General features: G+C 41.5%; 1 protein-coding gene and 4 long non-coding RNA genes across 7 annotated transcripts; 2 read left to right on the top strand and 3 right to left on the bottom strand.

The window, feature by feature from the left end:
* The first annotated feature begins 17,575 nt into the window (after positions 1-17,575).
* Positions 17,576-47,198, top strand: LOC111845318 (uncharacterized). Of its 2 annotated transcripts, none has more exons than XM_072707378.1 (6): positions 17,576-18,844; positions 19,469-19,570; positions 22,014-22,178; positions 22,518-22,660; positions 22,837-22,934; positions 31,829-32,944. In XM_072707378.1, exons 1-6 carry the CDS (start codon positions 18,601-18,603, stop codon positions 31,875-31,877), a joined length of 801 nt encoding a protein of 266 aa, XP_072563479.1. In that variant the 5' UTR covers positions 17,576-18,600; the 3' UTR covers positions 31,878-32,944. The 2 variants fall into 2 exon arrangements, with proteins under 2 accessions (XP_072563479.1, XP_072563478.1); XM_072707377.1 differs by lacking the exon at positions 31,829-32,944 and adding an exon at positions 46,543-47,198 and having other exon boundaries at positions 17,584-18,844.
* LOC140582902 (uncharacterized) lies at positions 27,590-31,431 on the bottom strand. Of its 2 annotated transcripts, none has more exons than XR_011985710.1 (4): positions 30,374-31,431; positions 28,827-28,910; positions 28,258-28,358; positions 27,590-27,839 (listed from the first exon to the last, which is right to left on the bottom strand). It is a non-coding gene; the product is annotated as an uncharacterized lncRNA (long non-coding RNA). The 2 variants fall into 2 exon arrangements; XR_011985711.1 differs by having other exon boundaries at positions 28,827-28,891; positions 30,374-31,429.
* On the bottom strand, positions 33,760-35,573 carry LOC140582904 (uncharacterized). The gene is made up of 5 exons (XR_011985713.1): positions 35,506-35,573; positions 34,879-34,984; positions 34,703-34,808; positions 34,434-34,489; positions 33,760-34,060 (listed from the first exon to the last, which is right to left on the bottom strand). It is a non-coding gene; the product is annotated as an uncharacterized lncRNA (long non-coding RNA).
* LOC140582903 (uncharacterized) lies at positions 36,593-39,319 on the bottom strand. Its single transcript, XR_011985712.1, has 6 exons — positions 39,121-39,319; positions 38,481-38,549; positions 38,150-38,383; positions 37,568-37,674; positions 37,192-37,360; positions 36,593-37,102 (listed from the first exon to the last, which is right to left on the bottom strand). It is a non-coding gene; the product is annotated as an uncharacterized lncRNA (long non-coding RNA).
* An 8,221-nt stretch (positions 47,199-55,419) lies between the features above and the next one.
* On the top strand, positions 55,420-56,915 carry LOC140582820 (uncharacterized). Its single transcript, XR_011985597.1, has 3 exons — positions 55,420-55,507; positions 55,700-55,758; positions 56,167-56,915. It is a non-coding gene; the product is annotated as an uncharacterized lncRNA (long non-coding RNA).
* The last annotated feature ends 15,174 nt before the right edge of the window (positions 56,916-72,089 follow it).

Here is a 72,089-nt window from a genome sequence, read left to right as displayed (position 1 = left end):
AAGTTAAGCTGGTTCTCATACTGAGGGCCTGATTATCTGTATCAGGTGGGTTAAATTAGGGCTGTACAGTACCTAAGCTCTGCAGGGTGGTAGATCTCCAGGAGCAGGATTGGGCAGCCCTGCTTTAGAGAATGCAGACCAATTACTGCTGTGCACTTCACTATGAACTCAGCCCCTCCTTTTCCAGAAAACTGAGCAGTGCAATGTATTCTTTCAGGCTGTTCTTGTCCTTGGCATACAGTTTCTCAGGATTGTGTCATCCACTAGCCACCAAGTGGCAAGGTTTTCTTCCTCTAATAAGCTCCTAAATCCTTCCACTCTAATGACCGAAACTGCCACATACCACTTCTCCTGGTCAGCTGACAAACGGACAGATGCAGCAGCCCTTTTTTCTGCCACAATTAGGTAATCAAGCACAACAGTCTCTCCCATTTTTCCGTCTCTCTCAAACTCCTTTATCCACTCAGCCCCTCCTTTTCCGGAAAACTGAGCAGTGCAATGTATTCTTTCAGGCTGTTCTTGTCCTTCAATCTCTCAGGATTGTGTCATCCATGACCCACCAAGCGGCAAGGTTTTCTTCCTCCGATAAGCAAAACAGTCTCAAAGCCTCTAAGGTCACTGTGAAACCATTTTCCCTTACTTCCGCCTTCATTCCCAACTTCCCCATTCCCAGCAGGTTGACAGGATAATGGGAAGAAACTAGGAACTGGTGCTGACACACAGGGGCCCCTGGGCTCTGTCCCACTAATAAAGGTTCTATTTCTTCTAGGAATCAGGGGATTCCTGAGGCACCAATTATTTTTGCAGTTCTGCCAGTGGTGGGGACTCCTGACACCTCCTCCTCTCTGATTGTTGACCTTGTAGCTCCCGTATCCACAAGGAAAGGGACTTCCCTTCCCTCCACTCTCAATTTAAGCAATGAGTCATCTGCTGGGCGCCGGGTTAAGGCGATGAACTGACCCTCTTCACTGCCCGTCCCCGCAGTCTCCTATTGGGCAGAAGTAGTGGGCCACCCAGGGCTTTGTACACTCTAGTTGAGATACTGGCTGGCAATATGTTCCTCCTGGTGGCAGGCATAGCACACCATAGGCCCTGGTCTTCCTGCCCCTCTCCTTCTTCCAGCTTGGTTCCCCTGCCCAACCTGAGGTTGAGGGCGGTTCCTGGAGAAGTGATTGTGATTCTCAAAGTTCCAGCATTTCCTGTCCCCTCCTGGTCCTCCAGGTGGACCCTGTCCTCTTCCTCTGCCTTGGGGTTTCCCTATAGCAAACTTAGCCACTGCTGCATGTTCCTCCTCCCTTCTTCCTTTCTTTTCTTCATACATTCTTTTCCTTTTCTCTGTTTCCTTCAGATTCTGCTCTGGGTGAAAGCTCTAAGACTCTAAGACTGGTCATGTCCTTTCCCCTCTAGTTGGGGTTAACTTGCTTCAGGGACTCTCGGATCTTGGGCCGCATTCCTTCCATGTAGAGGGTAGCCATCATTTCCCCCTGCTGTTCTATTCCTGCGCTCGAGTGCTGTTATACCAGGCTCTGCAACATCTTTATCACTTTGATGAGCTGCATACAGGCAAGACCAGTCCACCTCTGTGGGAAAACGAGCCTTAAAAGCAATTTCCAGGGAGTTCATCTGTTGGGCTCACCTAGCATTGTCTGATCTCTGGATCCCGGTGTCCCACGACACGCCCAGAGCAGCCCATGCAGGCCCCAACTTCTTCTTTAGTTTCGAAGCGCTGGGTTGATACACTCCATCCATGTCTTTCACAGCTGTGTGGAACTGAGCTCCCCCACACTTCCATGGCTTGGGCAGAGATTCAGCCACCTCCCTGATTTCACCAGGCTCCCAGTTGCGTTGCACCACAATGACAGGGTCTCCTCCAGGTCAAGGATTCAGGACCTTCACCAGAGGAAACTGATATTTTCCCTTTTTCTGCCCTTTAAGCTGCAGGCGGCGTGAGCGGGCTTTACTATCTCAGCCTTTGGGTACTTCTTTAGCATCATCCTCCTATTGGTCATCCTCCTCATCATGGGAAAACTCTTCCTGCTTTACAGAAGGCTGTGGCATCAGACCCACTGCCTCCTCTTCTTCATCAGCAGGGGCGGAGGGCTCAACGTTTCCTGGAGGAGGCGGGACATAGTCAAGAGGGTGGGGTGGGGCGGATACAAGAGATCTGAATTAGGATTTTTCCTTCTCTCAGCATCAGCTTCAGGTGGAGAAACAGCAGCAGTTGGATCGGCCCCCCTTTCCTCTCTGCTAACCATCACGTGGCTTTCCTTATCTCTCAGCTGCTCCACTCTAGTCTGCCACCCTCTCCTAGCTCTCATCAAGGCCACAAACTTTCACCGATAATAATATTCTGATTTGTACACTCCCTTACCATAACAACCATTTCCCCTCCTTTCCAGTACTGTCTCACAACATTCAAGCTCCAGTATGTTTAGAGTGCCCTCCTTTGGCCATCTACCCCCAGTCTGACGATTCCAATTTTCACAAGGCTTTTTTAGTCTCAGACCTGTCACCTGTTCTATTATCTGCCCTGGGGATGGCTTTCCCGGTCCCCCTTTATTACACCTCCTCATCTCCCCCTCGATCTCTGAGTCTTTTTCGGGAGGGGGTGAGTGTTTGCTTGACGTGCTCCCCATTATTTACCCTTTAACAAATGGTGTTCAACACAGGACCTATGGAATATCTGCTCTGGCTCTGATATCCTACACACTCCCCTTCTGCCCTCTCCCTGCGGCCAAGGTAGCTGCCGTCTGTACAGAGCACGCAGCTGCTGGGTGGCCACTAAACAACAAGGCACCTTGTTACTGGGTGATGAAGAATCATAAAAGAATCAAGTGTAACTCTAAACATTGGGTGTTTTGAAAGCAAGATTAATCAGCTCAACCCAGTCTGTATATCTCAGATCCAACACATGATTCCCCAAACACCTTTGTGCTGTATTAGTCCACAGGGATATTCCATTCAATGTTTACACTTGTATGTGACAGCGCTGAGCAAAATCAACTCGATGTATCTTCACTCCGATCCCGCCCAGAGACAAATTACTCAGAGCATAACCTTTCCCGGCACAAGTGGATTCCTGTCTGGCGACGGGGACACCAAGGCTCAGCCTGTTCTCCTCTCCCAGACAGGAATCCACCTGTGATAGGGAAAGGGTACGCTCCGAGTAATTTGTCTCTAGACAGGATCCAAGTGACCTATTATGTGATAGGTGAGGGCACAAGACCTTGGGAAAGTCCCTCACTCTGCTGTTCGTCTCTCCCAGGTCTGATCTCTCTTCAGGGACTATGGAACCAACGGCAGTCAGCTATCATGAGGCGAGGACACACAGCATTCAAAACAATCTCTTCTTGCCTGAGGCCTAAGACATAACAGACCCAACATGCCTCCCCCCCAGGGCCTACTAATGTCAAATTTACTTTCCACATGTAAAATTAACTAGCTTTTTAAATGCCTTTATCTTTTCTAACTGTGTGCAGCACCCAAATTGCATCTCTCTCTACAAACATTGTCATTCTTAGGTCACTTTGGCGGAAGTAACAACCCTGTAAATAATTTTCACACTTGCAAGGCCACTAAAAATGATGCCTTTTCACATATTTACATGTGACTAAGTTTGGTGTGAAATCTACCCTATTTATGTTGTTTCTACTGCAACTGTACAACAGTTCTCAAAAATGTCTTTCATTAATGGCAATGGTATTGTGTACTTAAAGCACTTGTCTCTGAAACTATTACAGTGTTTCCCAATTGCTAAAACAATATGTCATGAACATTAAGGTAGATGATCATGTGCTTTAATTCAGTCCCAAAAATGACCACACTATTCCCAGATTTAAACACTGTATTTCTGTTGATAGCATCATATCAGATATTGGTTGCACCATTTCAGCAGATTGTGAAACATCTGAGTGAAATATGTGCTTTAAGTGACATAGTGAATGATTTTGAGTTGACTATTTGCTTTTGGGCTGTAAATCTGGGATTTGCACAGGTGAGTGAGATGTTACGATGTTGTGTTTGAATTTTTGAGAATTTGAGGATACCTTCACAGTGTGTTTTAGCAGGCACTTCAGTATCACCTCAGTATTAGAGTCAGCTATGTTGAAGTTAAGCTGGTTCTCATACTGAGGGCCTGATTATCTGTATCAGGTGGGTTAAATTAGGGCTGTACAGTACCTAAGCTCTGCAGGCTGGTAGCTCTCCAGGAGCAGGATTGGGCAGCCCTGCTTTAGAGAATGCAGACCAATTACTGCTGTGCACAATGTGAGAAAAAACCAATATGAATTAGCACCTTGTGTTGGCTTACAAGTTTCTGTATCTGTTAGTTATTTTGTTAGCCTTTGATATATGAATATGTACTTTATTAGTGCTGCAGCTTATCACTATGTTAAAGGACAAATATATTATTAACCCTCTAGCCAGACAATGTGCAACAAGCAGAAGCTGCCAAGGTTTGCTACTGAAAGGGATTGGCTGAGCATTTTCAAAAAACCAAGTACAGATGATCGCGCAATAATTATGTTCGGTTGAGGGACCAAACAGTAAAATAAATGTTGGACAAACTTATCAACTAGGGGCGTGGATTAAGGGCAAAAAAACGATTGTGATTGATTGAAGGAATGATGATGCTTAAGTGACGAGATATTGTTACACGATAAGAAAATGTATAAAAATGAGTGTAAAACAGTATTGGACACACTCCTGCAGGGTGTCCAGCCTTGGCTGTAACCTCACTGTGGCAATAAAGGCTGAATCTGAAGATCTACACAAGCGGCTCCTGACTCTTGATTGGTAGGGGAAAAACCATTTCTCATTTATACTATTAGTGTGTAGTTGGTGATTGTTTGTGAATTCAGTTGATGGTCTGTATTACTGTGTTTTTCTGAATTACTAAAACACTAAACCCCATTCTTGGAACAAAACTGTTAATTTCCAAAACTTATCTATTGAACCCGTCACTCCTTTGATGGAACATTAAACAGTGCTCACCTAGTTAGACATGAATTGCAGATCCAATGTACTCTTTTTGCAAAACTAAACACATTCTCATTTACCAAAACACAGTTTGCGCCGTGGTGAACTTTGATGTGAAATAGAAAACACAGGTCGCAAAAGTTGAGCACACCCAAGACACAGTAGTCATCATTTAAACACGATGAATCAAAACTGTTCCAACACGTTTCTAAACACGAGTAGAAGCAGTGAACTAGAATGAGAGTGCGACTGCCATAGGTGAGTCGAGTTTCGATGTCAAGGTATGGATAGATGTCAGCAGAGGATTTGTCCCCCGTTGTGTAGTAAGGGAGAACATTGCTTGTGATGTGGATGAAGTTGTAATGAACAGAAGGCAACTTGGAGACAGACCCCGGGTTGCCGGAAACCAGTGGTTTATTTATTTAGTTTCTCTATATACCAGCAACAGTTTTGACTGGTAGTGTTTTCAGTTTTTTGCTATAGTGTGTAATGACTGCTCAGTAGTGTTTATGCACTTACTTGATGCGTGATCTGAAAGCAGTGTTTGCTTTTGAGAAAAGATAATTTAGTTTTGAGAAGATAGTTTGATTTTGCAAGGGTTAAATGTTTTGTGAGTGTAGCTTGAATTTTAGGGTTTGTGCTTAGTGTTTTGAGAAAAGGAGAGGAGATGTTAGGAAATGTGCTTTAGCAATTCAGAAAACCTGTAATCCAACATAAATAATTAGTAACAGTAACAGATGCATATCAAGCTATTCTAAAATTACTAAAAGATAAGCATACAGCAACCCCACGATGTTGAAATATTTCCTCATCTAGTATTCCTTCACTATTTTGTGGTTGTCTGCTACTCACTGTGACCATTTGCAAAGACTGAAAGATAGGGATGCTGACCACATTTTTTTCTTCACCTATCTTTTTTTTGTAGCAGTTGTGTAAAATGCAAATTGCTGTCCTCACTTTGATTCTTCCAGTTTTTTACGATTGCTTACACACAAAAATTAAAATTAACACACAGTTAGTGAAACCAGATACAGAAACCAGCATCCACCAGTGCAATACCTCCCACCATACGTTCCCTTCCTGAATCCCATTGAGGAGTTTTTCTCAGCATGGCGGTGGAAGGTTCACCAGCTCTGAACCAGAATTCCGCTCAGAATACCACTCATTCAAGCCATGGAGGAAGCTTGTGACCAAATTGATGTTGAGTCTGTGCAAGGATGGATTCACCATGCAAGAAGATTTCTTGTTTCAGCCAGCAGAGACCATAGCCTGTGATGTAGATGAGGTGGTGTGGTCAGATCCAGCAAGTTGAAGAGATTATGCTTGGGTTTTGTTTTTCTTTTTTTGTCTCCACAATTTTTTTGTTATGTTTACATAGTATGTACATTATGCATGTACAATTATATTTGATTTTTATAGAATATATTCTGTTCTCATTTTCAGTGCAAAGTGCATCTGTTTGGGTGTTTTCACTGATGTCTGATTATAGAGTGAAATAAATATTCATTACTATGCACTATGGCCTTGTGTTTTGTCATCAATATATTAATTCGTGGAGGTCATCAATAGCACCAAATTCCTTGGTGTTCACCTGGTGGAGAACCTCTCCTGTTCTCTCAACACCTGCTCCATAACCAGGAAAGCCCAGCAGAGTCTCTACTTTCTGCAAAAGCTGAGGAAAGCCCAGGAAATTATCAAGGGAAGAAGTGCCTTGAGTGTCTTATCCATCCCTGAATCGCACCCACATCAATTTCATCACATGCCTCTTCCATAGCCTGCACAAGAGGCATGCGCACATAAGGCTGCCGGTCGTATACCTTCCACTGCCATGCCAAAAAGAACTCTTCTATGGGGTTCAGAAATGGTGAAAATGGTGGGAGGTATTGCACGAGAAACAGTGGGTGGTCAGCAAACCAATTTTGGACTAGGGCTGCATGATGGAAGCTCACGTTGTCCCATACTATAACATACCGGGTTCTTGCATGGTCTGCATCATTCATACGCTCTGGTGGAATGAGAATGTTATGGAGTCTGTCCAGAAATGTTAGAATATGGCCTGTGTTGTATGGTCCAAGGTTGGCATGACGGTGGAGGACACCATGCATATTGGAGATGGCAGCGCACATTGTGATGTTCCCACCACGTTGGCCAGGAACATATATAATGGCTCTGTGGCCAGTGACGTTTCTTCCCCTTCTTCTGGTCTTTGCTAGGTTGAAACCAGCCTCATCTATGAAGATGAACTCATGTGGGATTGCATGAGCATCCATTTCCAGTACTCCCTGAAAACAAAGAACAAAAATCAGTCAATATGGTGTTATCCAGTACACTGGGAAACAATGTTGCATGTAATGGGCTGCAGTCAATATTGTACTTACATCCACATATGCTCGTCTGAGCTGTTTGTTTCTTTGAGAGTTTCTCTGAAAAGGCACGTTATACAATTGTTTCAGGCTGATTTGGTTTCGCTTGAGAATGCAAGCCAATGTGGACAGACTGACACGTTGAATGTTGTGGAATATGGTGTTGTCTTGGATGATGTGGCTTTGCTAACACACTAAAATGACATGCATAGCACAATTATTCTATACTGAACTAAAATCTTTAGCCAAATGCTGAGGACAGAATGGATTAGACCAGTCCTACAGTTTTACATTCTGAGCCATTGATACACAGGACTTGTATTATTTGTTGGTGTAATTGATCGTATTATTATTTTTTTTTGGGGGGGAGGGGTAATACAGTAGATATTGCACTGTGTGGACAAAAAAAAATTAAGTCCACTGAATTACACTGTTGCATTTGTGATTCATTTATTTATCAGTACAGTAAAACATGGCTTCTTGGTTTCTATTACAGTAAAACACTCAGTATAGTTTTACTGTAGATTTACTATACTCGACTGTAACAAACTTTCTCCGTCTGCTAGGCATGAAATATTTACATACTGCAAAAAAGAAACGGCAACACCTACATGATTTCTAATGAAATATATTGCAGCATTTCAGAATTGGTTGGTATTACAATTTTTACACATAAAAGTAGTTCTTGTTTATTTTATTTTTACAATGCAACATGACAGTAATTCGTGCCAAACTGGAGGATACAGCCACACTTTATATATGCAATTTGCAATGCTGAAAGTTGTTAGTGTAGGAATTATTAGCTCAGGTAATTTTAATATCTCCACCAATATGTTTGAAATTAATTAAAGTTTAATTAATTATTATTTAATGCTGATTATTAACCAATCGTTATGCCGAATGGTCGGCTCCTCCAAACTCAATTGCAGTATCCCTGTGAGTCTGTTAATGTGAGACTTAAATGGGATTCACTAATTACCAGTATCGCTTAGTAACCTGGGTTAGAAGGCTCGTCCAGCGAGCTGCATCACCAGGTAATGTAAACGATTGGTAGCGAAGCTCCCCTCACGGCTGATGAGAGAGAGTCTTGCGATGTTTCAGGCGAGTTTGAGGTTCAGAGCGTGTAGCAAGATCGTACAGAGGCAGGAACTTAGTGTGAGTACTCAATGACGGAGGAGATGTAGAGACAGAGTTCCGTCTACCTGAGGAGACAGTAATGCTGTGAGATCTCGCGAGAGCTGTGCGTAATCCAACATGGCAGCGTCCTACTAAAAAAAAAACAAAACAAAACTTACTTCGATAGCCAACTTAACCAAGCCAAAATATTAATAATAGTATTTATAGTACTTTATCGGATAAATAAGTTCACTCATTTACATCCTGGACGAAGAAAGCTTGGAAGATTTACAGGATTACGTGGACGAGTGTTACGAACGACTCATCATGAAGAAGAACCAAGCGACTCCGTCCACGAAGAGAACACGCTCGGACTGTACCTCAAACAGCCCCTCAAGTAGCCCTTCATCGCCTGATAAGGAATACGGAGATATCCTAGAGTCCATTAACAACAAACTTTCCAGTTTTGACGCCCGACTGGCACTTGTAGAAATCCTACACAAGGAATTTCAAGCATTACGGGAATCTCTGGAGTACAGTCAACAACAGGTGGAATCGCTAGCATCTGAAAACAAGATTCTCAGAGACTCCGTAACATCCCTCACGGAAGGTATGGCGAAACTCTCCACAGAACATAAGCGCATGAAAGAGTCCCTGCTTGATATTCAAGCAAGAAGTATGCGGGACAATTTAGTGTTCGCCGGAATTCCGGAGCGCGCAGAGGAAGACGCAGAAGCTACCATCAGAAACTTCATGCAACAAGAACTTAAACTTCCTCGGGACACCGTCAACAACATCACGTTTCATCGGGTCCACCGCATAGGAGGGGTGAGGAAAGAAGCTCAGCGTCCAAGACCTATCGTGGCCAAGTTTGAACATTTCAAGCAAAAGGAACTGGTGAAAAGCCGAGGCAGGGAGCTCAGAGGAACGGACTTCAGCGTCAACGACCAATTTCCCAAAGAAATCCTGGATCGTCGCAGAATCCTGTTCCAGCTCAGGAAAAAATTCATTGCGGAGGGAGCCCGAGCTGTCATCGCGGTAGACAGACTGTATGTTAATGGACAACTATTTCGCGACCAGAACACCACTGCTTGGCTCTACTGAAACCACTTCCGACTAAGGTAACACGCATTTAACAAACTGACTTTAAAGTTTGGCAGTTAATACAGGTTTTTAGCGCACGCCGCACACTAGACGGCTTTGTCTAAAGACTATTAAGGCTGGTTCACTTTATATCCCTTACTGTTCCTCAACCCCCTTGTTTAATGTCTCACTACAGTCGCAGTTGTTGTTGTTGTTGTTATTGTTATGGCCATCATTGTCAATTTGGTTGTTATGTTAATTGTTGCATATCGATATTGACGCTCAAAAATGTTTTATCTGGAAGCAGTCTACCAGATACTATACACCCACACCGACACGTAGGTAGTCACACACTCGCATGCATAGATGCCCACTCAAACATACACGCACCCCCTCATCTTAACATCACACATGTATGCATTCATACACTCACATATACACATGCCCACTCAAGCTCAGACAGATCTCCTCACCTTAATAACACACATGTAGGCATTCACACATTGATATTTGCACACACACTAATCCTGACATATTCAGACTCATTCACACAGAGTCTTTCACATACACACACATCCATCCATTTTAACATTAGATTGCACTCAGGGGGTCTAAGTTAGGACAGCATGAATTCACTACGCTTTGTCACTTGGAACGTGCGTGGTATTGGCTCAATTGCTAAGAGACATAAAATCTTAGAATATCTAACAACATTACAGGCAGACATTGTCCTACTGCAGGAAACTCACTTAGCCAAAACAGGACAGTGTACATTAAATTCACCAGAATTTCCACACGTATACTTAGCTAGTTATAATTCAAAACAGAGAGGTGTAGCAATTTTAATCAACAAAAGAATATGTTTCAACTGTAAAGACACTATCGCAGACCCAGAAGGTAGATTCATAATTATTAAAATTTCAGCATATAACAAAGAGATATGTATTGCCAATATATACGGTCCAAATAGTGATGACTCCTCCTTCTTCCACCACCTTTTTGCTGAAATATCATCGCACTCAGACACAGAACTTATACTGGGAGGGGACTTCAACTTAGTACTTAACCCAGAATCTGACAGACGTAGTACAGCAGCTAGTTACCGTACTTGCCAATCATCTGAAACAGTAAAACAATATATGAATGATTTCGGCCTATGCGATGTCTGGCGTACTTTTCACACCACGCTCAGAGAATACACGTTTTTCTCACCAGTCCATCATTCTTACTCCCGGATAGACTTTTTTCTTACGAGCAATACAGTTATGAAAGATATATCTGACACACAAATTCACCCTATAACAATCAGTGACCACGCACCTGTCACTATGACGGTCACTGTAAAAGTTAGTGCACCACCTTTTAAACGGTGGAGACTGAATACATCATTACTAACGGACTCAGAGTTTCTAGAAGTTATTAAAAAAGATTGGACAACATTTATTGAAACAAATGACCTGCCAGGTATCTCTGCGTGCATTCTCTGGGAGACAGCAAAGGCTGTAATACGAGGCAGAATAATTTCATATTCAGTACATAAAAAGAAGAAAGAAAAAGCACTCGAAACTGAACTAGAACAGAAAATTAAAACTTTGGAATCAGCACATGTTGCCTCCCAAGAAAAACAACTTCTCAATGACCTGAGAAAAAATAAAATTAAATTGCAAGAATTAAGAGACAAAAAAACTCAGTTTTACATACAGAGATTACGCTTGGACAATTTTGAACATAGTAATAAATCAAGTAAATTTTTAGCAAACCAACTAAAACAGAATAAGGAGAAGGCAGCAATCTCTTCAGTTACAGACCCCAATGGGAAGGCAACTCATAGCCTAGGAGAGATAAATAGGATATTTAGGGACTTCTATAAAAAATTATACTCACCTGATATTAATCCAACCAATTCTGAAATAGAAGAGTTCTTAAATAACATCGACCTACCAATATTAAATAATGAACAAATAACGGCATTAGAGTTACCTCTCTCAATAGTGGAACTTCATGATGCACTACAATGTATGCCTAACGGGAAAGCCCCAGGTCCAGATGGATTTCCAGCAGAATTCTACAAAACATTTTGGCCTCTGCTAGCACCACTCTTCCATAGAATGGTTATAGAAATTAAAGAAACTGGCAGCATCCCTCCAAATATGAATTGTGCAGACATTAACCTGCTCCTCAAACCTGACAAAGATCCTGCTCTCCCCTCTAGCTACCGACCAATATCACTTATAAATGCGGACCTTAAAATCATCAGCAAGGCACTGGCTAGTAGAATTGAAAAAGTGACACCTTATATAATACATCCAGATCAAACGGGTTTCATTAAAGGCAGACAGTCCACTAACAACATGAGGAGACTAATTGGCGTAATAGACTACTGCAACATTCAAAATAAGGAAGCCATAATCATGTCATTGGACGCAGAAAAGGCTTTTGACAGGGTCAACTGGAAATTTCTAATGGCAACCTTACTAAAATTTGGATTTCGTGAGAACTTCGTAACCTGGATTAAAATTTTATACAGTTCACCTAAAGCCTGTGTAAAAACGAATGATCAAATCTCCCCAAGCTTCACTCTCAGAAGGGGCACTAGGCAAGGTTGTCCACTTTCTCCATCACTATTTTCTATATTTATTGAACCATTGGCAGCAGCAATTCGGAATAATAATAATATCAAAGGTATTCAAACAGCAAGTATAACCCATAAAATTAGTCTTTATGCAGATGATGTATTACTTTTTCTTCAAAATACACAGGGTTCCCTCAGGGAGACGATAAGAATTATAGATAAATTCTCCTCCATATCAGATTACTCTATTAATTGGAACAAGTCGACTACTCTTCCAATATCTTGTGACTTCCAGTCCAATCCAACTATCCCACTTCAATCTGGGAACATTAGATATCTGGGTATTAACATTTCTGCCAAGCTGTCAGATCTGACGCGATTAAATTATAGTCCGCTGCTTAAAAAGATAGAAGATGACCTTGCACGGTGGAACAATCTACCCACATCACTTCTGGGAAGAGTAGCTACAATCAAAAGGATGATCCTACCAAAAATTAACTACATGTTCTCAATGGTTCCGAGTCAACCTCCGCGGACTTGGTTTAAATCATTGGACTCCTTAGTTTCAAAATATCTATGGAAATCCAAACCACCACGAATAAGTTTAAAAACTTTACAGAAATCCAAAAACTGTGGGGGTTTGGAGCTTCCCAATTTCTACAACTACTTTCTTGCCAATAGATTGATATATGTCCTAAAATGGACTACGCAAAATAACTTAGACCTTAACTGGTTGGATATTGAGCAAACTTTCTGTAATGATATTCGAGTCGAGGACCTGCCATTTATCAGTCATATACTTAAACGACATTGCTGTTTTAAGAGCATCAACATCAGCACATCGCTGACAGCCTGGTGGGAATTTCTTAGAATAAACCAAACTTCAGTGGTCCCATGCAAACTGACACCCATCTGGAACAACCCTGACATCCTGTTAAATAAAAAAGTGATAAACTTCCTGGCTTGGCATAATAAAGGAATCAAGCGCCTCGAACATATAATCCAAGACAATTGCATGATATCATTTGACAAAATTACAGAAACTTATAACATTGAGAAAAACAAATACTTAGAATATCTTCAACTTAAATCAATAATACACAATAGATGGTGCCGTAAGCAATTAGATCTGGAGCTTTCACCTAAAATAGCAAACTTCTTAATAACTCCAACTAAAAAACTACTGTCTAGGATTTACGTGCATCTAGCAGAATCTGATACAACTCTCTCACTCCCTACCCACAAATGGGAAAGGGATTTACTTATCAATCAAGACACTAACTTCTGGAGGCAAATTTGCTTGAATACCTTTCGAATGAATCGGAACTCCAACCTGCAGCTTTTACAATACAAAATTTTACACAGAACACACTACACAGGGCAGAGGATGTTCCAGATGGGTATCAGAGATACTGACATATGCCTAACTTGTAAGACGGATGCACCAGATAATTACCTGCATGCTTTCTGGTATTGCACACCGGTCAACGAATTCTGGCAAAGGATTTGTGAAGACTTATCGACACACCTAGGGCATCCCATCCCACCCTCCCCCTCACTCTGCCTGCTTGGGGACCTCACTGACACTAATATGGACATGAATAAATCTTGCATGCTTCTCACAGTACTAACCATTGCTAAGAAAACAATCCTTCTGAACTGGAAGTCAAAAGAGAATTTAAACATAAATCTGTTCAAAAATCTACTCTGGGATCATGTTTCCATGGAGAGGATGTCTGCCTGTAAGAAAAATCAATTGATCGATTTTGAAGACAGTTGGACTCCAATAATGAATTTTTTAACGTAATGTCGTCAGGGGTGGTGGGGCCTTGCCGTCACCGTCCCGGGTTGGGGGCTGGGGGTGGGGGGGCTGGGTTGTTGGGGTCCTCTGGTGTTTCTCTTGGCTGAGGGCGCGTGGTCAGTGTCTCTGGGTGGCCGCTGGCCTGGCCTGGTGGGGGCGGTGCGGGGGGTGGGGGGGTTCTGCCCCCGCGGGGTGGGTGGCGCGCTGGGGGGGGATCGGGGGGTGGGGCCTCTGGGTTCCGCCTGGGCCGCTGCGCTGGGGTGCGTGGGTTTGGGGGCGTGGGCTCTATCTGCTGGGGCCGCTGCTCCGGCTCCCGGGCGGGTGGTCGCCCGCATGCTGGGGGGCCTGGTCTGCCCGGGCCCGTTGCCTGGTGGGGACGGGTCGTTGTCTGCCGTTGGCGATTCCGGCGCGGGGCCCTCGGGCGCTGTGGGGTGGTTTGGGGGGGGCGGTGGGGGGAGCCTCTGCCTCGCCTGGGGGGGGGCCTGGGGTGGCCGGGGGGTGGGGGTCACCCCGCCTGGCTGGTCCGGCTCCCCGTTTGCCGGGGGGGTCTGGGGTTGTCCCGTCCTTGGCCGCTAGCTGGGGTCTCATCGGGCGTGGTGGGGTGGGTCTCTCCCGGTCTGCGCCTGGGGGGGGGGGGGCGTTCCCTGCTGCTGGGCTGCCTGTGCCGCCCCTGAACACCTCGGTTGGCCGTCCCTGCCGGCTGTGCGGGGTCAGGGATGGGGACTAATCGGGGCCAGTCGGGGATCTGGCCCCGGTGCCGGGGGGGGCCCACTCCTGGCACGCCCTTATTGCTCCCCTGGGTCCAACACCACATTTCACACAACACTAGGGCCTTGAGGGGCGGTGGGGAGGTGCGCCGAGACACTGCCCCTCAATTTTTACTTACATGTTAGACACCACATGACACTAGGGCTGAGGAGGTGGGTTGAGGCAGGTGGGGCTCTGCCGTCTGCCAGCGGTGGGGTGCCCATGCCTCAACTGCTCGCCCACTTTTTGCACCTTAGTCATATACGCAGTCCATATTACATTAGGGCCTTGGGGGTGCGGGGAGGGGGATGGGGGACTCTGCCATCTGCCAGTGGTGGGGCCCTCATACCCGAACTGCACCCACTAATTTTAATGCATAGTAGACATAAACACACAACTCTCTCACACATGTACATGCACACTTCACACCAACATGGGTCAGGGAGGGGATGGGGGCTGAGGGGCCCCCCCTAACTCTCTGTCTCTGGCCCTGTGCTGGTGGGGTGGCCCGCCGGGGGGAAGACCCATCATGGGGGGGTTCGGGTGGCCCTGGCGGGTACGGGCGGCCTCCTCTCTTGGGCCGCGGGCCGGGTGGTGCTTGGCTCTGCTGCGCCGTGGTGGGGCCCTGGCGGGCGGTCCGGGGAATCTTGGGACGCTCTGGGCCCTGCTAGGCGGATTGGGGGGTTCGGTCTGGGCTGGGCGGGGTGTCTGCCGCTCCCCGGTCGCCGCGGGTCCGCTCCTGGGTGGGGGGGGGCTCTTTGTATGGGCCCCCCTTGGATCATCCTGCAGTGTTGGGGGGGAGGCGTGCCGGGTCGCTGCGGTGGGCGGCGGCCCGTCCTCCCGGGGGACGGGCTGGGGGGGCTGGGGCTCCCCCGGTGTGTGGGGGGCCGTCCGCCGGGGGGTGGGGGGGGTGGTCCCGGTGGGTGGGGCCCTTCGGCCCTGGACCCGCCTGCCCCGGTGGGGTGGTTGCGGGTGGGGCTGGGGGGCTCGCCGCCCGTCCTCCCTCTGCGGGCCTCCCTGTGCGGGGGTTGGCGCCCCCTTAGTCCCTCGCGGGCTCCCTCTCGGGTTGGGCGGGTGGTTGTCTCTGGGATGCGTGGCTGTGGGCCCTTGTGCCGGGGGGGCAGTAGGGTGGCTTCGGTTGCCTGGTTCTCCTGCCTTCGCCTTGGGCCTGGGGGGGGGGGGGGTGCTGCCGCCTCCCCTGACGGCATTAAATGCCAGCACATCCAATGACAAATCAGGTCACACCTACACTTGCACATGCATACAAGACTGGTTGAGCGATCAATATCATTATTATTATTACTTTTTAGGGTATGTTATAGATTTAGGAATTGAAATATACATATATAACGGTACGATTACGTGTGTGTATGCTACATATATATAATACCGATTTGTATTAATTATTATTAGTATCACTGATGTTGTTATAATTCTTGTTGTTTGATGAGTGTTATGTTTCTTATGGTTGTTTGTATTCTGTATTCCCCTATACTTCATCTTTTTTCCATCCCGCCTACATTATTAGTGTTATTATTTCTGTATACCTTTTTTTTTTTTTTTTTCTTTTCTCTCTCCCCCTCTCCCCATGGTGATTGATGTCTGTTATTGTTACGCTGTTGTTTTTGTACCCCCCCTGTTTTTCTCCTTTTCCACGGTACTGGTGAGTTCGGAGCGGCCACAATCTTTACTCTTGAATGTAATGTAAAATAAAGTTGTCCTCCGAAGAGGGGGGGTGGTGGTGGGCAATAAAAAAAAAAAAAAAAAAAAAAAAAAAAAAAAAAAAAAAAAAAAATGACGGAGGCTGAAGTTGTGTAAAAGACATGCATTTATTCCTAACTAACACTACAACTAACATAAGACAGACATTACACCTAACACAAACAACAAACACGAAATAATGGAATAAAACAAACGATGTAATTATGAAAATGCAATGACCGAATTTAAATGAGTAACCTTAAATAGGAAATACTGTTCTGCAAAGCAAGCACAGTTTGTGGAAACCCTAAAGTCTTATAGCAGGTTAACAGAACAGCTTAAGTTGTTAGAATGAAAGGAAGTTGGTTTACTTGGTTGAAGAGTGGGGGGGGGGGTCTTGGCAGTTGATGGCAGAGCTGCTGAGCTGATGGCACTCAGGAAGGCGCGGCATTTGGAGCAGTGGAGTGGAGCCCCTTTGGATTCTCTCTCCTGGTGAAGCTTTGTCTTGGGTGCTGTTCTCTGTTCAGCTGGGCCTTCACCGGAGGCCCCTTTGTTCTGAGGTGCTAGATTTTTATGGTCTAAAGTTCATGAATAGGAATGACCAGGAATTCGACTCCTGGCCCAATGGTTGGCCATCCATTTGGCGGGCTTTCGGAAGGGGGTCTGTATCAGTCCTTTTGGGATTTATGACTTGACTGATTCTCCCTTTACTGATGATTTTCATTAAGCTGTTATAACTTTTGATACATCCACTTTTATGGTAATCACTGACCAGATTTGGAACCAGGGGTGATTAACAATCAGTTTGACACCAAACATGCCATACCAGCTTCACAGGTACATACCTCATACCATCTGTATTAATTCATTAAACAATTAATTATTTTATCTATTTTATCAGTATAGGATACAGGTGCTTTGGGTTGCACCTCAACAGATGTTACACTTTGTGCAGCTATTACATAAAATATTCATATTACAAACAGCACATCTTATCCATAGATAGGCGTGGCCGTTAGTTTGTGGTAATATCAATATAACTTGCACATCTGGAAACAACATATTTTGTTTGGTGTGGCTTATGCCAATTCATCTTCTCCAGAATGGATAAGATACACCTTAATTCAGTTCTTTTAACATAGCATGGTAGAAACAAAGAAACTTTTCTCTAAAAGTTAGGACACATTGGTTACACTAATTTTCCAGATTCTTCTGGTATACCATGAGAACATATATACAATGGTAGCTATACCTATCTATTTATTTAAATTTATATGTGTTCAAGTACAAAGGGGTAAAATAGGTGATACTCCGTGAACATGGTTATAAGGGTGGCACCCAAAACACTAAGATTGTCTAAGGACACATACAAACATAACCTATCTGTATATTGAGACTAGTAGTCGTGAGTAAATCAATATACAGGGTATACAAAAGCCAAACTTAAATGAAAGTGTTCGTCTGTTGGGTGAGTGAGATGTAAGGCAGAGTGTATGTGGAGGGGGGTTGTGTGCCAAGTCAAGGGCAATAAAAGTTGGAGTGCTGGGCTCCCTTGTTATCTGTGTGTGTGTTTGTGTGTGTAACCCCCCTTTGGTGCCTCTCGTACCAGGCTCGGCCTTGTCTCAGGCCACCTGGAATTTAGGCCCTGTGATATGTGCATGTGTGATCCTACATTAGTGTTTTTTAGCCCATTGAACATTGAGTGCCACAGCAGTGTTGTTGGGTGACAGCATTTGTCATGGTTATGGCAGCATGAGTCGCTTTTGGGTGAATTGTGAAACGTTTTGGTGGTTGTAGGGCATTTTGCACCAAAGGTTAAGTGATGTGTTCAGGTGTGTATTGGTACAGCCCACTGTGTGAAGTGTTGTGAAAAAGTGGACATGGTATTGAGACAAGTGTGAAAATGATTGGAAAAAACTGTAATACAGAGACAAAAACTTATATGGGAAATTGGTAGTGAAAACAACACTGGAGAGATAGCACCTTATAATAAAAGAGGAGTATAAGAACATGCTAAATCCTGCTGCTTTTAAGCAAAAATAAATGTAGTTATGGTTATCTGTGCTCTTCTTCTGCTAGCTAAAAATTTAACTCCACCCTTTCTCTCTGGCTTGTCAAATTCAGAACTCATTTCACACGTGCTTTAAATATCACGTGGACCACAGAGCAGTAGAACATATACTGCAGAGTTTACAGAGAATTAGATCACAACAGAGTACACAGCAGCGGACTGCAGTGACATGGAGATGGTTACTGCACATAGAAAACACAGTCCAGCACAGAGGGATACTGGTGATCAATACTGGAGGTCAAACATGAAGATGTCTTATGATACCTGCATCAATACAAACGTGGATGACAATATCTATGCTAATAAAATGGATGAGGATATTTATGCCAATGCAGACACCATTAAGGCTAACGAAGCCCCGAAAGGCACCTCCATTCCCATTGAACAGACATTAAGCAGGTCTCAACATTCAGGTATGTACACAGACACAGAGAATCTCTGTACATTACCCTCAGCTGCATTATCAAGGGTAAGCTGGAGGTATACTGAAAGTAATGGGTTTTTTTGTTTTTGCAGGATATTTAAAATATTTTAGAAATTGTTGTGAAATTGCCATTCTTGCTGAATATTACTGAATGCATGCATCCATCCATCTTCCAGGCTGGGTTATGGTACATTATAATAACATACTATTATAATGTTGTGAGTATTATTAACGTATAACGGTAGTATTCAGATCCGATCATTTTAGTTATTTTACAGAAACTGTACCACACTGAATACATTTCTTGACCCCCACTTCCTCATTTATAGTCTATTTTAGAAGCTACCCCGGAACTGGGGGGGGGGGGGGGGTGTGGTGACAAATGACTGTATGCATGATCAGTGAACTATCAAGGCATGTGATCTGGTGCTGGGAACGGTGAAGATACGAGTAGGAGTAACCCTAGTTTTGTTTGTCTGCTTTTGAGTCCACACTGTTCAATACATTTAATTAACAAAGGAGTCTGTGCAGTAAATAACTATGTGTACTGTGTCTGCTGAGCCCCCTATTCTCCCATGATCCCCAGTGATAGAGCTGTTTGTGTCCCACCCAGGATCTGAGCCTGCAGGGACACGATGCTACAGACTGGCCACAGTGTGTCTTGGGATTCTGTGTTTGCTCCTCTTGTTGCTCATCACAGTGCTTTTTGTTTACTGTGAGTATGTTAGTTACACTTTAGTATTCGTATCCACTAGCTGTCTGATTTAAGTGATGTTTAGTGTGTACATCATGGTGCCATGTCTCTGAGATCCTATTATGATCCAGAATTAGTTATACTCTATAATGTGTTACAGGTACATCCTGTGTCCTTGTGTATATGATTGTTTTTTTCTCTTGAAGGAGGCCCTCATAACTCTTTGTGTTTGCTCTGGTTCTGTTGTTTGTAATTTAGGACATATGATCAGTGCATGTTCTCATTTTGCTCTGAATGTATTGTGGAAAAATGCAATTTCGTACTAGGGCTGCACGATATCACATCATAATATAATCATGATACTGTATGTGCACATGCACAATAATCAATAAATTCAGTTGTATCTTTATGTTTATTGAATGTGTCCATATAGTAATGACTGAAATGCCAGCGTCCGGACAAATTTTTACGCTCATAATCTAAAGCTTTGTACACATCGCATTTGTTGGCACTAATTCGTATATCTCTGAAATCTTATGTAAAACTTTATGGAATTTATTATGTAAAAATTTATGGAAAATAAGTATTGAACGCGTCAACATTTTTCTCAGTAAATATATTTGTAAAGGATCTATTGACATGAAATTTACACCAGATGTCGGTAACAACCCAAGTAATCCACACATACAAAGAAATCAAAACAAATAAGTACATAGATTAAGTTATGTGAAATAAATTGAAATGACACAGGGAATAAGTATTGAACACGCTTACTGAAATTTATTTAGTACTTAGTAGAAAGGCCTTTGTTGGTAATGGCAGCTTTAAGACGCCTCCTGTATAGAGAAACTAGTCGCATGCATTGCTCAGGTGTGATTTTGGCCTATTCTTCCACACAAACTGTCTTCAAATCTTGATGTTTATAGGGCCTCTCCTATGAACTCTGATCTTTAGTTCTTTCCATAGATTTTCAACTGGATTCAAGTCTTGTGATTGACTGGGCTGTTCTAGCAGCTTTATTTTCTTTCTCTGAAACCGATTGAGAGCTTCCTTGGCTGTGTGTTTTGGATCATTGCCTTGCTGAAATGTCCACCCTTGTTTCATCTTCGGGACCCTGAATGTCTCGCTACATTTCTCCATTCATCCTTCCTTCAATTATATGAAGTCTACTAGTACCATATGCTGAAAAACAGCCCCACACCATGATGTTCCCACCCCAAAACTTCACTGTTGGGATGTGTTTTTGGGGTGATGTGCAGTGACATTTCTCCTCCAAACATGGTGTGTGCTATAACATACAAAGAGTTTAATTTTGTCTCATCTGACCGGACTATATTCTCCCAGCATTTCATTGGTTCGTCCAGATGTTGTGCGGCAAACTTTAAACAAGCTTCAATATGCTTTTTCTTCAGCAGTGGAGTCTTGCACGGTGAGCGTGCATAGAGATCATGGCGGTTGAGTGCATTACTTATTGTTTTCTTTGAAACAACTGCACCTGCTAATTCCAGGTCTTTCTGAAGCTCTCCGCGAGTGGTCCTTGGCTCTTCTGATTATTCTTTTGACTCCTCTGTCAGAAATCTTGCGAGGAGCACCTGGTCGTGGCCGGTTAATGGTGAATTGATGTTCTTTCCACTTCCGGATTATGGCCCCAACGGTGCTCACTGGAACATTCAGAAGTTTAGAAATACGTCTGTGACCGATGCCATCGGTATGTTTTGCAGCAATCAGGTTGCGAAGATCTTGACTGAGCTCTTTGCTTTTGTGCATCATGAAATGCTTCTTGTGTGACACCTTGGTAATGAGAAACATTTTTATAAGCCATCAATTAGGACTAAACCAGCTGATATTAATTTGCACTGATAGGGGGCAGGATTTCTTTCTAAATACTGACAAATTTCAGCTGGTTTCTTGGCTTTCTGTGCCTTTTTGCACCTCCTGTTATTCATGTGTTCAATACTTATTCCCTGTGTCATTTCACTTTATTTCACATAACTTAATCTATGTACTTATTTGTTTTGATTTCTTTGTATATATGTGTGGATTACTTGGGTTGTTACCGACATCTGGTGTAAATTTCATATCAATAGATCCTTTAGAAATATATTTACTGAGAAAAATGTTGACGCGTTCAATACTTATTTTCCCACTGTATGTAAATATTGATATTGTTGAAAGTATGTCAAACAAATTACAAGTGCAATTATAGTCTGTATAATTTGTTTTAAAACTCCCAAATAAAATAGATAGATAGATAGTGTCTACTGCCAGATAACAACAAATTGTCTTTGGCTGTAGTTTATTTCAGGTCAATTTAATCTTTTTTTGTTTTATAGATAACAGAATATTAAGTGCACATATTTCAGATCATCAATATCATGCAGCCCTATTTCCTATTATGGTCTGTTTTAAATACATATCATAAATGTGAGTCATTTAGTGACTTTTGTTTGGTTATCTGCTTCAGATAAAGGAGCTTTTAATGATTTTGAAGAGACGTTCAGCATGTTAGCAGCAAAGAGAGACCAGCTACAGGGAAATTACAGCTCACTGAAGACGAACTACAATCAGCTACAGACCAATTACAGCATCGTGAAAACAGAGAGAGACCAGCTAGCCAGTGTAGCACAAAGTGAGTAAATTAAAAGTTGATGACCTCAATAACTAATAATAAAAATGTAACCTGAGGTGTAACAAAACATTCAGCAGCCAGCTGTCTCCAGTGCGGCCTCACTTTGGCTGCAGTGTTTACAAGCAGCTGAGACACAAGCATATGAGCCATTTTCATTTATCTCTCCCTGTATCTGGCTCTTCACTCACATGCACTGTTTTTGATCTCATGCTGAAAAGAGGCACTGGGGACAACTGTACCTGCCACCAGTTCTGAATGTGTTGTACAGTATTTGTATTGTAAAATGACACCTTATCCTGGATCACACTATCCTTAAGGTTAATCTGTTTTTCCCTGCAGGACCCAGATGTCCCACTGGCTGGATTAGTTTTAATTTCAAATGTTATTACGTGTCTGATGAACGGAAGACTTGGATTGACAGTCAGGAGGACTGTAGACACAAGGGAGCAGATCTATTGATTATAAACAGCTTAAAGGAAGAGGTCAGAAAGTAAAAACATGTCAGATTATAATATTGCTAGAAGAATTTCATACAGCTTCGCCCGCAATGATTATGAAAGACATGAAAGGACAGAAAGAGAATATGGAAAGTAAAGGGAATTCTTAATGATGATGTTAATCATACACAGACATTCATAATCTTTTTACTACATTTTAGCTGATTTTCAGTAAAGATCAGAGAGCCTGGATCGGTCTGACAGACAAAGAACATGAAGGGACCTGGAAATGGGTGGATGGGACACCACTGACCACAAGGTAAGAGAGAGACTATTACAGAAGGACACCAACTTTTACATGATCTGCACAAAATTTAAAAAAGAAATTTGATTTTATTTGTTTTTGTGTTTGCCTTTACATTAATTGTTAGCCAGGTTGATGTATAATTATGATGCTGTACATTCTATTATGTTTTCCAAATGGCCTCCTCTCGTTTGTAAATTTCTTATGTTCTTATATTCTGGGGCAATCCTTTACGAATGGAACCTAATTTATGATAAATGGGTTTCTCTTCTTAGTAACACTTTACTTAAAGCAGGCATATAAATGCATTAAAAAACCTTCATAATGAATTGTAAACATGGCTATAAATATTTCTAGAAAGGCATAACACATTATAGCCATTTTTATTATGCATTATGAATGCTCTCAACTATAGTGTTGTTACAATACCAAAATCATGACTTTGATATGATACCTGCCTAAAATATTTTGATACTAAAACGATACCACGGCAAAAAATGTAAACATCAGGAAAATTAAGGAATAAAGAGATGACAGAACTTGGAAATTCAAATTAGTTTTTTATTAATTAAATAGGCCTACTATAAAAAAATGTCATGTAAATTTCCAGTAAAATACTGGCAGCAGGGTTGTTAATTTTACAGTTCATTCTACTTTACAGTATGTTACTGTTATAATACCACACTGAAAAAAAACTATAGGATTTACTGAAATTAAGGCAACATTTTTGCACTCACTTATTTTGTGGTATATTTAAACTGATTTTCTTTTTTGAAAAGTATACCCAATTTTAGGAAATGAAATATTTTAAATAAATTAAGCTAAAGTTCACCTACACTGTAAAATCTGTTAGGTTGAGTTTACTCAAAACAGTTGAGGAAATTAGTTGCCTCAAATGATTTAAGTTTAAAAGCTCAGTTTTTCAAGTTGCCTGAATTTGAATGTGCTATTAAACACTCTAAATGATTTAAGCGGATTTAGCTTAAGTTGTAACTATTCAAGTGGAATGAACTACAAAATCTCTGAATTAATTTAAATAAACTTATAATACTGATTAAGTTCAGTTCATTTACATTCCTACATTGAGGAGCCAGTTAATAAATCTAACTAATTTAAAATATTTCTCCTGTTATATGTTTATTTTCAGGCAAAGTATTTCTGGTAAGGCAGTGCTGATAGACATTGATTATGAAGCTTGTTAGACTATGTGGCTGCCCGATCTGCGGTCGCATGCGCACACTGGTGCCCGATCTGCGAACGCATGCGGACACTGGTTTTCCATGTACGTCACTATTTGATCTATATACTGATTACTGACTGCCTGGCCGATAGGCGAGCGCATGCGCAGTGCACTGACGTCCGCAAACGCTGCGTAATGCACCGAATTGTATTTTTACATTACAAAACAACGTTACATATTTCACAGATCATCATACAGTAATTGGTAATCACAGCTTTACTCACAACTAAGACAAGCGCAGACAATAATGCATTTGTAGAAAAATGGAATGCAGTGGAATTTCTTATTCTAAGCGAGTGTATGGTACAATTTCTGCTCAGAAAATGTTCAAATGGCCACATACATATTGAATATCACTAATAACAGTTAGTTGTTGGAATATACATAAGTAAATGAATCAGATAAATATTCACCTAAACTAAGTTCAACTGCAATATTCCCAATAAACATATTGCAGTTAACCATAATTAATTAATTAACATGCACCTGTGGAATGGTCGTTAAGACCTTAACAGCTTACAGAAAGTAGGCATTTAAGGTCACAGTTCTAAAAACGCAGGACACTAAAGAGACTTGTCTACCGACTGTGAAAAACAACCAAAGAAAGATGCCCAATAGGCTGAGAGAGGCTGGACTGAGGGCTTGTGTGCCTACTTTCTGTAAGATTCGGACGTTTCTTTTTTTGCTGAGTCTCTGAGTTTTGTCTTACACCAAGTGTCCATGCTAAAAAGGACTGCTTCTTAGAATCTTGGTTCCTCTCACATTTTCTTTGCTGTATTTAAGCTGCGGGGAACTGTGGCCCTCCCTAAATGTGCTTATTATGTTTTGAGAAGTTATGAAGATCTTCATAGTGTAAGCAAAACAAAATGATTAGAGTGTCAACCTGAAATGGTGCGTTATATATAGCTCAGATATACACTCACCTAAAGGATTATTAGGAACACCATACTAATACGGTGTTTGACCCCCTTTCACCTTCAGAACTGCCTTAATTCTACGTGGCATTGATTCAACAAGGTGCTGAATCAGTATTCTTTAGAAATGTTGGCCCATATTGATAGGATAGCATCTTGCAGTTGATGTAGATTTATGGGATGCACATCCAGGGCACGAAGCTCCCGTTCCACCACATCCCAAAGATGCTCTATTGGGTTGAGATCTGGTGACTGTGGGGGCCATTGTAGTACAGTGAACTCATTGTCATGTTCAAGAAACCAATTTGAAATGATTCGAGCTTTGTGACATGGTGCATTATCCTGCTGGAAGTATCCATCAGAGGATGGGTACATGGTGGTCATAAAGGGATGGACATGGTCAGAAACAATGCTCAGGTAGGCCGTGGCATTTAAACGATGCCCAATTGGCACTAAGGGGCCTAAAGTGTGCCAAGAAAACATCCCCCACACCATTACACCACCACCACCAGCCTGCACAGTGGTAACAAGGCATGATGTTTTTTCTGTTTACGCCAAATTCTGACTCTACCATTTGAATGTCTCAAAAGAAATCGAGACTCATCAGACCAGGCAACATTTTTCCAGTCTTCAACTGTCCAATTTTGGTGAGCTCGTACAAATTGTAGCCTCTTTTTCCTATTTGTAGTGGAGATGAGTGGTACCCGGTGGGGTCTTCTGCTGTTGTAGCCCATCCGCCTCAAGGTTGTGCGTGTTGTGGCTTCACAAATGCTTTGCTGCATACCTTGGTTGTAACGAGTGGTTATTTCAGTCAAAGTTGCTCTTCTATCAGCTTGAATCAGTCAGCCCATTCTCCTCTGACCTCTAGCATCAACAAGGCATTTTCGCCCACAGGACTGCCGCATACTGGATGTTTTTCCCTTTGCACACCATTCTTTGTAAAACCTAGAAGTGGTTGTGCGTGAAAATCCCAGTAAAATCCCAGTCTTCAATCTCACTAGAACAGACAAAAAAAGTACACAGTTAACAATGTTACATGCACCATTCAACCTTGCAGGTCTTTTCCTGCAACTCTTAGCTTCTGCTGTGCTGAAGACCAGCAAGGAACAAGTTCTCTGCTTTCTGTGTGGACACACCTGTCAGCTGAGCTAGAGCACAGATGATAGACTAAACAAAACAAAGAAAAATACATTATGAAATACTGTTGTACTAAAATCATGTAAGGTTGTCATTGTATTTCAATAAAAGAACTAATAGGCCATTAAAAACAAAAATAGTACAAGATACATTTATATGGGAACCTTTCGGATATATAGGGCAAATCATGAATGAGAAAGACATGAGACAATATATTACTCGTCAAAATAAGAGTTATGCGTGTCGGTGTTTCCACTGGAGTTGTTTCTGCCTATAGCTATCATCTGTCATAAATATCATCATTGACATAAAAAAGAATTTTGGTGAAACTGCATTAAATTAATTTTACAACATCTGTCGATTTAGAAGCTTTAAATGAACTTTTTTAACGTTTTTAGTTATGTTAACTTTGTATTTCTTGTTATGTTAACTTCGATACAGCAATGTAGTTTAGACAACATAAAATATTTCATTTTGGCACGTGAACTAATTTGATTAATTTGGTAAGTCGATATAACACAGCACTTCGTGTTATGCCTACGACTGTAATTAGTTAGATGGATGAACATGTCAAGACATGCGCATATCTCTAAAGTACAACGTCACATTTTTCTTTCTGTACTCACAAGAGCGGGAATTTCATTCAAACTGCTTCAGCAACGGAAGAAATTTATCTTAAAATAATGTGGGTACAAATTCTTTCTTGTCGACCTCTGTTTTAATGTGTCAGACAGACAATGAAAATTTATTAGTGGAGAGACCATAAATTTGGAATTTTCTCTAGGTGATGTTACGTGTAACCATTTTTTCTCCTGTTAAAATATGTTATCATTGTTTAAGAATAATGAGTTTGCATTTTACAAGATTGTTGGAATGATGGCATCTATACCCAGCAAACATTTGGACGTTTAATGACCGTTGAAATGACGTCCCTCCGACACGTCCCGTCATGGTTGAAAAATAGTTCCGAAATGAAAGTTGAACGGACGTCTTTGACGTCAACTTGCCGTGTATTCGACGTCTTTTCGGCGTCTTTTCTGGACGTCTAATGTGTCGTCGTCTGGATGTTTTTTAAGATGTCTTTCTGCGTTATGTCAGTGTACTTATTAGCCTGAATATAAACGTCCTTATTGTGAAATGCACATCAGAATATAAATGGTTCAAAAAACGTCCAAAATCAGTCCAGTCAGACCTCAACGTCTATACAACGTTTAATCGACGTTTACATTACAAAACATTTCTTATTTGTATTAAATAAGTAAAAAACATATATTTATATAACATATACATACATATAAATATACAAATAAATATATATAATATATTTAAATATTTGTGTGCATTATATATAAACACATACATACATACACACATACAAATATAAAAGTATACAACATTTTTAAACAAAGGCTAAATATATAGTAGAACTGTAAATAGTAACAATTAAACATTATTTAAACAAGAATGAAAAGAACAAGAACATGAACACACACATGAATTATTTCTGTCAACGGGCTCATTTCCTATATCCCCCACCCCCAGCTCTTCCTGGAGCATGTTTTAGGTGTTCAGCCATTGCTGCCTCAATCTCGGAGTCTGTTGCATTTGCGCTCCATCTTTTTACTGCATCTGAGGGAATTGAATATAAAAAAAAATAAAAAAATTACAAAAGGGCAAAATTGTCTTTATGATCCTACAACGACATTAAAAATACATCTTGGAACAACATTATCAGTTTCATTAACGAAACATTAGAAAAAAGTAATCAACATGCATTACACGACATTTTTCTGTTGAATAATCTTTGGTTAATAAAAGATGTTCTGCATTAAATGTGTGCTAGGTGAATGAAAAAATAGCATGTCCCCTTCCCCTTCAAAACCACTGTGGTTGAGCAAGTTCCATAAGTAGGTGTGTAACTGTGTGAAAGTAAACAGGACATTTCTGTGGTCTTTAAGACAATATTCCTTCAATAGATAAAAGGTACCAATAAAAAAAAAATAAATAAGAAAAAGTACAAAATTTCACGTCATAAGGCCAAAATTACCTTGAATTATATTGAATATGATTGTATCTCTAAACGGCTTCTTTTGCAGTTGGCCACCACCCCTCATGTTGAATTTTGCCATTAAGGCATTCGACATGATTCTGTGAAAGAAATTACTCAGGATTACTTCACCATCAGGAAAATGTACATGTAAGGTCAATATTACAATTATTGTAGTTGTAATATTATCAGCATGTTACTAGCATGCAATGTTAAATCATACATTTTAACAACCACTCATCTGTCAGGTAACAAGTTCCCTGAACTATGTTCTTATCCATATCCACATTTTTTGAGACAACTAATTAGTCATTAATGGCTTACATTGAAATTATGTTTTGATTTTTTGGTTTTCAGTCTGGCAGACTAAGTCAGTAGACATCTAAAACCTTCTGAACTAGAAAATAGGCATGTATGTGAGGAGATATAATGTGTGAAAGATTAAATCTGTAATAAAAAAAAATAATACCCAAAGCTGGGTTTCTTATTTTGGCCAGAATATACATTTACATATACATTTTATTTCTGAATTATGCAGCAATACAAACAATGCAAGGTAAAATACATACCTGTTCATGACTTTATTGACACAGTCCCTGAGAGAAGATCCCCCAACTCTGGACAGTTGCTGAACCTAAATGTGACATCACAATCTGTAATACGATATTAAAGCACAGTTCAACTTTCCCTGGCAGTGTCTCTTTTGAAAAGTGTTCAAGAACATAACGCTCAATACCATAATAAATATACTGTCCACTGCATTTATTTTGAACTGGCACTCCTTGTGGAGTTTCAAGAAGAGTTCTAGCGTCTTTGGGAAGTCTATGGCCATGACGTCTGAGCACATCCAGAAGCTCATTTAATGCCTTGTGGGTCTGGTTTGTAGCAGTAGCCCAACTAGCCAAGTCCTTGTGAATAGATGGTGTTTCAACAATTGAACGTGAAGCCTCATCCAACTGCTCAGACTCAGTTTCAGTAGAATCAGTATCATAATTGTATTCTTCTTCATGTCTAATTGACACCACTGCTGCGCTAACAGAAGAACTACAGGCCACCATAAGATGTAATTCGTCGTGTGTTGATCCCTCCGTGAGGGGACTGCCCTCTCCCGCCAAGGCTGGCTCCACTGACCCCTCAGAATCAGAGCTGCTATCATATTCTACTAAGGAATCAACCTTTGCCCTTCGTCGTCTCCACTTCCTCTGGTACTCAGAGGACATGTTTAGCAAATCTAAAATTACGAAATTATTTTAAAGTAGTTACTGAAAACATCCATGTTAAAATTCATTTACAGACGCCAGCCCATGTTATTCTTGAGCGCTTCCTACATTTTGCTCAACATTTCACAGTCTCTTTCAGGTAATTTACTTTTTGAAAAATCTCAAAAGGCTACATTGAACAGTAAAACTTACTGGATCATTAAAACATACTGGTATGCTATTATTGACTGAATTTCATAGCTACTACAATATTTACCATTTGCTTGGGTTTTAACAAATTATTATTTTTTTTACTTTATTTAAAAGATCTTTCACTAAACATCTCGCTTTAAAGTCAATTTAAGCAGTTACAACAGCACTTCTTGCCCTACCAAACGCACTACTGATTTGCCCTCCCCCACTCCAATCTTATCTGAAATGATATCTTCCAGCTTCTGATTGACTGAACACACCTGATCCAGGTAACCAGCAGTGGGTAGGGCAGGGATAATTAGAAAACAATTAGGCCAGGTGTCCTTGAGGACCAGGGTTGGGAACCCCATATCTATTACACCATGTTCCTGCAGTAGCATGAAACTGCTCTGCTCATTTGTAATTATTTTTTAAGGCAGTGAAGCAAAATCCAGCAAACTTAACATTTTGGGGACTTGGTCATTTTGCTATCAGTTTTCCACCAAGAAGTTTGCTCAACTGCATAAAATAGCTCAACTTAAGTGTAGAGACCGCATGGGGCTTTATACCTGCGAACTCATGCTAACAGAGTTTGTTTTTAGGAGCAGCCTAACGTTAACACTACTAACTTTTAGCCTGCTAGTTAATTTTAGCCAAACTCAAACTACATTTTAGTTCCTTCGTGTCAAACGTAAAATTTATAAAACAATACAAAATGGACTTACCCAACAGTAGTTTTTTTATATAGATATATTAACTTTCACCCTCCTCTCTTCTTGAAAGTAAATAAGACTCGTGAAAATGCGTTAACTTTTCCTCTCCCTCTCTCAAGATAATCTGGAATATCGCGGTATATCGCGAGACTGCCAACTGTTTCCAAATTCAAATTAAAAAACTTTATGTATCCACATGGGGAAATAAAACGCACGCAGAGTAAAGCGAGTAAACTTTTTTTTTATTTGACAATCCACAACCAATTCGGACTTTAAATGGTAACCAGGTATGTACCTGTTCATATGTAAATGCATAAAAATAATAAAATAATTTTTTAATATTCGAAAACACGGGGCGCATAATGCCAAATGCAGTGGCTTCACAATCACAGAGTACTTTGTGAATAATTTGTCATAAAACAATATGTAAATAAACATTATTGTGCATTTCATTTAAAAAATATATCCTTTTCCCCCCACAATGAGTCTTGCTTGAATAGACGTGTAAAGGACGTCAGTGGCCGTCTTTTCACAACCTCTTAAAAACTACTCGGGGCACTTACTTTTTATTGCAGTATTAACCAAGGTGTAAGCACAGTCGCATTTGCATGTTTCGTGCTCAATTTCACAGTGGATTTAATAAAGGATCATGATGGACTGTAAATGCACGTGTAAAGGACGTCACATAGTGGACCTTCGCTCACACATGCACTCACTATTAAAATGCACTTAGCTAAAACTCAAAGTGACAGCTATACATGCAACTCCAGACAACTGTAGACATGTACAAATGTATCTGAATGCATTTTTAGGCAATGTTCTGTGTCACATATTTTTACCGATTTATGCCGTCCTACCCCGACCATTTTTGGCCAGGGACACGACGTTGCCGTCGGACCAATGTTAGCTGGGCAATTTCACAGTGGATTTAATAAAGGATCATGATGGACTGTAGATGCACGTGTAAAGGACGTCACATAGTGGACCTTCGCTCACACATGCACTCACTATTAAAATGCACTTAGCTAAAACTCAAAGTGACAGCTATACATGCAACCCCAGACAACTGTATACATGTACAAATGTATCTGAATGCATTTTTAGGCAATGTTCTGTGTCACATATTTTTACCAATTTATGCCGTCTTACCTCGACTGTTTTTGGCCGGGGACACAACGTCGCAGTCGGACCAATGTTTGCTGGGTATGATTGCGAACGTATCGCAAATGCTTTTATTTTCTAGACACATGCTGCCGGACTGGTTAAATTTTCTCAAGTATTAATGGTGTCGGTGCACTAGCTTTTTGTGTGTTAGATATGGGTTCTTTTAACAGATGTGTTCATTTTTAATTCGTTGCGTTGTACATGTATATTTTAAGGGCCAATGATATTTTTTCAATTTGGAAGTAAACATCAACTATTATTTTTTTAAACTAGCATGTAGTTTAAATTACTGTCACGTCACAGGGCGGAAGCAAGCGACGGGACTCCAGGAATAGGGGAACACCGGGTTTAATTGCACACAAGGCAGGCGAAAACACATTGACAATACAATGACCGGACTGGGGAAACAAACAGAAACGCAGACTAAATACAATGGACTAATTGACAACGACGAGGAGCGGACGATCGGGGCACGCCCCAGGGGAGGCAACGGACGCGACGAGACCGGGAACACGGGACCTGGAGAGACAAAAAAGAACATCTCAACGGGGCACAGGGAACAGTATGGACACACAGAACTGGCACAAGGTGGACAACTCAAACAATAAGTCACAAACCACGGGGAACGCAGACAAACACAAAGACACCATCGACGGAAACATGGGATCCGGGGACACTAAGGGCGCATTTCCACCGCACAAAGTACGGTACTTTCGCTTTTCCATTGACTTCCGGTCGAGTACCAGTACCGAAATCTCGAGTACCGAAAGTGCCAAACCAGTTGGGGTACTCCTTTGGTACTTCGGTACTTTGGGGTGTCGATTGGTTATGCAAATATCCTGCCGCTGAAACACAAAATACAACCGCCACTTTTGAAACACACAGCGAACAGAGCGATCACAGCGAGAAACAAAATAAAAAGCAGTGGAAACAAAAATATAAAAAAGTAAAATGGAAGGATGGACAAACGAGGAAACACAGGCTTTAATCGCCATATGGTCGGATGAACAGATCCAGTGGGATTTGGATGGCACGACTTGAAATAAAAAAGTTTTTGCCGCTCCCGGTGTTCCGGGCAATTCAGTTTCCCTATGTTTCTCCTATCTATCAGGAAATAATGTTTCCCCTAATATTAAAGCAAAGAGGTATGTGAAATGTCTGAAAATCACTCAGGTACATTATTACATGTGAATACAGTAGATCGTCACGCATGATATAGTCTTATAAGCAATACTATACCGTTTTCATCAAGAAATATCTCTATCCAGAGAATTAAGTAATTTCATTTATTATCTGTAAAAACAAAAAACATAGAAAAGGGGTGTGATGTTTTAAAATTAATATATGGCCTGTTTACCTCAAGAGCTTCGTAAAAAGACATGAAAACAACAGCTAAACTGTGTACAAATCAGCACGCGACAGGGGAAACATAGGGAAACTGAATTGCCGGTGTTCCGGGCAATTCAGTTTCCCTATGTTTCCCCCTGAAATGCGCGTTCACGATCTAATTTGAAATCAATACGCTAGATGGCAGACTTCCGAGAATTTCAATCCGGGTTTTGAAGCCTTTCTATATACATAAGTATTCCGTTCACCATATACGTTTTAAACGTCAAGTAACCACGATTGTATTTCTTTCCTGTTTATATGTCATTGTGTATTATACCAGATTTACAATAAATTAAAAAAGACATACGTTAATAAACAGCTGTCATGAAATGCTCGTATCGTCTTGGAAGAATTTGCTTCTATAACACGATTGCTATGAACCAACACATAAATAATGACTCGTATAAATAGTTTGGATTATGAGCAGTGTAAATCTATCATATTGATCTACATACAGAAGTTCGTGATACTGGATTTTATTTTATTTTTTCTATTATTATTGATTATTATTAAGTACTGCTTGGTTGCACTGAGCTGTCTATGCATCTATGTTATACTGACAGTGAAATACTCTCCAAAGTACCGCTCTCACTGCTAATATACAGGGGAAACCGATTTGCCCAGTGGCCAGGCAAAATGGTTCCCCCCTGCTATAAGGAATAAGCAGTAATTCCCAGGCACTATATTATCAAAGACAAATGCAATATTACAGTTGTTTTACTATGTACAATCATTTATTCTTGAACATATTTTTTGAACATCTGAACAACACACAAAAACAAAAATATCTTTTACATTAAAAAAATATGTATAGCATCTTGAATGTCTCAGACCTTTTTATTCACACAACATAAAAAATCCAGGTCTGTTGAATGTTTAGACCTATTTTTCAATGCAACACAAAAACATCCAGCTCCGCTGAATTAAAATAAATAAATAAGTACATAAATAGACAGATAAATAAATAAATAACACAACATAAAGCAACACTCTGGTCTGTTTAATTAAAATAAATAAAATTCCAAAATAATACGCTGAATTGTTCAGGCCTTTTTATTAACACCAGCCACAAAAAAAGTCCAGGTCTGTTGATGGGCTGCCAGCACAAGACAGATGGAACCACCTGTCGCATCCATTACAGGCAATCTGGGTGAAAGTAGAAATTATTGACATAGAAAAAATAATTAAAAAAACATCCTAGCTCATATAATTTGAACTTTTTTGGGTCAACCTCAGTGACATCCTAATAGAAGCAGATCTATGCTGAAAATAGTTATTTGTTAGCAAAATGCTGACAGGAACCATTGTTATGGTTATACTAATGTCTTTCATATAAGTACCTAATTAGCAGCAGTTCCATGGCACATATAAATAAATTAAAACTGAACATTTTAAGTGTGAAGAAAAATGTCCTATTCTTAGATAAGCTAAAAGAAAAGCTGTTAGTAATGTAGTTATCAGTCTTTGTGTCCAGTATTACTGAGTAAAATGTAAAGTGAATATATCAATTCTGCCATACCCATGAGTTGTCGCCATTTATTTCACCACAGGTACAACAGACTTCGCTCAAGTCATCTGTTATGTGCAACAAGAAATACAATTATTTGTAGTACAATATTGAAAGCATTCAGTGCATGTGCATATTTTTTCACCTTGGAACAAGCAGCAGACTACTTTACAGTTATCACCAGAAAAACAATTATTTACATGTTTGCAGCATATGCAATAAAAAATGTATGCTACAACAGATAGCCAGACTGACTGAGATACAATCTTGACAGTATTTACCTGATTCTGCCAGAACACATCTTGCGATTTCTTTCCTGAATGCGTCAATAGTCTTGTGTGAATTGCAAAACCACAAAGGGATGCCTTTCAGTAGTCGTTCTGCAAACTGGCAAGATTACGTCATTAGTAAGGCTTCTCTTCTAGACAAAATGCATACCTGAGTACTTTCTTCTTACCTTACACACAAATACTCCACAAGATGTTCCATCCTTCTGTAAGGAGTGTGGAGATGTGTCACACCTCCAGTGTGACACATTGCAGCCTTTATTCCTCATAAAGGCTCTTTAAAAAAGAAAATAATTTTATACCTGCCATGAGTAAGTAAAGTAATTTCAATCTCAAATTGTGTAAAGAATTTGCTGGAACTCATACATTTGAAAGTAAGCACTTCTTGATTAAATTTGACACATGACCTAAACATTTTCCATGCTGTATCACCAGTTCTGTCATGAGGTTTGCCTAATATGTCTTTTCCCTTACTGCACCAGAAATGTTAAGAAGAAGACTCCTCATGCCCTGCCTCAACATTTACAGCATTTAGCTGATGCTCTTATCTAAAGTGACATACATTCTGTGATTATAAGGAGGGTCTCCCTGAATTAAATAAGGGTTGCTCAGGGCCACAATGACTGGTATGGGAATCAAACTTAGATAGTTGCCTGCTTTAACCATTAGACTATTTCCAGCAACAAATAAAAGAAGATGTATTTGTGTGACAGGATATATGGCAAATATTTTTAGTAAATTAATTTCATTTCCTGGCCTCTAGGTTCTTATGGTACAACGTAGCTCATCTTTCTTACCTTGTGGCATCAAGACACTTTGACATCTTGGCCTTTGACTCTCCCATTGAATCCAAAAGAACTGTTTTTTTGAGGGATGGATACATAGCCTAAAAGAAAAAAACAAAACATGGTATATCTGAATAATTTGTTAAATAAATTGAGCTAAATGATTCTGTTTAATAAATTCATTCATATTTAATCATGCAAACTTTAAGCATAATCATTACAAGTCATTATACTTACAGCAAGACTCCAGTGTCCATGTTCACCTATAACCCCAAGAATGATTTCGAATTCGGTAGGGTCCCACTAAATAAAAGAGACAATGCATTTTATCTACACTAGTTTAATATTCTATTCTATCTAGTCCAACACATTTCATAACATTGAACAGGATATCAGGTCATTCAAAACATGTAAATGATTGGAAATTTACCTTTCTAAGGATGTTATATGATTGCCGCCATACTTTTCTCATGGCAAATGAATCAATCAGGAAAGCCTTTTCCTCTTTCTCCTGGTTGTTCTTCCTCACCATAGCATATATGTATGCATTTATAACCTTTGAGACAATTTAAAATATTCACATAAAAGCGACAGATTTCAGTTAATTCTGTTGCCCAAAATAGTTCAAATAAATGTCCTAACCTCACTCTCTAGTTCTCTTCCAGGTGCCATACGTGCAATGTCAAAACTGAACACTTTGTAGGCCCCAATTCTGGACAATATCACACATCTATTATCAGTCGAACTGGTTGACCAAGCCTGTTCAATGCCTAAAAAATAAGTTACATAAAAGTTAGACATGCGAGTCTGTAGATAACATATAATAATATAGAACATTTCAAGAAAAACTTTATTGAACACCAGATAAAGATGTTGTTTTCAAAGAATGCTTTGTCTACTTACTCTTATCAAATTTGGAGAGAGACGATCCAGGAGAATGAAGGCTGAGGTCTGCGGGTCCAGGAGAGGGAGGGCTGAGGTCTGCGGGTCCAGGAGAATGAAGGCTGAGGTCTGCGGGTCCAGGAGAGGGAGGGCTGAGGTCTGCGGGTCCAGCAGAGGGAGGGCTGAGGTCTGCGGGTCCAGCAGAGGGACTGCTTGGGTCTCCAAGTTCAGGAGAGGGAGAGCTGAGGTCTGCGGGTCCAGCAGAGGGAGGGCTTGGGTCTGCAGGTCCTTGAGAGTGAAAGCTTGGGTATGTGCTTTTATCTACTGGACCCACAGAAGCACCAGAGGGATATAGTCTATGTGGGACACGTGGACTGTCTTCCATGTAATGGATCAAGTGATCCAGGTTTATTTTGCTAAATTTGATCCCTTGGTCATTAATCAAGTCAGCATTCTTTCGTTGAATTTCTGTTATTTTAAATGGCCCAAGAAGATCTGGATCTAATTTTCCTCCCTTTCTTTGCTGACTTCTTATGTTTTTCCTGAGCACTTTATCCCCCACTTTAAAATTACGAGATGTCATATCCCTATGTTGGTCCGTTTTGGCTTTTATTTTTTGTCTTGATACTTTCATATTTTTTTTGACCACTTCAAAGACCTTTTCCTGCAGCTGAAGAGCAGGGTTGACAGCCTCAATCTGAATGGCTTGCTCCACTGTTTCATTGACCTTTATTAAATGCATAAGACATAACGAAATTAAAAAGAAGATATTTTTGCATAAACGTAACTTTTAAAATAAACTGAATATCTACTCACTTCGAATGTTTGTGGCACCTCTGAAAAGTATCGTGCTTCCCTTCCAAAAAGCAAATAGTAAGGGGAGTATTGAGTTGTAAGTTGCTTTTTGGTTCTTATGCTGAATGTAACGGCATCCAGATAGCGATCCCATTGGTTTGGTTCACCTTGATAAAGCTTTGCCAAAGCCCTGATTAACACAACATTAACAGTTAATTAATATAAGAATTAAGTAATATAACATGATGAATGTCATGTACAGTACATACACATATACATACACCGGTTCACAAATCCACGGTTCAGATCGTATCATGGTTTTGGGGCACAGTTCGGTTCACTCACTATTATATATATACACATACACACACACACACACACACAAACACACACACACCTCTGTATGGTCCCATTCATTTTTTCAACCAAACCATTGGTCTGGGGATGGTATGGAGAACAAAAACTCCGGTCGATTCCAAAGATGCTGCAGACTTCTTTGTTGACCTAGTTAAGAATATATATGTTAATTTTTTTCAATTCATAATAAATACTATGATCTGCAAAATAAATTACCACTAAATGTAGAACTTTGATGTTAAGTAAACACCAACGATTAGAACGGGATCAGCATTTCACACTAAAGTATAATCTTTAATAACTTGTTAAGAACAAGTATATATAGCCATGGAAAAAATTTAGAGACCACTTCACTTTTCTTCGTGTTCATTGCTTTTACAATTTGTTGGAGTGTGTCTGTATAAAATGTAAATGTTACTATTGTTCTATACACTATTGACCACACCCAGTTCAAAATTGCAAATTTAAAAAAAGGTTTGGAAAAAATAATTAATAGCAAATGTATATAATGTATTATACTTAGGAAATGACAAACTAAACAACAGTCATACACACACACACACACACACACACACACACACACATATATATATATATATATATATATATATAAATAACTAACCTTGTTTACAAATTCCCTTCCCTGATCTGTCAGAATCCTTTTCGGTGCACCAAATCTGTAGCAAAAGTTCACTATGCACATAGTGACATCTTCAGCATTTTTCGATGGCAGTGGAAATGTTTCCACCCACTTCGTGAAATAATCTATCAGCACACATATGTACTGGTTTCCCCTGTCCGTCATGGCCAATTTGCCCACAAGATCCATGCCAATTAACTCCCATGGTTCAGTTACCTGTCAGACAAAATGTCATATATCAAAAAAATATATCAGTTGTTCAATTTAAAAGTCATCCAACATACTAATCAAAAATCAAATAATGAAGACTTACAATGATGGGTGTGTGCTCTTCTATGGATTTGACAGTCTTCTTTGATTGACATTCTGAGCATTGTTTAATCTGTAGTTAGAAAAAGAACATCTATTATGTTATTAAGAGAAAATATATTAGAAATAAAAATAGTGAATTATAGTGCATTCCTGAATTAATTCAGTAAAGTGCCATAGGTTGTTATACATTGCACGCAAAGTATTGAATGAAGCTCTAAGTTCAGGATTAATAACATACTTTTGTTGCTACTCTATGTAAAAGACTAAAAATAATATTAACAGTAATACAATGAATAACCCAAACTGATATTAATAATAACATCAAAACACAGATTAATTTAAGCACCTTGCAAGACATTTTTCCTTATGTCAGAAGGTCACGATGAAGTGTTTAAACTATGGTTTTGTAAGCTGTAGCATTACTGTACATGATTCACAAATGCTATTATTGATTCATTTTAGCCTGTGTGTAGTACTTAGTAATTACTTTTTATTGGTGGGTGGTAATGAACAATATTTAGTCCAACTTTTACACTTGTCTGTGATGATTAAAAACTGTGCAGTATCACAGTGCAGTTAATTTTTGTCAGTGGGACAAGATAACTGTTAATATAATAATGTACAAGAAAAAAAGAACTAACCCAGTTTCGAATATCAACTGTCATCCCAGGCCAATAATATCTATTGCAAATGGCGTCTTCGGTTTTCTCCTTTCCACTGTGTCCACCTGTTGCACTAGCATGGAACTCCCTGAAAACACTGTCTGCCTCGTCAGCGCCTTTCACAACCTTTACTAAATGTTCTTGACCCGTTTCCTTGTGTCGATTATAAAACAGGGCTCCATCTGTAGATTGGAAAAAAAAGACTAAATGACGATTTGTAATTAATTTATGATTTGTGATTCTACCGTACAGCACAACAGACCTATGAACTCTATCAAGGGATTATGTTTACCTTGCATGGGTGTCGCTGCCATTAAATCTGAGGGGGACGTGTCCCCCTCACATTTCATAATTATTCGTTTGGACCCCCCCCACATTTAACTTAAAATATTAGTTCACCCAGACCCCCCGCCAGTGTGTCCCCGCCACATTCAAAATGTTTCTGACGCCCCTGTTACCTCGTACAACATATTTCCGTGCTCGGCGCCGAATAACAAATTTTTCTGCCTTGCTTAATTGCTTGGGATAATTCCCCGTAGTGATGTAAGTAAATAAAATCTCGAATTGTACTGGATCCATCTTCCAGAAATGCTGCGCAGCACACAAAAACACAAGCCTAATGTTGTGCACCTTTTCGATATCTCGGGCCTATTTGCAGCATATGTATTAGTGCGTCGGTGAATCACGTTCTAAGAAGCGCAGTTAAAGCGCAGTGAAAAAACGTGCGTTACAATGTTACCATTCTATCAAAAATGTAAATAAACATTTATGTCACTTGGTTAAATACATTATCAAAATTAAATTGCACATATCTGGCAATGGTGTATGCAGGGTTCCTGATTTTAGAATAATGTAAAATATATATGTAAATAGTACACTGTAACTGGCGCATTAGAATCAATGTTTATGTGTTACAGTTGTATATAAATTAGTGCCGATATAACCGTCAGTATCACATGGACCTATAGACAGATCAGTGTGCTCAATATAGTGCCTGGGAATTACTGCTTATACCATATAGCAGGGGGGAACCATTTTGCCTGGCCACTGGGCAGATTGGTTTCCCCTGTATATTAGCAGTGAGAGCGGTACTTTGGAGAGTATTTCACTGTCAGTATAACATAGACCTATAGACAGATCAGTGTGTTCAATATAGTGCCTGGGAATTACTGCTTATACCACATAGCAGGGGGGAACCATTTTGCCTGGCCACTGGGCAGATTGGTTTCCCCTGTATATTAGCAGAGAGAGCGGTACTTTGGAGAGTATTTCACTGTCAGTATAACATAGATGCATAGACAGCTCAGTGCAACCAAGCAGTACTTAATAATAATCAATAATAATAGAAAAAATAAAATAAAATCCAGTATCACGAACTTCTGTATGTAGATCAATATGATAGATTTACACTGCTCATAATCCAAACTATTTATACGAGTCATTATTTATGTGTTGGTTCATAGCAATCGTGTTATAGAAGCAAATTCTTCCAAGACGATACGAGCATTTCATGACAGCTGTTTATTAACGTATGTCTTTTTTAATTTATTGTAAATCTGGTATAATACACAATGACATATAAACAGGAAAGAAATACAATCGTGGTTACTTGACGTTTAAAACGTATATGGTGAACGGAATACTTATGTATATAGAAAGGCTTCAAAACCCGGATTGAAATTCTCGGAAGTCTGCCATCTAGCGTATTGATTTCAAATTAGATCGTGAACGCGCATTTCAGGGGGAAACATAGGGAAACTGAATTGCCCGGAACACCGGCAATTCAGTTTCCCTATGTTTCCCCTGTCGCGTGCTGATTTGTACACAGTTTAGCTGTTGTTTTCATGTCTTTTTACGAAGCTCTTGAGGTAAACAGGCCATATATTAATTTTAAAACATCACACCCCTTTTCTATGTTTTTTGTTTTTACAGATAATAAATGAAATTACTTAATTCTCTGGATAGAGATATTTCTTGATGAAAACGGTATAGTATTGCTTATAAGACTATATCATGCGTGACGATCTACTGTATTCACATGTAATAATGTACCTGAGTGATTTTCAGACATTTCACATACCTCTTTGCTTTAATATTAGGGGAAACATTATTTCCTGATAGATAGGAGAAACATAGGGAAACTGAATTGCCCGGAACACCGTAATACCAAGCCGCTTGGAAGAAATGGGGCACACGCGAAACACCGAACAATGCCGCTTGAAAATCAAAAAACATAATTAAATAATAAGTAAGTGTACCTACGTAAATGTAATTGATGGCAGCATGATTAGGATTTTACTAAATCTTATACTGTGACAGAAGCTGTCATAACAATAAACCGCATTTTCCAGCCTCAACTGTTAGTTTTAAATTTCTGCTAAGAAAAGTAGCGGCTCCCAAGCGGATGGTTGGGGCTTCCTCTGGTGCGTCTCCCTGTCCGCGTTTCTTCCGCTTTTTCTTTTGCCGCCTATGATCTGTCTTAGATGTTTGAGCTGACCCATGCAAACATGTACACAGACCACCACACACACACATACACAAAACCTTCCTGATTCATTTAGTTTAATAAATACTCAATATCCAACCATTAACACAAATAGTGACATCCATGCCTTACATGCCAAGTAAAAAGGATCTAATGTTTTCTTTGATTTCATGTTGTCATATATGGTTTTAATTGTTAAGATGTCTTAATTCAGTTGAATAAATGAGTAGGCTACTGTGTTTATTAGGGCGGTCCACGGCACTATGGAAAATTTTGAATTTCATTAAAACCCACCTCCACAAGTTTAAATATGTTCTATCAGATGTAGTAAAGATATGATGTAAATATGGAGCAAATTGAACTACATTTAGAGGTCGCTCAAGGTCCCACAAGTTTGTTGTGGACTCAGATTAAGACAATTTGCCAAAATTCCAGGGTAAAATCAAATGAAAAAATTATCATCTCTTTAATTGCAAGTACTGTCATTAAATGGGAAGATGAAGGCGCAAAATTTCTTGGCTAAGGACCCAAGAGAATGGAATGACGACCCTTCGTACCAGGAACTTCAAACAGCAGCGTCAAAAATGAAGGTCGTGAATGATTGTGCAGAGAGAGCCATTGCATTGATGCAGCAATACAATTCATCCCTGACCAAGAACGAGGAGCAGAAGCAGTATCTCCTACGTTTGGTTGAAAGACACAGAAAGAAATATCCAACCTGCGCCAAGTCTACCCTTCTGAAAACGGAGTCGGGACAGCAACAGTGCGACACTGATGATAAAGAACATTAGAACGTTATGGGACAATATATAACAGTAAGAGTCCAGACAACCTGAATCCAAGATAGTATCAGCTAATTTGACATGTTTCTTCTGTTCTTTTTCACTCATGGAAATTCTAATTCTGTTTACTGCATGTTTTCCTTGTTTTATTGCATACAATTACACAATACAATATAGCTGTTGCAGTGTTGCATTACTACCAGCTTGAGCGACCTCTAAATAATGACCAATCATAATAAAATTTGGCAGACACATTTGTAATAAGGGGAAGAATAAAATTAGGGTTGTGGAGGGAAAGCTGTGTGAAGTTGTTAATTTTGGACCACCCTAGTGTTTATCCATAATGATGTTTGATGCATTACATTTTGTAAAACAAATCAGTTTTATTATTATACATAGAAAGTACATTTTAAGTTGAGGGAACTTAAATGATGAGTTGGAAAAACTAATATTTTTAAGGCAACCAAGGAAACCTTTTGGAATTGTTAGCACAACGTAAGATATTTTGATAAATTAATTAAAGTTTTAGTTCAGGAAACCTAAAAAACTACATCAATACAACTACAATCAAAGTTGACTAAACTTCAAATTTATAGTTGTTTAAATGCACCCAAACATGTCAACCTGATAAATACTCCTATGTTATACTAACAAAAGGTGGAGTAGTTTTTTGTTGGTGTAAATTGACTTTTAATGTTGAGTTAAATTACTAGAAATGTTCAATTAACATTAAATTTTAAGGCAACCAGGTTACTTCTAGATTTAAGTTGAAACAACAAACCATTTTTAACAGTGTAGACATTAATGACGGATCTGGGGAGTACTGACTCAGACGTGGACTAAATACACAGGATAGGTAGAAAATAACAGGCAACAGGTGATGACAATCAGGAAGTAACACGAGGTAACGAGGGGGCGTGGCACACACGAGGAGCGAACGAGCAGGTCATGACAATAGGGAAATAATATCCTACATCTGTATTTATAGTAAATTGATATGCATCCTTTATCCATGTTAAGCTCAAATACTTTAATAGAAAAAAACACTTTAACGCACATAACATATATACATGCATAGTAAAACAGTATATATATAAACTTTGATTCTTTATGCATTTCTCTGAAAGGACACCATGTAAAGCTGCTTCTTGTTTATTTGGTGTCGTTGAAGTGACAGGCTAGGGTGCTCAGGCTGACTTGCCTGATGTTGCTAAAAATCATACGATCATTTATGATGTGGCTTTGAATTTCTCTTAGCCTTATTTCATTATTTGCCAAAAAACAAATTTATAATTTATAATTAATTGTTCCTCAATTCGATTTCTTCCACCACACTGAACTTGTCTTTCAAGCCTTTAATAAAACAAGTGTAATGTAGATATTGGTCAGATTCTAGTACAGTTGTCTGTAAAATGCATGTGCCATAAAAGTAATATTTACAGTATATTTCATTTGAATTTTGGATTACATATACAGAGTGTGTGTTGTGTTGATTACATACCTATTCTCAAGGTGATATGTCTGAATAACAGAGGCAACAGTAAGACGACTCATGTTGGGCTGTACCCTCTGTCCAGCCTCTCTCATTGTCAACCCATGATTTATGACATGGTCAACTAATGTTGCTCAGATCTCATTCAAAAGTGCTGGTCTTCTTTGTCTTTGTTGTCCTCCTCCAGCTTTACCCCTACCCCTCACTCTTCCTCCACCTCTTTCTGGTGCTTCCATGGTTGTTGAACAATTGTAAATCTGGGGTGTATAGTCTTCAAATTCTGATTGTGGATTTAACTAATTGAGCAATGAGGTTCTTGGCCCAGTGGCACGTGTGAGTGGCCAATTGGCTCACTGGTGTGGTTGTTTGAATGGCTGTGTTTAAGAATGACAAAAAAGTGACTTTGTGCCTGATTCCAGTGTCTTACTTAGAGACATGTGTGTAGGGGGATGCAGAAGGTGTCATGTTCAATTGCAAATTGTGTGCAAAGGTAGATTATGTGTTTAGAATTTTGCGAACATGAGGGTACATTTTGAGGTGTCAGTCTTTGAGTGTCAGTTTTTAAAGTTGGGCTTTACATTTGATTCTAGTGTATTAGCAACTGAAAAAAACTTTAATTGTTAGCCAGGTTGATGTATAATTATGCTTCTGTACATTCTCTTATGTCAGGGGTGGCCAATCCTATCCACAAAGGGCTGGTGTGTATGCAGGTTTTTGGGATAAACTGTAGGTCAGCTGTTCAAACCCAGGTGTGAGGACTCTTCAGCCAATCAGTCCTGTAATTAGTAATCTAATTAGGGAGTTGCAGCGAAAACCCGCAGACACAACGGCCCTTTGCGGATAAGATTGGCCACCCCTGTCTTGTGTTTTCTGGGGCAATCCTTTACGAATGGAACCAAGTTTACGATAAACTGGTTTCTCTACTTAGTAACACTGTCAGGGATCCGGGCGGCTCGGGTGCGAGAACAAGGCATGGTGCAGGCACAGAAAGGATGGCAAATGACCCACTTGCGGCTCAGAGACAGACGGGGGTTTATTAAATATAACAGAAAACACTATAAACACAAAGAAACCAAAAGGACCACGAGGGGTCAAAACTAAAGGGGAAAATTAAAGACTTAATATCACAAAACAAAAACTAGGAAGGAAAATAGGATGCAGATCTAACCAAACTAACCAAGACAAGCAACAACCCACACATAGACAATGAACCACTGGGGAACTGAACAGAAGCAGGAACTAATACTAAAGGGGTAACGCGACTAACACAGGACAGGTGAGACTAATTAACAAAGACCAGGGAAACAGGGCACAGGTGAAACTAATAAACTCAAAGGAACTAAAAAACAGGGAAACTAAGAACTAACCAAGGAAACAGAAACCAACACTAGGGAACTAAACAGGTAAAGACACAAGCAGGGGCACAAGGAACAAAACCAAAACCAACTACAAAATCAGACACAAGGACTAACGTAACTCAAATGAAACACTAGGGAACAAAATTCAAAAACAGAGGAGGCGAGATTCAAACACAGGACAGAAGGGTACACAGACAACCATATACTCAACACATTGAGCCACATGACCAGACAGGCAACAGGGGAGAACAAAGACTAACATAAAGAACGGGATGACCAGCAACACCTGCTGGTCAAACGGGGAAGGGACATGGAAGGACCATAGCAGGGGCTGACCCTGACAAACACTTTACTTAAAGCAGACATATAAATGTATTATAGATACCTTCATAATACATTGTAATGTACTCATAAAGTATTATAACACGGCTATAAATAATTCTAAAAAGGCATAACTCATTATAGCTATGTTTACAATTTTTCTGAATTGCTAAAACACTATATTTCTGCCAATTGCCAAAACTTAGTTATTGAATTTAAGTGATGGTTTTTAGATATATTGGTAAGCAGAGTGATACATCCAATGTGAAATATCCAAGTGCGCTTATACTCTGATAGCAGCACTCATAGCACATCTCTTGTCCAATCAGATTCCTTGGTTGCAACTAACTTGTATGAAATGCATTATGAAGGTATTTATACTGCATTATAGCTGACTGCTTTAAATCAAGCATTACCCTCCACTCCATTAATCTTCCTATATGCAATGAAATTGTTGAATATGCAATGAGTTGTGCATCAGTTGAATGCAGCTGTCACGCCCAGCTTGTCCGATCCTCGTGTGTGCCACGCCCCCTCATTACCCACGTGTACTACCCTGATTGTTCCCAGCTGTTTGATGTTAGTTTTGGCCTGTTTAGTGTATATCAGTTTCCCAGATCTGTCATTAACGTTTGTCCTGTGCTGTTCTCCGTGCGTCCAAATAAACCCAATTTACCCGTATTTACGACTCCGTTCGTCTGCTTCCCCACTTCCTTGTTGTTTGCTTGTGCATCGATGTGACAGCAGCAACAGTACAGTTTTTTAATCTGAATGCCCACTTAGACATTTATAAATACAAAACTGAACCTTTACAAAACTTTGAAGGGACACTATGAGACACAGATAGAATTAGAATTATAAGCTCTTTGAAATATTTTGGGGAGAAGTGAAAAGCAGGTACAAATAAATATGTATGTAAATGGGTATTTAATGCCTCCTGTCTTTTCGTCTCTTGTTTTATAGTTACTGGATGACTGGGGAGCCCAATGATGATAGAGGAAATGAGGACTGTGCTGAGATATCTACAGAAAAAGACGCACTGAAGAATTGGAATGATCTGCCTTGCTCTGTAGAACGAAATTGGATTTGTGAGCGGGGAGAAGTTAATTAGGATCAACTAGAGATGGGCGATCCACGTTTTTTCAGTTCCGATCCGATTTCGATACACAACTGCCGATACCGATACAGATTCCGATACAAGAGCTCTTTTTACTTTGTTATACTTTACATATTATTTTTTTTAAGCTAGTAAATACAGATGGAAAAAATGTATGACAAAAAATATTTAATTAGGCTACTACAAACATACATAACGTACTGTTCCACCTCATTTGTTTTAAGCGTTTTTGAGGCATTTGCAGTTCAATATGAATATCTTCAAAGCAAATATAGATATACACAAGTGGCGAATGCTTAAAATTTTAACAGTTTTTCTCCCATTGGCATCAGCGCAGTTACACTTTTGTTGCGATGGCAGCCCCTCTTGTATCTCAAGCAACGAGTTCGCAAAACAGTCCAATTAAGTTAGCGACTCCCAAATCATCCATTGCTTTGTTTTGTCTCGCAGTTGCGTGCGCTTTGTTAAATGGGATTTTTACGGTGGCCGAGAGAGCTCAACACGCTGCAACTTCAAGAAAACACATGCAAACATAAAAAAACACACAACAAATTAAGAAAACGTCTCCATCAGTTTGACAACACAGGCGCTGCAAATACGGAAACACGCTGCAAACACACGAACGCGCAGCAAACACAAAAAACGCGCTGCAAACACAAAAAACGTGCTGCAAGCACAAAAAAAGCGCTGCAAATAGCAGGCACCACAACGGAAATGTTTCAGGGGGACCTCAAAAAGTGACGAACCCATCTGGGAGCTGATTATGGTGCGTTCCATTTGCCCTGGGAACTCGGATTCCGAGTTGGATTCCGAGTTTCAAAGCCGGAAGTGACGACATGCGCGCTCCCGTTTCTCGGAGATCCGAGAATGATCTCGGATAACGCAGAGGATCCCGAGTTCAGAATCGAAGATGGCTGCGCCCTTTATCAACAGAAGGGAAAGTTGTAGTTTTATCCTGTTTAAGCACTACTTCTCATTTCTGGCTCATTAAATCGGTCGCACACACTATACCGTCCAACTTATCTGTGGACGTGTTGCTACGGAGTTTTATACGTGAAGCACCGCGCGTAATGTGTTATCAAGTGATATGGCTAACAATGGCTACCAATTAACCGGTCTAGAATTGGATTTCATGATTAGTCGGATTATTTGTCGGATTTAAGGTAGTTCGGGCTAATTGTAAGTGAACGAAAATAAAGGCCATTTAAACTGAGGTACCTTAAATCCGACAAGTTGTCCGGCTAAGCAAAAAATCTTGCTTTTTCATATGGGTCGATGGTATTGCTACTTCTTTGGCAAATGGAACGTATCCAACTCGGTTTTTCCGAGTTTTTACCGGATGTGACGTAATCTCGGATTCCGAAAATCGGAATCCGAGGCAAATGGAATGCACGATTATTTGTTCAGTGGCTTTTGGTCAGAGCAGAGGTGTTGTGCGTGAACTAAAAGGTGTTTTTTTTTTAACAACCTGATCATACGATTCATTGGTCTTTTGGATATTATTAGACTAATCTGACGAATCACACACTTAACTGTGGAACGTTATTAATTTAATTGCCAATAAATATCTAAATAAATATATGCAAATAAATGGCAAAATTCTGCAGTGCTTCATTAATGGTTAAAATCAGGTCATAATTCATTATAGATTGATGGAAAAAAATATATTTTACAATTTATTCAGACCCCTTAATAATAATGAACAACGGAATACAAATAAAGCATGCTAAAATCGGTAACAGTTTTTTTTTTTTCAGATCAAAATGTATTGTCCGTTCTGTGGCTTTCAGCGGCCAACTTTGCACAAATTTTGTAGCTCATGTGGGCGAAATGTTACTTTTGTCGTGGAGAATGCCCCTAAACCTGCAGGTGAGGACCAGGTGTCATGCCAGGCTGTGCCCAGAGGTAATATGAACAAATAATCAGCTCCCAGATGGGTTCGTCACTTTTTGAGGTCCCCCTGAAACATTTCCGTTGTGGTGCCTGCTATTTGCAGCGCTTTTTTGTGTTTGCAGCACGTTTTTTGTATTTGCACCACGTTTTTTGTGTTTGCAGCGCGTTTTTTGTGTTTGCTGCGCGTTCGTGTGTTTGCAGCGCGTTTCCGTATTTGCAGCGCCTGTGTTGTCAAACTGATGGAGACGTTTTCTTAATTTGTTGTGTTTTTTTATGTTTGCATGTGTTTTCTTGAAGTTGCAGCGCGTTGAGCTCTCTCGGCCACCGTAGATTTTCCATTAAACGCTATTCCCACCTCAAAACCTTATTTTACATAGATTGCAAAACGCTGTGCTTCCGATTTCTGTTAAAAGCCTAAAATACTCCCAGATCGTCACGTCTTATCTTACGCTCCTCGTACTGCGAAGGGTATGCGCATGACCTCACAGCAGGCGGAAGTCACTGTACTCACACCCACTGAGTAGCAAAAAAGACTTAGCGGCAGTGATAGCGTTCGATTTGAATTCCGCAAAAACACACATGTAAAATGGGAAAGAGCTGTCGTGCGATTGATTGCCAAAAACTAAATAAGTAAGTATAGGACGTGGATCGGTCACGCATGGCCGATTCCCGATCCGTCAAATAGGTCTGGATCGGCGCCGATACCGATCCGAATATCCGTATCGGTGCATCTCTAGGATCAACACCAGACATATATAAAAATGATGATGATTATTTTTACATTAATAATAATAATAACAATAATAATAATATGACATTCCCTGCTAAGCAAATGTCTTTAGTTGTTGAAGCTGTTATGAAAATTAAGAGACAATATTCAATTTTCTTAAACATTTCTTTGGTGCTAGTCATGCTTTGTTTTGTATATTGGAATGCATTTTCAAGTGCTTACAGAAAAAATCTATAAGAAGAGCTAAAGTCCTTGGGCAGCAGGGGCATGGTGTTTTTGTCTCGATTACAGAAAACTTAATTCAAATATAATAAAAGACTCATCCTCTCACAAGAGTTGATTATGCATTGTATTAGGCTCTGCTTAGTTTTCTATCATTGACCTGAAAAATGGCTACTGGCAAGTGGATCTAACTGAATGGGATTCAGGGGAAAAAAATGGCGTTCACAATGGGAAGTGATTTATGACTTTAAGGTTATGCCCATGGTACTCACTTATGTGCCAGCAACATTATAAAGGCTGATGCTGCTGGTACTTCAGGGGCTTACTTGGAAGACTTGTCTGGTGTATCTAGATGATGTCGTTTTAATCCGCACATTAACTGACCAGCTAAAGCACTTAGAACAGTGTATACTGTATGTATACAATGGTACCTTAGAAAACAAAGTTAATTTGTTCCAGAAGGCCGGTCAAGTTGAGATTTGGTCGAGGTCCAAGTCGAATTTCCCTAGAAGAAATAATGTAAAGGAATTTAATCCATCCCAGACTCCCAAATGAGTGCCTATTTAAACCTATCTACCTGCCTAACTACTGATAAAAAGCTTTAACAATCAACATAAAACAAATATGCACATGAAACAGCTGACATGCAGTTTTCAGTCAAGTTGCAGCCTAATTTTGACTCATACAAGTTTTAGCAGGAACAGTCGTTTTCCAAAATTTCAGTCGAGGTACAAGTCGAAAAAAATTTGACAAACCCGTTCAAAGTCTGAGCTGCTAAAGGGGCTTTTGAGCTCCAAGGTTCTTCTGTATACTGTTTGTCCATGTTCGTCAAGGTTGTGTGTGTTGTTTTCTGCTGGATTAACAACAGTTATTGACAAAGCATAAAGAATTCTTTAGCATTTCAAAAAAAATTTAAGTAACTATGATCCATAGAGGAATGATCAGCTTTATCTAGTGAGAGGCGCTGCACAATTTCACCTTTATCTCACAGACACACACATGTGTGCTGTACAGTGGTTTAAGTAAATGACAATGTGCTCCTCTAGGCTAATCCTTTATTAAAATATAAGATTATTGCTAAATCGAAACCAGTTACCAAGCTTTGTTTAATGGTTTACCATTGGATTTATGTTTATTAATTATACTTGTTTTTTATTTCTTCTTATTCTTATGCCTACCATCAAGATTAAAACAGAGCTCGTGGCATTGCAGATTACATTCATGGTTGAGTGAAATTTTATTGTTTTCGGCATTTTTATTGTTTTGGGAGTTTTTGAAATTGGTGTATTAAACTTTGTTCCAGTGTTCTCTTAATGCTTTGTACAATAATCGTCTGATTGCTTTATTTTAATATTTCTAGGAATAATTCCTCACTCTCTATCCACTGCTCCCCCATGGTGTCACGATGGGAGACGTGGAAGCAGGAGCAGGGAGACATAGGATCAGGAACGAGGAATTAATTGTAATCAATGCTATTACAGGACATAGACACTTGTAATGTCAATGACTTGACTAGGGAAACAGACTTGAACGCGGACTGAAATAAACAAGACTAATTGGAAATAACAAGAAACAGCTGATGATATCGAGATTTCATACGAGGTTAATGATAGGGGCGTGGCTCACACGAGGATTGTATGAGGCGGGAGTGACAGAACTCCCCCCCCAACGGCGCATCTAAGGGGAGCGAAGGGACAAGACCAGGGACATGGGACCTGGAAAACAAAATCAAAACATCAACGAGGCACTGGGAACAGGACAGACACACAGAACAGACACAAAGGCAGTAACCAAGACAACAACTGACAAATGACGGGGAAAGCAAACAGTCACAGGGGGCGAGAGACAGCAGCTGGCGACCATGAGGCCGGAGGTAGGAGCAGGAGGGGACCTCGCAGGGGGCAAGAACACAAATGGAGGGACAGGCAGAAGAGGTGAGGAGGAAGTCGAAGGGGGCACCACGGGAGGTGAGGAGGAAGGTGAAGGGGACAGCAGTGAAGGGGAGGAGGAAGGCGAAGCCGTGGCAGGCGACAGTGCAGCCACAGCCGGCGAAGGCACAGTTGACCAACGAGTTGGCGACCAGTTGGAGCCAGGACCGAAGGCGGCCAAAGAGGCATTGGAGGGGGATCCACCGAGCAAGAGCCCGGGGAACTGCAGCTGACCGCTGAGCAGGAGCCAGAGGACCTGCAGGCGACCGCCAAGCCACAGCCACAGGGACTGAGCAGGAGCCAGGGGGCACGGCGGGTGGGACACGTCCCCGGCGCAGGTGTCCCAAGAGGTGGGGACCCGGTCAGGATTGACCACGCTGGGGTGATGGTCAGGGTGACCCCCCAGAGGGGTCCCATTCGAGCTCCTCCTCCATCTCCAATAAGGGAGGAGGAGTGATGGTCCATTAGTCGGGGACCTCCTTGGGCACAGGAGCCAGAGGCACGGAAGCAGAGTCTGGGGAATTAGGGATAGGGACTGGGATAGGCAGAGCAGGGACTTCAGGGGGTACAGCAGGAGTCACCAGAACAGGGGCATGAGTCGCAGGAACAGGGGCATGAGTCACAGGAATATCGGGGGACGGATCATCATCCACCGACCCAGGAACAGCGGGGGGGCAGAGCATCGTCCGCTGGTACAGGAACCTCCAGGGGCACAGCCAGAACGGGCGGCGCAGGAATGAATTGGTAGCAGCGTACCCCCTGCTACCAACGACTCTTAATTAGTGTCTATAAATAGATTGCAATACCGCATGCATAAATATAAATACTGAAGTCGATTATTTCTCACCACCAAATGAATTTATTAATATATTTTAGTAATAGATTGTTGCTATCCGGTGGGAGAATTTCACAGTAGGGATGGGCACGGAAAAGGTTTTTGGTTCCCGTCCCATCCCATTCGCGTTGGAGGGTTTCCGTTCCCGTCCAATTTAACCACCAAATTTTCAAAACCCATTCCCATCCCGTTCAGTCCCATGGGATGTCATTCCCGTACCGTCCCATTCCCGTCAAATTTCAAAAAATCTTCTACCGCTCCCGTGTTTTTCATATATTTCCGTTAGCGCTTGTTTTCCGCGACCAGAGTGGCAGATATTTTTGACTAGGGTCCTGGGAAAGTTGCACCAGCATCATACTGGTGCATGCCATGGCAGAATTTCAGAATAGAAAAATACGCAGAACTTTATTTAATGTGCGGTTAGACGCTGTTAGAGACAGTTAAGTTATCTGTGACAAAGCTCTCCAGTGAGTGTCATGCCCCGATTGTCCGCTTCTTCCGTGTGCCAAGCCCCCTCGTTAACCCTGTGTGGATTCCCCGTGTTTACCAGCTATTCCTGATTGTTGTCAAACTTGTCATTAGTCCATTGTATTTAGTCCGTGTTTCCGTTTGTTTCTCCAGTCCTGTCATTGTATTGGAATTCTGCTTTACCACTAGTGTGTGTTCCTTTTGCTCATTAGACCCCGCATTTCTCCGATCCTATGTCTCCTCGCCTCTGCTTCCCCGGTCAGCGTTGTGACAGTGAACCTACTTCCATGCTGCAATGTGAACATTTGCCATGTTCCTAAAAATTCTGTTTATTGCAAAGTGTCTGACCACACAGACCTAGATCATACTGGACATATCAACTGGACATATTTTCCACTATTACAGATTGATGTCTTGCATATACTGATTTTATCGATTACTCAAGAACATACAATATAATTAATACCAATTGTTTTCACTGTAAAAATAATTCCCATGGTTGTTCATATTCTCATTCTTACTTAATATTTACTTTTTAATAATATATATAACGAACCGAATCAGGCTTAATCAAGATAGGTGATCTATCACTTTAACGATCCCCAAAATTAACCTCCTGGACCGGACAAATACAAATAAACGAATGATTAAACATTATATGCGTCTCTTTTTGTATGTTTTCTAAATAAGACAGCGTGCCCATACCCAACTGTAATAGCGATCTATTCTTTTAGTATTTATGTTAAAGCAAGACATTTATTTTATTACTTTTGTGGGATTAATCTTTGGAAACACTTAAATTTAATAAGCACAAAAACATATGACATAAACACGACTGTATTTTGTGTTTTACGGCTTTTTTGGAGGTCACCGACTCCGCTGTTGTGAGAATTACTGACTGTCTCGTTGTTCGAATTCGTGATTTCCCCCGCTCCCTCGTGTACCCCCTACAGCCGCTTGCGTACCCCAGAGGGTATGCGTACCCTAGTTTCGGAACTGCTGACTTAGAGAATAAACACAAGAAAGGGGTCAGTAACCCTGTGGCAGACGCCCTCTCCAAAACCTGACACCCTCGGTTACTCGCGACTCGTTCTCTGTTTTTCCTGGTTTTCTGTTCTTTTGTTTTTTTCGGTGCCTTTGATTGCTTATGTCTGTGATTGTGAACACCTGCCCGGGTTCACACTTGTGTGGGGGGTGTTACGTGCCGTAAGATTTGGAAGGTTGCCCTGCAGGTTCTCCGGACGTGCTGCCTTCGCCATTCGTCAGCCGCTCCTTCGACTGCGCCTTCTGGACCTGGCCACGCTTCTCGCGTCTTCGGAGCTGCTTCCGGTTCCTGAAAAGAAAAGGCCACGACTGGTGTACCTCGGGAGCTCTGCTCATTGTTTTTGACTATTGTGGTTTGCTTTATTGGTTTGGATTATTGTGCATGATGGTTTTCGTTTATCGGTTTCTGATTTTTGCCTCGCCCTTTCTCTGTATCTTCGCCTCGGCTTTGATTGTCTCTTTTTGGTTTTGATCTCCTGCCTGTTTGGTGACCATTCTTTTGCTCGCCCCCTCAGGCACTGTCGCTTTGGATTGTGTGTTTACTGTGCGTTTGTACTGTGGTTCGTACGGAGTGACTGCCTTTTTGTTTTGCGAGACGGGGTGATTTATTGTACCTTTGGTTATGGAGATAGCTTTAGTTTTGTTGTTTCGTTTTCCCTTTTTGTTACCATTAGGTTTAGATTAGTTTCGGGACGTGTTCATTGGCTGTTTTGTTTGTTGTTTTGGCCTGGGCCACTCCCGAAGTTTGTTGCACCTCGTGTTTGTAACCGTGTCTGTGAATAAATATAAAAAAACTACAAAAAAAGATCCCTTTGTTTCCTGTGTTCCTTTTTCCCGTTCCCTGGTTGTCTCGTCTGCCCCTCTCCTTTTCCCTTACCTTTCTGTTGGTCCTCAACCCTCGACTGGGGATCGTAACACACACACACACACACACACATACACATATACACTCACCTAAAGGATTATTAGGAACACCATACTACAGTATTTCTGAATTGCTAAAACACATTTTTTGAATGTTTCTCTCACTTTCTCAAAACCTTAAACACAAATCACCAAACTTAAGCTACACTGTCAAAACCTTTGACTTGTCTTGCTATATCAATCAATTGATTCAGAACTATGTTATCTTTACCCAAAACCAAACACTTTTCAGATAACACACACATCCAGCTAATGCATAAACACTACACAGCAGTCATTACACACTACACAGATAAATGCAAAACACTGCACTCAGGGCAGAGCAGGGGAAAAAATGTATTTACAGTTTTTCTCAATTGCTAAAACACTAAAACCCATTAGCTGAAGAAAGTTCTCAGTTGCCTGACCTCATTTAGCTAATTGTGCAGTCTGTTGTCAATACCTTAAACCATTTCACATGGTAAAACACCATATGCAGATCTTACTTAGACTTTTCAGCAAAACTCTAAACACATTCTCTTTCTCAAAACACATTCTACACTCTAATGCACACGTCATCCATACTGGTAAACACAAGCAGCAATGCTCAAATACAATTATGCTACGTTCACACTGCGAGCGGCGAGAGCGTCAAAGCGACCGGAAGTCATTCATTCTCTATGGGAGGGAGCGTCGGGAGGCGTCGGGAGGCGTCGAGGAGCGGCGCGGCGCGGCGCGATCTGGGCGGCGGGAGCGTCAGACAGAAGTTGAATCCAGTCAACTTTATGGTAATGAGCTGTGACGCGGTTGGGCGGCAACCAATGGGAATGCAGAGATGCTTCGCTAAAGAGAGCGCCGCAGAACATAAGCGTGTAAACTTTTGTTCCGACCCCACCGTTCCTAGGCACAATGGAGGAGAGACTTGTTATTGCTGTGGCCGGGTACCCAGTTATATATAATGTGTCTCTTTTTGCGTACAGGGACATAAATAAAAAAAATGAGGCATGGACCAGAGTGTCCGAAACAGTCGGTGTTCCAGGTGAGATGGTGAAGTGCATAATATATTTTTTTGTGAAAAAGGAAGGAGATCAGTAGTAATTTTGGCGCCATAGCAGAGAAAACAGTGCAAATTGTCGGTAATGTTAAACCTATTTATAGCATAACATAATTATGTGTTTTAGTCGAACTGTCGTGATACATTTTAAGTACTATTTATGTTAACTAAAGAAAATAATGATATTGCATTCAAATATTAATGGCATTAAAAATGGCATTAAAATATTAAGTGATAGCACATGTATAGTTCGAGCATTATATTATTAATTAAGCACATGTGACATTTTAGGGGAAATTAAGCAGTTTTTTGGGATTCTGATGCAATTACATGTTACCATGCAAACAAGCTGAACTGTGCATTTTGAAATGTAGGTAATTGTCTTTTCACTAGTTAACGAGTGTAAAAAAAGGTGGAAATCACTGAGGGACACCTATAGGAAAGAGAGGAAAAGGGAGGCAGAGAGGAAGAGGAGTGGTGCAGGAGCGAGCAGTGCCAGGCCATGGCGCTACAGTGGGGTCATGAGCTTCCTCAACCCCTTTCTGGACGACAGGGCCACGTCCAGTAATATGGATGGGTGGGGGGCTGCCCTGACCCCAGAGGAAGGTGAGGATGCCATGGCCGGGCATAGTCAGGCAGCACAGCAGAGCCAGGGGATCCAGGGAGAGCTGAGGCAGAGTCCAAGTTGTAGCCAGAGCCCACCACCACCAAGCCAGAGCCCACCACCACCAAGCCAGAACCCACCACCACCAAGCCAGAGCCAGTCAGGTCTGGAGGGGCAGGCAGAGCCCCAACAGAAAAGGAGAAAGAGGCAGCAGGGCACAGAATTTGAGGAGCGGATGCTCACTGTTTTGGAGACAGTGAATAGAAGGGAGAGCCCTCCTCCTGAGGACAGTGACAGCCTTTTTTTTAAAAGTCTCTTGGAGGACTTCAGGTCACTGTCTCATAGGAAAAGGCAGGACCTGAAGTTTCAGATACATAAATTAGTGTATGAGGCTAAATGTGAAGAGGATGGACACACAGACAGCATCTAACACTGAAGAGAGTAACGGGGTGCTGCTGTCAGCGCTGTGAGGGTGTGAGCTTAATTCCCTTGCAGTACTGTCAGCTGCACCTTGTGCTCTCTCCCACACACACACACGCACGCACGCGCACACAGACACAGACACACACACACACAAAGTTGGCAACATGTTCATTTTGTTCGAGGCCCTATTCATACAATTGTTTTTGTAATTTTTTCTATAAAAAAAAATTCACAACATTTCTGTGTTTTATATTATTTTCAAAATGTATCATACTCTAACAGAAAACGTGGGGGAGAGTGGGTGTTGTCACAGTTTTTTAAATGACTGTGAAGAATACATCAGTGTTGAAAATATCTTAATCTTGGGCACATGCTGTGTTCATTAGCTTTGTCATATGATTTTTCAGTGCAACATTTATTATCTAATAGTGCACTTCTGGCAGCCTGCTCCAAACGGTGGTAATTAATTGTGAATGTAGACTTGTTATATTTCATTTCCCAGCTGCTAGTTGTACTCCAATATTACTGTAACTAAACTCAGCATCTCAAGTGCGAGAGATCAGTGTCCAATTTACCCACCCACCTGCACATATCATATACAGCATACCACATAAAGCAATTAGCAGTGGTAAGTAAAACTTGTAAAGCACAATAAATAGCACAGTAACTAATACATTTTAGTAGAGGCTGCTGACACTTAGAAAAGATGATTTCAGTGTTTGGATGAAAGGTGACACTGTAATCAATTATTATCCTGAGGTATCTGCATGAATCAACCCTGTCTATAGGCTGGTTATTAACTGACAGTGTGGGGATGTTCTAGACATCAAAGTAGGATCTTATGATTAAATTGAAAAGAAAATGCTCTTTTTTGAGTAATTGGTGGCTCTTAAAAGAGCCTTTTAGCAGCCATGGATTATGCCATGGGTTGCCAGGGGACAACTCCTTCTGCAGAGAAATACGAAGCAAATGTCTCCTTGACACGGATAGCCTCCCGTGAGGAGTTGTTGCTGCCCACTTGGGTGACCTCCTGCAGGCCTGCAGCCTCTCCATCTCCAGCCGATTCCATGGGCATCACCCTGGTGCTCGCAGTCCTCCTCAGGAAGTTATGCAGGACACAGGTAGCCTTTACACAGATGTCCACATTGGCAGGACTGATGCCAATGACCCTTCTGTATATGCGCCACTGAGCAGCCAAAATGCCAAAGGCATTTTCAACAATCAGCCTTGCCCGGGACAGCCTGTAATTAAAAACTCTGTGCCTGCTGCAGAGGTTGGCTCCTGGATAAGGCCGCATGAGGTCTCGACGGAGCGGAAAGGCCTCATCCGCCACAAACACATGTGGCTGTGGCCCCAAATGCTCTGCACCTGGCAGCAGAGCATCTTCTGGCAAGCCAAGGGTCCCATCTCGGAGTGCCTGGCCGAAGGTGGAGTTAGACAGTGAGCCACCATCACTCGTCCTCCCATAGCTGCCCACATCCACTACCCGGAAGCAGCACTGGGCATCCACCACTGCCAGGAGCACAATAGAGAAAGTTCCCTTATAGTTATAGAATAGGGACCCAGAGTTATCAGGAGCCCTGATCACCACATGTTTCCCATCAATGGACCCAAGACAATTGGGGAAGTTCCACCGATGGAGAAAGTCAGTGGCAATCCTTTGCCAGTCCTCTGTGGTGGGGACTGGCATGAACTCCATCACCAAGGCATCCCATATGGCCCTGGCAACCTCAGCCACAATTCCTGCCACGGTGCTAACTCCGACACGATAGCTAAAAGCTATGGTGCGGTATGAATCACCAGTGGCTAAGAATCTGGAAGGGGGGAAGAAAAATACACACACACACACGCACACACACATGACAGAATGAGCATTAAACAATATTATCAATCAGTAAATAGTACCATAGCTGAATGACATGTCTAGATCATGTAAAACGCAAAGCAAATTAAATATAATTTTATTTATTCAAAAACTCACCGTAGACAAATTGCAAGGCGCTCAGCGGGACAAATAGCGCACTGATAGCTGGTGTCTAGCCTCGTAATGCGGGGCCCCACTTTTGACAGCAGGCTGTCAAACTGCCCCTTGTCCAGCCTGAAATACGTCTAGAACCTGCCATCATCCAGACGCAACTCCTGCACCAGCCGGTGATATTCCCCGTGCTGCTGACGCGCCTGGAGAATCGGGTGCACCCACTGCGATCTCCTACGTCTCCGTTTATGCAGGTAAATCAGTGCTGCACAAGTAACTACTTGGCGATCATCCATTGTGAGAAGGTAAATTTGAAAAGAAGCGCTACACTATTTATAGGTAACATTTTAAGTGGGAATGCAAATAACTGGCTCACAACAATATTTATTTGACAAATTATGTCCTATCAGGAGTCGGCGCAAAGATAAAAGCTACACGTTTGTTTGTTTTGCGGCCCCTTTAAAAAATTCTCAGAGCCTGGCATTCTGAGCGGCATTGTCCCCGCCCACTCTATGACGTCAGAGAGCGTCTCCGGCGTTGGCTAGCGTCGCGTTCAGGGCGGCGGGAGCGACGGCTGGCGTCTTTGACGCTCGCGGTGTGAACGTAGCATTAGAGATAACATGTCATTGATTGAACACAACCACTCAAAATTGATGTCACCTGTTTCAAATGATGTGACACAACCAATATAAGTCAGTTCAGAGAGCAAACAGGTTGTTGAAGGTAGAAAGGAGAAAGTCTGAGCATGGATAGAAGAAACAATGTGAGAGGACGAGTGCGTATGCAAGGTGGGTGACGAGGAGGAGGAGGATAACAAGAAAGAGGAAGAGGGTGAGGAAGAGGAAAAGGAGGAGGGCGGCAAGAAAGAGGAGGAGGAAGAGGAAGACAAAGAGTGGAAATATCTGATGAAATTCGAGCAACAGTCATAGACCATGTTCTTGTCCATGGACTGACAATGAGGGAAGCAGGACTAAGAGTGCAACCCAATTTGAGCCGATTTTCTGTGTCCACCATAGTAAGGACATTCAGAGAAGAGAACAGGTACAGTATACTACTCTATTTTTGTAATTGCAAATTTACTGTACTACACTCTATGCAACTGTTTCAATAGACATTTGTAAAGTTCATCACTGTATGTATAGTACTGCATGAATATTTGTTGTAACTGCACATCTACTTTTTGTAGAATTGCGAGGCTGCCACATGCAGGTGGAAGGATGGCTTTATTCACTCAAGAGCAAGAGGCTGTTATAGTGGGCATGGTCCTTCAAGATAATGTAATACGACTCAGAGAAATCCAGGAACGAGTGATACAAGACAACACACACTTCCAGGGAATCAACAGTGTGAGCATTTCCACAATTGACCGTGTCCTCCATCGTAACAGGATGCGATTGAAACAAGTATACAAAGTACCCTTTGAGCGCAACTCACCAAGGGTGAAAGAACTGCGAGCTCATTATGTGCAAGTAAGTGTACATTCAGAAACATTTACTGTAATCCAGATTTTCTACAGTACTAACACATGTGTGAATGACATTACTCTTCAGTACATACAATGTATGTGAATCAGAAGTGCATACAGTAGGCTTAATTGTACTCTACAGTATAGCACTGTCTCTGTATGACTTACAAAATTCTAAATACAGAATATTGTATTTCTACACAGACAATATTTGACTTGGAATCCTTGGACAGACCCCATGACTTCATCTTTGTCGATGAAGCAGGCTTCAATCTAACAAAGAGGAGACGGAGAGGCCGAAACATCATTGGACAGCGGGCCATTGTTGAAGTCCCTGGTCAACGAGGTGGCAATGTCACCATCTGTGCTGCGATTAGCAACCATGGTGTTCTACATCACCATGTTACACTCGGGCCATATAACACCCAGCACCTTCTAAGATTTATTGCCAATCTAAGAGATATTTTATTTGAGCTGCAGGTTCAAGATCATCAGGGTCAAGAGCTAAAAGAGAATCCCATTCCCACCTGTGTGATAGTGTGGGACAATGTCAGTTTCCACCGAGCTGCTCCGGTAAGGGAATGGTTTAACATCAATGAGCAGTTTATGAACTTGTACCTCCCTCCATACTCGCCTTTCCTGAATCCGATTGAGGAGTTTTTCTCCTCTTGGAGATGGAAAGTGTATAATAGACAACCCTACACCAGAGTAAATCTTCTGCAAGCCATGGATTTAGCTTGTGGTGATGTAGGTGAGGAATCATGTCAGGGCTGGATACGGCACACAAGAGGCTTCTTCCCCCGTTGCCTGAGGAGGGATAATATTGCTTGTGATGTTGAGGAAGTGCTCTGGCCTGACCCAGCCCAAAGACGAGAAGAAGCAAATCGATCACGTTTACTCCTTTGATTTTTGTCCCTTTTAGTATTGTATACTGTAGTACAGTGCATTGTATGCTGTTTACTGTACAATGAACAAACTGTATGGGCCAAAACATTGAGATTAAAAATTTGCTTCTCCCTGAGAACTATATGTTTTGAACAATGTGTTTTCTGTTTTTTGTTGTGTTGTTTACTGAGTGCTTGATAGTGTATATCATTTTGATCACTTTGTTTTTGATTTGAGAGCAGTGCTTGATTTTGAACACAGGTAAAACAGTTTTTAGGCGAAAGTTTCATTTTGCAAGAGGACTCAGAGGTTTTGTAAATAGTGCTTGAAGATGAGGTTATGCATTTAATGGTTTCAGAAAATGGAGCAAGGTTTCAGAAATTGTGTTTTAGCAATTGAGAAAAACTGTATTATGAAGTATTTACACAATCCTGCACACATATAAATGTAGTCACAAACAAAGAATGCAGCAGATCGATAGCAAGCAATGTCTTGGAATCATTCTGCCTCAGCATCATGCCTCTGGGCATGGTCAGGCCACAGGACCTCATCAACGTCACAGGCAATCCTGTCCCTTGCTAAACAACGGGGAAAGAATCCTTTAGCATTCCGAATCCAACCTTGAATCGCTTCCACTCCAATGTCGTCACATGCTGCATCCATTGACTGAATGAGATTTTCCTGTGCATAAGGATTTCTGTCATAGACCTTCCACCTCCATGCAGAAAAAATTCTTCAATGGGATTAAGGAAGGGCGAGAATGGTGGGAGGCACACATTTATAAAACGTGGGTTATTTTCAAACCACTCACAGATTCTAAGACCACGGTGAAAGTTCACATTGTCCCAGATTACCACATACATGGGATGCTCTGCCTGCTCATCACCTCTCTCTTCACGTCTCAGTAATGCTTCCTGTAGAGCATACAGAAACGTTATAAGATGGGCAGTGTTGTAAGGCCCTAAAGTCACATGGCGGTGAATAACCCCGTAGCTGCTGATGGCAGCACATATGGTCACGTTGCCACCACGCTGCCCTGGCAACTCTACAATGGCACGTTGACCAATAATGTTGCGGCCTCTCCTTCTCCTCTTGGTGAGATTGAAGCCAGCTTCATCCAAGAAGATGCACTCATGAGGCCTCTCCATGGAATCCAGTTGAAACAATCTCTATAGAAAAGAACAAAAATTTATTTTTGAAGTAACGTAAATTACATAGCATTCCAGGCTTCATGCCTCTATATACATGTGCTGCATTACATTCAACACAGTAAAGATGTACAGTAACTCAATAGTGCTGTCTAATCTCTGGACATGATTACTTACTTGTACATATTGATATCGTAGCTCTTTTACCCTTTCAGAATTTCTCTCAAATGGTACTCTGTAGGCTTGTTTGAGACTTATCAGGTTGTGTTTCAGGACACGGTCAATTGTGGAGAGACTCACACTGTTGATTCCTTCAAAGTTCACGTTGTCTTCCTCAACTCGCTGTTGTATTTCATGCAGACGAATGAGATTATTTTGAAGGACCATATTGACAATAATGGTCTCCTGCTGTTGTGAGAACATACCCCTCCTTCCACCGGCATGTGGCAGTCTTTCAATTCTAGCAAATAAAACCTCTTGTTAGAATTGTACAGACAGGCCTAATGCATTGAAATGTCACCAAATATGTACAATACATAAAATACTATTATTTTTAGTACTACTATTAGTTTTACTGTAATACTGCTAGAAAAGGGCCAATTTTTAGAGATATGTTACAGTAATTTACTGAGACGTTCCACAACTATACATACTGTACTGTAAGTTTGAGGGACCACAAATGATAGTACACTTACCTGTTCTCTTCTCTGAATGTCCTGACAATGGAGGCCACAGAGAACCTGCTTATATTTGGTTGAACACGTAGTCCTGCTTCCCTCATACTCATTCCATGAACCAGAACATGGTGTATGATTGTTGCTCTAATTTCATTGGAAATGATGGCTCTTCTTCTTCCTCCTCCTCTGTCTCCTCCTCCTCCTCTTCTGTCTCCTCCTCCTCTTCTGTCTCTTCCTCCTCCTCCTCCTCGTCCACTTCCACTTCCTCCTTCTCTCCTGCCCTCCATTGTGAAAATCACACATGCCATTTGGATTTCACATGGCTTTATATCCTGATTATTGATTAGGTGCAACACATTACTGATTTGAAACAGGTGTGTTAAATTTTGAGTGCTTGTGTGTTACCGATGACAACAGTGTGTTGCTTGTGTTTCACTTTTGGGGCTGTGTTGTGCCATTCTGAGTTGAAGTGCACCACAATGCTACGTGTGCCTTGTCAATGACAATGTGTTTACAGTTTTGCACAAAGACTGATTCCGATTTGCTAGTTGTGTCTAACCACATGAGAACTGTTTAAAGTTCTGCAAACTGTGTGATTCAATCAATAAAGTGGTTTGTACACTTGCAACTTTGGTTTTGCAAATGGATTTTAGTGTTTTAGCAATTCAGAAATACTGTAATACGGTGTTTGACCCCCTTTCGCCTTCAGAACTGCCTTAATTCTACATGGCATTGATTCAACAAGGTGCTGAATCAGTATTCTTTAGAAATGTTGTCCCATATTGATAGGATAACATCTTGCAGTTGATGGAGATTTGTGGGATGCACATCCCAAAGATGCTCTATTGGGTTGAGATCTGGTGACTGTGGGGGCCATTTTAGTACAGTGAACTCATTGTCATGTTCAAGAAACCAATTTGAAATGATTCGAGCTTTGTGACATGGTGCATTATCCTGCTGGAAGTAGCCATCAGAGGATGGGTACATGGTGGTCATAAAGGGATGGACATGGTCAGAAACAATGCTCAGGTAGGCCGTGGCATTTAAACGATGCCCAATTGGCACTAAGGGGCCTAAAGTGTGCCAAGAAAACATCCCCCACACCATTACACCACCACCACCAGCCTGCACAGTGGTAACAAGGCATGATGGATCCATGTTCTCATTCTGTTTACGCCAAATTCTGACTCTACCATTTGAATGTCTCAACAGAAATCGAGACTCATCAGACCAGGCAACATTTTTCCAGTCTTCAACTGTCCAATTTTGGTGAGCTCGTGCAAATTGTAGCCTCTTTTTCCTATTTGTAGTGGAGATGAGTGGTACCCGGTGGGGTCTTCTGCTGTTGTAGCCCATCCGCCTCAAGGTTGTGCGTGTTGTGGCTTCACAAATGCTTTGCTGCATACCTCGGTTGTAACGAGTGGTTATTTCAGTCAAAGTTGCTCTTCTATCAGCTTGAATCAGTCGGCCCATTCTCCTCTGACCTCTAGCATCAACAAAGCATTTTCGCCCACAGGACTGCCACATGCTGGATGTTTTTCCCTTTGCACACCATTCTTTGTAAACCCTAGAAATGGTTGTGCGTGAAAATCCCAGTAACTGAGCAGATTGTGAAATACTCAGACCGGCCCGTCTGGCACCAACAACCATGCCACGCTCAAAATTGCTTAAATCACCTTTCTTTCCCATTCTGACATTCAGTTTGGAGTTCAGGAGATTGTCTTGACCAGGACCACACCCCTAAATGCATTGAAGCAACTGCCATGTGATTGGTTGATTAGATAATTGCATTAATGAGAAATTGAACAGGTGTTCCTAATAATCCTCTAGGTGAGTGTATATCATGAGCAATGTCAGGAGGAAAGCCAGACATAACATGAAAATGAGACAGATTTTTGGTTAAAACGCACTCTCTTTTCACTCCAAAGCAAAGGGCCTTCTTCTCAAGAGCTGCTTTCACATGTCTGTAACTTTTTGCAGTGCAAAATCGACAGAAGAAATCACCTGAAAAACTTTCAATGAAGCCTGCAATACTGTGTGCCCCCAAATTATCAGCCACAACACTCTGCACTGTACCTCTAAGAGACTTGCCTAGTAAAGGGACATACACACCATGGTCCTCAAGATTTTTAAGGTCTTGAAGAAGAGGTTCTAACACTTTGTCGTAACCATATATTTTCACATCGATACTTTTGCAAAGTATTGCAAGAAAAATAGATGACAAAGATGAGTGCGAGCCAGGTGGCAGATTAACTAGTACCCAATAAACACCGCAAAGCTTGTGTTTCTTCCGAGAGGTGCCCAAGGGATTGCAGGTTTCAAAGTCATCCACATACAGACGAAGTGATATTCGTAATTCCTCAGCATTCAAAAATTTGTTTTCTTTAAAGTGCAAACCATCTTCAGGGGACCTCAATTCAAACAAAGGGTCAAGCTGAAGGTCCTGCTGTCCTCTATGATTTTCAATAATATTATCAAGAACTACTTTGTAATTTAATATTTGCTGCAATGATTTTAGCAGTGGGACATACTGAAAGGTGTGGTTTTTTTTGCGATCAAGTATGTAGGTAAGTGTTTCCACAGCACAGAATTTTTCTTTTTGTAATATCGTTTACGTTACGTTGATACGAAGGTAATGAGGGGGGCGTGGCACACATCGGGATCGTACGGAGCAGGGTGTGACAGAACCCCCCCCCCAAAGGCGCGCACACCGGGCGCGCCAGAGGAGAGGCGTGTGTAACCCATGTTAGAACATGACATAAATAAGAATAAATAGTTTAAAAGCTGCGTAGATAAATTTGAAATGTAAGTGATTCAATTAATATAAGTTAATTCATCAGAGTTAAAAAATGTGAATAATGTTAATACAACAATTTAATGTTTAAGGTTAAAAGCATGCTGATAGGAAATTCGCGGCACTGCTCCTTTTAAGGAACTAGTGACGCGAGACGCAGTACTTTAGTGACGGGAGACGCAGTACTCCGGTGGCGCGAGAGAGATCGGAGGGAATGAGCTGTGTTCAGTGAGCAGAGAAAGGAGTGAAAAGTTGATCTTGCAATTGAAAAGACATAACTTACCTGCTCGGGAATTGACAGGGATTTTATGATAACTAATCCACACCGGGTTTAGTTAAGTTTCTTTGCTTGGTTTGAAGCTCGGTCGGAGCGAAGATTAGTCTGCAGTGTGCGGATATACACACGCACAGACGGGATTCAAGATGGCGAGCCAGACCCAGACTTTTAACTCATCTTTTTCATCGCATCAATGAGGAAATCTCCTGCACACGGTGACTCGCTGCCAGAGTGGTAGGAGTATCAGGAATTTGTTTTGAACTGAACAGGAAACTGTTTGAATTATTATTTTTGGACGGAACTGAACTGAAACTCTCCGTTGAACTGAATAATTGAATTCACATTTGGACTTGAATTTGAGTTTAAGGTTTATACTTTTATTTTCATATTAAGTTCCTATGTTTGAATGTGATACGAAATGTTTATGGTTCATTTTGATTTGATTGCGTAAATTGAAGGTATTTTCTTACCTGTGAGAGGAAGGGAGAATTAACTCGGAAAGAGAAAGATAGAGATTCTAAAATAGGTATAACCTAGGAAAAGACCGATCTAATTTAGATTAGCCTGACAAAATAACTTAGACGAACTAAAGAATGAGGGAAAAAGAGTGAAATGCCCTTTCGCTGATTACATCTACCTCAAATATTAGAGATCTGCGGGGTATATTTTCCCATTTTGTTTTGCATATTCCATGTGTGTTTGTATTCAGTAAATTGCCGGCTTTTTGTATATAAATCAACGGTCTCTGGTGTAATTATTTTTGCTCCCCACTCCTTAGAACCTAGAACTGGTCCAGTGGCGCTGTAAGTGGTGTGATACCGGTGCTACAACTTGGCGAGCCAGCCAGGAGTGGCTTAAAGCATTTAAAACTAGAAACCAGAGACCGTATAGTATTATTATCAGTGATTCGTTATGGATGTTATTCAAACAAGTAGCGTGAAAATCCCTAATTCGGTCATAGTTAGTGGTATAGCTCGTACAGAAGCTGATGAAGAACTATATGATTTCCTGAAACAATATGGTTCCATTCGAAGGGTAATTCCGGTAGATTTCGCTGAGCCAGCGTCAGGCAAACAGGCTGTAGTAGAGTATGTGTATGGTACAGCTATGCAATCTCTCTTACCTTCATTGCCACGCAGACTCAGCAGTAAGATTCAGACTGATGTCACTTATCACATTAGAGCCCTAGCCAGTGTCTACACACCTGTAGCTAGCAAAACAGCTACACAGGTTTACCTTTCAGGGTTAAAGGACATTGCAAAACTGACTGGCAAGGACTTTGCAGCTGTCCTCAGGGAAGAGCTCTCCGCTATCAGTGAGGATGTTGATCTAGATCAATCAGAAACCCAAGATGAAGATACAGAACAGAACTCACCTGATACCCCAGGGCAGCATGTTCAACATCATTGGTCTCTACCACCATCTAAAGAAAAGACACGGCCTGCTCTGAAATTTTCTGACGTCAACCCACCTGACATACAAAAGGTAATAGTCGAGCACATAGTGAGGAATGAAGATTCTGCCTTGCAGGTGCACACTTCCTTGAGACTCAGACCCTTCTCTGGGCGCTTTCCCCGATCTAACAACGAAGTAGATTATGAGACATGGCGTTCCAATGTGGAACTTCTTCTTAAAGACACAACGCAGCCTGATCTTTACAAGTCACGGAAGCTTCTTGAAAGTCTCTTATCACCTGCCATCGATATTGTGAGGCACCTGACACCTGAATCTCCCCTTAACGCGTACTTAGAGATCTTGGACTCCGCTTTCGGCACCGTCGAGGATGGAGATGACCTTTTCGCAAAGTATCTTAACACAATGCAAGATAATGGTGAGAAACCCTCAGCTTATCTACAACGGCTGCGGGTGATGCTGAACACCACCCTCAGGAGGGGAGGTGTAACTGCAAGCGACCTTGACCGGCATCTTCTCAGACAGTTTGTCAGAGGCTGCTGGGACAACATCTTGATAGCTGAACTCCAGCTAGAACAAAAGAAACAGAACCCACCTACCTTTGCTGAACTTCTCCTGTTACTCCGCATAGCAGAAGATAAGCGTGCTTCCAAAGCATCCCGCATGAGACGACACCTCAATATTGCAAAGCCAAGAGCGTCTTCTTATTATCAGAGTATTTATGTGCAGAGTGAGGAGGACTGCAATCCACCTCAGCCAGCTCTTGATCACAGGTCCGAAATCCAAGACCTAAAGAAGCAAATAGCTGATTTACAGTCCCAGCTCACACGTATCACCCAGAAAGACAGTAGGAAGGCTAAATCAGCTGCCAGACCAGTAGCTCCCCAAACAGCCATCACTCCAACATCTCAAAGGCCGCACCACAGCCGAGATGTAAACAACAACACAAGCAATAGACCAAGGCCCTGGTATTGCTTTAGATGTGGTGAGGACGGACACATTAAACCTCAGTGTGAAAGTGAGCCGAACCCATCTCTTGTAGCTGAGAAGAGGAAGCAGCTAAGAGAAAAGCAGTTAACATGGGACAATGAAAATGGTGCTTCGAAGCCCAATCGTTTAAACTAGACCCAGTTCCGGTTGTGGGACAGACGGGGACTGGAACACAGACAAAGTGTCCCAAAAAGAAGCTGCACAGAGCCCGTGTGTATTCCCACACACAAAAACAGACAGTGACCCTGCCAAAAGGGCTGATTGGAGCCAAGTGCACTGCACAAGTGACCATAGGTAACAAAGACTGCAGATGCTTGTTGGATTCAGGCTCTCAGGTGACAACGATCCCCAACTCCTTCTATTTAGAGAACCTGTCACACTTACCTTTGAATTCTTTGAATGATCTGCTTGAAGTGGAAGGAGCCAACGGCCAAAGCGTCCCTTACCTTGGCTATATTGAGGCCACCATCAGATTTCCAAAGAGCGTGCTTGGAGTGGACATTGAGGTGCCCACACTGGTTTTAGTCGTACCTGACATGCGCTCCACCTTGTCATCAGTGCTTATAGGCACAAATGCTTTGGATGTCCTTTATGAAAAGTATGCAGATATCGCACCTCAGGACCATGAGTCTCTTCCTTACGGCTATAAAGTTGTTTTAAAGACCCTTGAAATCAGGAAAAGACAGTCTGTTGATTCCAGTTTAGGAGAGGTGAGACTTCATAGTAGGGACTTTGAGACTATTGCAGCTGGACAGACCAAAGTTCTTAAAGGAACAGTGAGTCGCAGGACAGCTGGTGTTGGAAATTGGGTGATGGTACAGTCACCAAAATTATTTTCCCTGCCAGGTGGCATCCTGGTGACGGATAGCTTGGTAAGCCTACCACCAAAACTACCACGCTGCATACCAGTCATGCTCAAGAATGAGTCACATCATGACATCACCCTATCCCCAAAGGCTGTAATAGCAGAGATACACGCTGTCAAGAGTGTTCAATCAATTAAGACCCCTGACTCAGACCTTCCCACAGAACCAGACCGAAAGTTAAATCTCAACCTTGACTTCACTGACTCTCCCGTACCCAATGAGTGGAAAGAGAGGATAACTGAGAAATTAAGTGCCATGCCAGAAGTGTTCGCACTGCACGAGCTTGATTTTGGTCACACCGACAAGATAAAACACCACATAACCCTCAGTGACGAGACAACATTCAAGCATAGACCAAGACCTATACACCCCCAAGACATAGAGGCTGTGCGTAACCACCTCCAGCAACTCCTTGATGCAGAAGTCATCCGTGAATCGGAGTCACCTTTCTCCTCGCCGATTGTCGTCGTCAGGAAAAAGAATGGCGATGTCAGACTCTGCATAGATTACAGAAAATTGAACACCCAAACAGTAAAAGATTCATACGCTTTACCTAATCTTGAGGAGTCATTCTCAGCGTTGACCGGATCCCGGTGGTTCTCAGTGCTCGATCTCAAATCAGGCTTCTATCAAATAGAGATGGAGGAAGCAGACAAACACAAGACCGCATTCGTCTGCCCACTAGGATTTTTCGAGTTTAACAGGATGCCTCAGGGAATAACTAATGCCCCTAGCACGTTCCAGAGGCTTATGGAGCGCTGTATGGGGGAGTTAAACTTGAAACAAGTCCTAGTTTTTCTTGATGACCTCATCATCTTCTCTTCGACGCTGAGGGAACACGAGGAAAGGTTGATGCGCGTGCTCAACCAATTGAAAGAGTTTGGTTTGAAACTGTCACCAGGGAAGTGCAAGTTCTTCCAAACTTCAGTAAAGTACCTCGGCCACATCGTGTCTGAAAAGGGCATCGAAACTGACCCAGATAAAGTAGCAGCATTAGAAACCTGGCCAAAACCAAACAATCTGAAAGAGCTAAGAACCTTCCTGGGCTTCTGCGGTTATTACCGCCGGTTTGTGAAGGACTACTCAAAGATTGTGAAGCCACTCAACGAGCTCACTGCTGGCTATCCACCGCTGAGAAAGCGCACTAAAACCACAGAGAGCCCTGAGAAATACTACAACCCAAAGGACCTCTTTGGTGACAGATGGACGTCTGCTTGTCAGGCAGCGTTCGACACCATAATCGGAAAACTGACAACAGCGCCCATCCTCGGGTTTGCTGACCCCAAACTCCCCTACATCTTACACACAGATGCGAGTACTTCGGGACTCGGCGCTGCCCTTTACCAGGAGCAACAAGGACGGAAGCGGGTAGTTGCCTACGCAAGTCGAGGTCTGTCGACATGTGAGTCCAAGTATCCTGCACACAAGTTAGAATTCCTTGCCCTTAAATGGGCAGTAACAGAGAAATTCCAGGATTATTTATATGGGAATACGTTCCTTGCTGTCACCGATAGCAATCCGCTAACATACATTCTTACCTCTGCTAAGCTTGATGCCGCAAGCTACAGATGGTTAGCCGCTCTGTCGACATTTGATTTCTAGCTACAATACAGAGCCGGTAAGCAGAATCAAGACGCGGATGGGCTGTCCAGGCGTCCCCACGGCAGATTACCTGATGACTTATCGTCGCAAAAAGAGTTGGAGAGGATACAACAATTCGCAAAAAGACACTTATCAGAGACTGATTATGCACACCTGGATGAAAACACCATCAAAGCTATCTGTGAGAGGCACTTGGTTCGCCAAGTGATCAACAATCACTCTGGGGAAACATCAGCCAGCGCCATCTTGGTTATGTCACTTGCCCATCATCCAAAGGCTCTACCACAAAGCTTTGAGGAAGAGAATCAGCTTGGTGGCTTACCTGTCATCCCTTCATTAGCACCAGCTGAATTGAGAGACAAGCAAAATGCTGATCCCTGCATTCGTGAAGTACTCAGGCAAGTGGAGTTAGAGGAGAGGCCCCCACCATCCTTGAAGAAGGAACTTCCTGAGCTTGGTCTCTTATTAAGGGAGTGGGACAAACTTATTGTCTTAAATGGTGTCTTGTATCGCAAGCGGCAAGAGGGTGCTCAAACTCACTACCAGCTTGTGCTCCCCGAAGTCCTGAGATCCTTAGTCCTCAAGAGCCTCCATGACGACATGGGCCACATGGGCGTAGAGCGCACTCTAGACCTTGTCCGGAAGCGCTTTTATTGGCCCAAAATGGCAGCCGAGGTAGAAGCTAAGATCAAAGCCTGCAACCGCTGCATACGACGTAAGGCTATTCCTGAGAAAGCTGCACCACTCGTCAACATCGTCGCAGCAAGACCACTTGAACTCGTGTGTATGGACTTTCTCAGTGTGGAGCCGGACTCCAGTAACACCAAAGACATTCTGGTCATTACCGACCATTTTACAAAATATGCAGTGGCTGTCCCCACCTCGAATCAGAAAGCCAGGACAGTGGCTAAGAACCTATGGGACCATTTTTTCGTCCATTATGGCATCCCTGAAAAACTCCACAGTGACCAAGGTCCCGACTTTGAGTCCCGAACAATAAAAGAGCTGTGTGAGCTCATTGGTACTCGAAAGATAAGAACCACCCCTTACCATCCGAGGGGGAACCCTGTAGAACGTTTCAACAGGACCCTGCTCAACATGTTGGGAACCCTCGAGAATCAGAAAAAGAGTCACTGGCGGGATTACGTCAAGCCATTAGTACACGCTTATAATTGCACCAAGAACGAGACAACTGGT

Source organism: Paramormyrops kingsleyae, chromosome 25, assembly GCF_048594095.1.
Source record: "Paramormyrops kingsleyae isolate MSU_618 chromosome 25, PKINGS_0.4, whole genome shotgun sequence".
Taxonomy (NCBI): domain Eukaryota; kingdom Metazoa; phylum Chordata; class Actinopteri; order Osteoglossiformes; family Mormyridae; genus Paramormyrops; species Paramormyrops kingsleyae.
Note: the sequence above shows the minus strand (reverse complement) of the source record. Positions and strands in the feature narration are given on the sequence as shown.

What these genes read in the sequence shown, in the direction of transcription:
- LOC111845318 (XM_072707377.1), top strand. Translation starts at nt 18,601, where the DNA reads ATGGAGATGGTTACTGCACATAGAAAACACAGTCCAGCACAGAGGGAT. An exon ending in CACAGTGCTTTTTGTTTACT is followed by an intron (nt 19,571 to 22,013) that starts GTGAGTATGTTA and finishes TATCTGCTTCAG; the next exon opens with ATAAAGGAGCTTTTAATGAT. An exon ending in GCTAGCCAGTGTAGCACAAA is followed by an intron (nt 22,179 to 22,517) that starts GTGAGTAAATTA and finishes TTTTCCCTGCAG; the next exon opens with GACCCAGATGTCCCACTGGC.